Source organism: Carassius auratus, unplaced genomic scaffold (assembly GCF_003368295.1).
Source record: "Carassius auratus strain Wakin unplaced genomic scaffold, ASM336829v1 scaf_tig00014591, whole genome shotgun sequence".
Lineage (NCBI taxonomy): Eukaryota > Metazoa > Chordata > Actinopteri > Cypriniformes > Cyprinidae > Carassius > Carassius auratus.
The window spans coordinates 156,508-228,596 of NW_020524511.1; the positions used below are offsets into that span (position 1 = coordinate 156,508).

Here is a 72,089-nt window from a genome sequence, read left to right on the forward strand (position 1 = left end):
AAATAAGGAGAGCGCACGCCTAGCGTTTTCCACACGTTTTCAGTCGAGACATCATGCAAATGTGGTTTTGTTTTGAAGGATACATTTTTTTTTTTTTTTTTGCTGGACTCGGTCGAGACCAACTAGAAGACATGGCGAGTCCAATGGCCAAGTCCGAGATAAGTCCGAGTGCAAATGCAACGAGTCCGAGACAAGTCCGAGACGACAGAAAAATGTCTCAAGTCCGGACTCGAGTCCAAGACCGGACTCGAGTACTACAGCTCTACATGCTCCCCCTTGCATTGCAAGAATGTAATCAAAGGCCACTCTGTTCTGTAAGATCATTATCTTGTGTGAAGCAAGAGTGTTCGTGATGTTACCCAGGGCCAAAGCCATATCATTGGCCAGTTTCTGTACATAATTCGATAAGCTTCTAACTTGATTCAGAGCTTGCATGACACCATAAAACAGGATTAATATTCCAAGAGTTCTTGACCACCATGTTTGTGCACAAGTGAGTGCTGGAATGCAGCAATATTCTGTTTTTGTGGTAGGAGCTGAATCGCTTAAACGTGGAATATTTTGAAAGGTGGTGTTGTTTGTTATTAGGACTGGATTTGATTTCAAATTTTCTCTGACTGCAGGTAGAGCATAGACTAAGGTACACCTGCCATTCAACTTTACCGGTAGCACACTATAGATTGAGGTTCCGCATAGCCAAAACATGCCTGTTGGAGGGGGGATCCTACACCATTGGTTCACATTAAATATCTTAGGGAATGACCGAGTTTGCCTAATACATGCTTCCACATCCTCATTTTTTTGTCATGTGGATGAGGACATTTCTGTCTTCAGTGACATTCCCATTTTAATTATGAAACCACTTGCAGCACTGGGAATTTTTCCCAAATCTTTAGAGTCTAAGGATAGCTATTCAACACACCAACTAAATGCCATTGGTAAGAGTAAGACTGTCATAAACGGTGTGGTTGATGTCAAATTGCATGACCTTAAACCTGGAATGTAACATGGTGAGGCTTGAGGAAGTGTTACATAATAACATGTGCTTTGGTTAAAAATTCCATTAGTGACAACACCAAATAGAGTCCAGGTATCACAGTCAGAAATGGGGCGTGCTACCCATCGCATTCCTGCTCCTATGGAAGGTGGATGTGGCATGCAAACATTCTTTCCAGCAAACAAGGAGTTTCTTGACATAGTCATCAGCTCTAAGAATGTTTTTTGAGTCTATACTTTGTGCGATGTACATGATTACTAGTATGGCAATCTTGATCATGTTGATGGATGACTGAAGTTCCTGTTTGTGATTCACTGCGTTGTGTATTTTTTTTTTTTGTGGGTCTAGTTGTCTTTTAAAGGTGGTGTCTTCATACACAGGTGAGGAGGTCTGTGTGTATGGGTTTCGCGACAGCCATCAAGTGGTATCTGCACAGAGTAAGAAAGAAAACAATTGATGACAGAGCAGCATTTGTTGTAAAAGACTGCAAAAACTAGGGTTTTATCCTCTGTTTAATTCGAGTCTGCTATTGTTGTTCCTTTTATTCCCTATTTCTTTATTACTGCGACACCTATAGAACAGCGAGATAAGGATGGACTAGTAGGTGGGGGAAGGCCTAAAAGGCAATCTTCACCACAGGTTTGTCCCCCGAAGCTTGTTACATTCGGTTCTCTCCTGGCTCCTCACTGGTCCATGTGTCCTATCCTATCCCTAAGTCGAGGATCAACTTTACAGTGTGAAACATGAGTCCCCGTTTTCCTTCCCTGACAAAACACTGCAGCTGCTGTAATCAACATCACTTGATGTGGTCCGTGCCACTTAGGCTCTAACGACTTGCTTCTGAATTACTTTATCATGACCCACTGATCTGGGATGATTGTGTGCCCCTCTTCTGGTGGAGTCTGCCAACAGAACTCAACTTTCTCTCTGGCATTCTGTACTGCCTTAGTGAGGTTTTCACAGTAAGTGATAAAGGCATCTGAGGCAATGTGTACATCAGCATTTCTAAGATGAACCACACCTGGCATCTGCATTGGGGGTCCTGTAATAATTTCATGAGGACTCAGTCCTACTGATCTGTTAGGTGACGTTCCCATACTGCACCGTACCGCTGGCAGTGCCTTGACCCATGATACTCCTTCCTGGTGCATTTTGCTTAGCCTGGTTTTTATAGTTCTGTTTGCTCATTCAACTTGTCCTGATGCTTGTGGCCTGTAGGCGCAGTGAAGATTCCACTTAATTTTCAACATTTTAGACACTTCCTTGACTACTTGTCCTGAGAAGTGTGTACCTTAATCTGAGTCAATGCAATCTGGTAATCCCCATCTGGAATGGAAAAGTGACAAGACATTTAGCAGTATGTGCAGCTGTAGCACGCCCTGTTGGATAAGCTTCTAGCCATCTAGAAAACGTATCCAATATTACCAAAACATCAGTTTTTCCCATACAAGGAGGCAATGATATGTAATCAATTTGCAGGAGATTAAATGGTCCTGGTGGAGCTGGAGTATGTTTTTTCTGCTGCTGGCACATCATTATTTTTTTGACATGTAACACATCTCGACTGTTTCGGTGGCTACATTTCTGAATTTTGGATTCCACCATTGATTTGAGAACCTGTGGTTCGTCGTTGCGGGACCACTGTGACCCACATTGTGTATTTGTTGAGCCAAATATGACAGCAATGAATCAGGAGCGACATACTTCCCCTCATTGGTCCAGCATCAGGTGAATCCACTGTGGCTCCTTTGTCTAACCATGTCCATGCTTCATATAGAGGAGCGTCTTTTGTACAGATCAATAATTGACTTAGAAGGCAAAATTGTCTTCTGTGCTATAGTAATTGAACACACTACATCAGTGTGAGCATTACCTTTTAGCTTCTGTAGTCTTAGTTGTGAGATGTGCTTTCACTTTGATCATCTCTAATTTCTTTGGATGTTTCATGGAAAACAATAAATATTTCACTTATCCAGCATGCTTAATGGGGGATCCAGTAGAAGTTAGAAACTGTCTAGTTTGCCAAATGACACCAAAATCATGAACAACCCCAAAAGCATACCTGGAATCAGTGTAGATATTTGCAATTGATCCTGAAGTTAGCGTGCATGCTCTAGTTAAGGCTACTAGTTCTGCAGCTTGAGCTGATAATGATCTGGAAGACAGGCTGAAGCTACAACTTCAGTGGTGGAAGTTACTGCATAACCTGCTCATCCGTTAACCTCAATGACTTAAGCTGAACCATCAACAAACAACTCCAATTCTGCATTCTCTACCCACATAGCAACATTGTGATGGCCCAGATCCGGGCCACACATGGCACCCATGGAAAGATGATCAGGCCCACATGCAGCATGGAATGATGGCACTTGGGCGGACCGCTCCTGTTTGACAGATTTGAGCCACAAGCAGGCCATAGCAATGCCACATGTCAGCCAAGGGTAAAAAATTAACCAGAACTGGACTTTACACAAAATCTGTGTATATATTAAATATGAAGTCATTTCAGTTAACAAGCAGAATAACTGAAGGAAAGAAGATAACAGAAAAAGAGATATGCAGAAACACAAGAACTACAACTGACTTCAGCCACAGCCTTAGATTAAATCAATTGAAGATAAAAGAAGACATTAAATCTCTGGAGATCTCAACAGAGGAGGATTAAACAACTCCACAAACAGCTTTACCACCTTCACTAATAACCAGACTGACTTTATTTCTGTTTGACATCTACAAAAGTTTTTTTTTAAAACACATTTGTGGCATTAAAGAAAGCTAAAGTGAATTTAGGTCAGGTGATGGTTATCTGTTGATGGTTTTATAATCATCATGAAACAGGCTGATTTGCTATTTTGTTTTTTTATCTAACAATTCTTTCATTAATATATACACATCTAAAACCATGTGTTTCTGCAGCATGAGAACCAGCAATATTACAACAAACAGAAGATTTTAACAAGCATGAAAAAGGCAATCTATGATGACACACACAGACATCAACAGTCAGCACATGAATCTCAACAATGGTGACAATCAAATGTACCTTGCTGAAATGCATGCTGGGTACTAGCATAGTACAAAACTTCCAGCATGCATTGCAACATGAATAAATTATGCAGCTGAATTGTCCTATTATTTTGTTTCATTCTTAATATTTTCTTATATTTTTTTGCTTTTGTTTTTGTTGTGACTTAGTAGCTTTCCGGTGAAGTTCTGAATTGATCAGTTTATCTAAATATTTTTGATTGTCACCATTATCGAGATCCATGTGCTGATTGTTTATATATGTGTGTGGCAGCATAGTATAAGTTTTTTTTTAAGCTCATGTTTGTTAAAAGATTTGAAATGATTGTTATAATACTGCTGGATCTCATGCAGCAGAAACAAAGGGTTTGTAATATGAATGTATCATTGGAACAACAGAATTGTTAGATTTGAAAAAAAAAACATCAGTGAACCAGTTTACTTTGTGATTATTATAAAACCATTAACAGAAAACAGCCGTCACATGATATCATGTCACTCTAGCTTTCTTTGAAGCTGCAAATGTGTTTAACAAATCATCACAGCCGCCAAAAAAAAGACAAAATATATAATAAGAGTTAAGAGCCCAACTAACGAAAACACTAATCACTGTTATGGTGAAACATATTAGAGTTAAACCTCTGTTAATTCTCAATAAAAACTTTTGTAGATGTGTAACAGAAATAAAGTCAGTCTAGTTAGTAATAAGTGAAGCTGGTAAAGCTGTTTGTAGAGTTGTTTAATCCTCCTCTGGTGATATCTTGAGCGATTTAATGTCTTCTTCTATCTTCAATTGATTTCATCTAAGGTTGTAGCTGAAGTCAGTTGTAGTTCTTGTGTTTCTGCTCTTCTCTTTATCTGTTCTCTTCTTTCCTTCAGTGATTCTGCTTGTTAACAGGCTTATTAAGGCTGAAATTACTTCATATTTAATTTACACAGATTTTGTGGCTCAGATAAGGTCCATTTCTGGTTAATTTCTTTACTCTTGGCTGACATGTGGCATTGCTATGGCCTGCTTGTGGCTCAAATCTGGCAAAGAGAAGCAGTTCGCCCAAGTGCCATCATTCCACGCTGCATGTGGGCCAGATCATCTTTCCACGGGTACCAGATGTGGGCCAGATCTGTGCCGAAACAATGTTGCTATGTGGGTATGGGAGTTTCTGTTTTGTCACTCATAGTTGTGTATGTAAGCGTAACACAAAAGTTATTTCACCTTCATCCTCTAACAAAACTTCAGTCATTGCAGACATCATACATGAGGATGGGTTTGTTACTGGTGCACGCTGTAAAACAATGTTCAGGGCTGTGAGGGTCATCAACACATTTCCCCAACGAGAGAAGGTGACAGAAGTGACTTTTGCTTGATTCATTAGTGCGGACACTGCATGAGGACATCTTACACTTACAGTCTGTCCTAACACCAATCCTGTTGAAGCCTGAAGAGCTAGATGTACTACCTGCACTGCTTTAAGACATATGCCCATGCCTTAAGAGACTATGTCAAGTTTACCAGAATAAAAATGAATTGGGTGTAAACTGCCCTCATGATCTTTCATTAAACACACAGTCATAAAGCCTAAGTGTTCATGTACATACCCTTAGCAAAAAGTAGTATACTTCAAGTTAATTTTATTAAGTTTACTTAAGTAAAGTTCAAGTATACTTTTAAGTATACTTTATGTAGCAAGTATACAAAGTGTTCTAGTGTTCTAGTAGTATACTTGTAAGTGTACTGTTTCAATACTCCTTGGGACTAAATCGGCCCACTTTCTAGTATATAAAATATACTTTTAAATATACTTTAAGTATAACAGTAGCAAACTTTGAGTACACAACTAGTAGTTTAGTAGTTTACCTGTTTGTAGTTTGTACTGCAATTATAATAAAAGTGAACTTGATTTACTGATACTTTAAGTGAATTTATATCATACTTTAAGACTACTATGTCCCTATTTAGGTTTAAATTTGTATACATTTTGTTACATTAATATATGAGCATGCAAAAACAAAGAAAGAACAGTGTATCTGCTTGTAAACAAAAACATTTCATTCTAGCTTCATGCATTCTTTTTTTAAACACGTTAATGTGGGTAAGTTAATAAATAAAAAAGTTGATAGATGCAGGCTACGCACACTTTAACTGCACAAAAATCCTTGCAAAATGCAGTAATAAAGTAACTAAATACATGACTTTTACTCAAATCACTGCAGCTCATTGTCAGCTATAGCACACATGTATATGCTGAAGTACTTAACGCAGAGATCATCACTGTATCAGCGACTCCACATTTACTGCCTTTATATAAAGCAGCAGAAAATCAGAAATTGTGGCTCATCATTGACTGAAGCAAAGGCTCTACTCTCCAGCACAATGGTGAACAACAAAACTACATTAAACGATTTCTCTTGTGCAAACACACATTAATACAGCCAAGTTCAGTATTTACTCTCATTATCAGTGTATGACTTTGCCTAGTTTTTTTTCTATAGATGTTCACAAATATTTTAGTTAAATTAACTTTTTTTTCATTTGGTAAATCTGACGTTTACATTTTACAGTATATTACTGTTTTTCCTTGACTTAACGGCAACAAACTGTAGAAAAACACTTTTTTTGCTGGCAACCATTAATTTACGGCAAGAAACAGTAGAAAAACAGTTTTTTACTGGCAGCAGGGGCGCCAGTAAATAACTGTTTTTCTACAGTTTGTTTCCTGTAAATTAATTACAGTTTATTACTGTTAAATTATGTTTCATGCTGTTTTTTCTTCATCTTAAATCTTTAACCCTTTAAACCCCACAAGAAAATCCTCAGTTTTAAATGAACACTTATAATGTGTGCACACTACAGAGTGTTAGAGTAACACTGAATCAGTGAAGTTAATGAGATAATTCGGTGATTAATTGATGATTGAGCATTAGTATAAACACCTGCAGAATCACTGAAGGAAAGAGAAACACAAGAACTACAAATGACTTCAGCCACAGCCTTAGATGAAATCAACTGAATAAAAGAATACATAAAATCTCTCAAGATCTGATTAAACAATTATTAAAACAGCTTCACCAGATTCACATTACTAACCAGACTGACTTTATTTCTGTCAGATGTCTACAGAAGAACTTATGGAGAGTTAAATAGGTTTAGGTGTTTTTTTCACTACCATGATGGAGATCAGTGTTTACTTTAGTTGGGCTCTTGAACATGACTTTTCAACAACTAAGTTTTTTTTTAAACATTCTTTAACAATGCGTCTTTGGAACTTGTTATAGCAAAACAAAAGTACACAGAAGAAAAAAAAATCTTATATTGTTGTTTATATATTGACAAGAACAAACACTATTATTTCTGATCTAATCCCGTGTCTCTTCTCTTATCAAATATTGATATTACAGCATAAGAATGAACACTTCTGAGCCATAAGTTATAAAAGACTGTTAAGAAAATTTCACTCATAATAAAAAAAAAAAACCTTTGCTGAAATTTAGACAGAAACATCAAGAATCAGCGTATGAATCACAACAATGGTGACAATCCACAAAATAAATGAACAGATCAGTTCTGAACATCACAACACATGCTACTAAAACTTAAAACAAATGCAAAATTATAAGCACATAAGAATTCAAGAAAATAAGTGAACAATTCAGGGGCATAATTTATTCATGCCTCAATGCATGCTGGGAGTCATGGATGAGTTTTATCCTGTGCTGGTACCCAGCATGCATTGCATCATAAACCTTTTGATTGTCACCATTGTTGAGATTAATATGCTGATTGTTGATGTCTCTCTTTCAGTGTTGTGAGGACTGCTGCCCAAAATATTTAAAGCTCAAAATTTCATTAAATCCATATCCAGATAATCACATTACCGTTCAATCTTATAAAATTGAAAAAACAAACAAAAGAAAAGTGTTATTCACTCATATATTTCAACACCAAATTATGAATTGACTATTATAGCAATAAGTCAGTCTAGTAGATCATGCCTGACAGAAACCGTCATAGTCACTTGACCATGAAGATTAATATTGCTGTAACAGATGTATCATAAAGATACAAATACAACAATGAAACAAAAGTTGAAGTACAAAAGTCAAGGGTCAGGAGCCCAACTGAAGCAAACACTGATCTCCACGATGGTGACGTCAGACGAAACAGTAACATTATCATCTAAATCTCTGTAATTCTCAATAAGATTTTTTGATCTCTGATCTCTGATCTGATAGAAATAAAGTCAGTCTGGTTAGTAATGTGTGAAGTTGGTGAAGCTGTTTGTTGATTGTTTAAATCTTCAGTTGATTTCATCTAAGGCTGTGGCTGAAGTCAGTTGTATTTCATGTGTTTGTCTTGTTATGTTTTTTTTTTCTTCAGGGATTCTACTCATTAACAGCAGCTGTTGATCATTGTCTGAATTCACTCATTAGTTTTCATTCTCTCTGTCAGGTGGACTATATTAGTAAACTCATGTAGGGAATAGTGAATGAGGGTGTAGGGTGTGATTTGAAACACAGCCGCTGAGTGTCGACTTTGAACTTTGTTATTTTACGATATATAGCAGCAGGCTACTTCTCGAAAACGATTAATATTACCCAGAATGCACTGTTTAAATGAAAAACAGTATTTTACTGTCGAAATTTGGCCGTTTTTTTACAGCGATTTTTAACAGTGTATATATCGTAAATTAACAACGTTCAAAGTCGACACTCAGCGGCTGTGTTTCAAATCACACCCTACACCCTCATTCACTATTCCCTACATGAGTTTACTAATATAGTCCACCTAACAGAGAGAATGAAAACTAATGAGTGAATTCAGACAATGATCAACAGCTGCTGTTAACGAGTAGAATCACTGAAGAAAAAAGAAACAAGACAAACACAAGAAATACAACTGACTTCAGCCACAGCTTTAGATGAAATCAACTGAAGATTTCAACAATCAACAAACAGCTTTATCAACTTCACTCATTACTAACCAGACTGACTTTATTTCTATCAGATCAGAGATCAAAAGATCTTATTGAGAATTACAGAGATGTAGATGATAATGTTAGTTTCGTTTAGCATCACCATTGTGGAGATCAGTGTTTGCTTTAGTTGGGCTCCTGACCCTTGACTTTTGTTTCATTGCTATATTTGTATCTTTATAATACATCTGTTACAGCAATATTAATCTTCATGGTCAAGTGATTATGACGGTTTCTGTCAAGCATGATCTACTTGACTGACTTGTTGCTATAATAGTCAATTAATAATTAGGTGTTGAAATATATGAGTAAATAACACTTTTCTTTTGTTTGTTTCTTCAATTTTATAAGATTGAATGGTAATGTGATTATCTGGATATGGATTTAACGAAATTTTGAGCTTTAAATATTTTGGGCAGCAGTCCTCACGACACTGAAAGAGAGACATCAACAATCAGCATATTAATCTCAACAATGGTGACAATCAAAAGGTTTATGATGCAATGCATGCTGGGTACCAGCACAGGATAAAACTCATCCATGACTCCCAGCATGCATTGCGGCATGAATAAATTATGCCCCTGAATTGTTCACTTATTTTCTTGAATTCTTATGTGCTTATAATTTTGCATTTGTTTTAAGTTTTAGTAGCATGTGTTGTGATGTTCAGAACTGATCTGTTTATTTATTTTGTGGATTGTCACCATTGTTGTGATTCATACGCTGATTCTTGATGTTTCTGTCTAAATTTCAGCAAAGGGTTTTTTTTTTATTATGAGTGAAATTTTCTTAACAGTCTTTTATAACTTATGGCTCAGCAGTGTTCCTTCTTTTGCTGTAGTATCAATATTCAATAAGAGAAGAGACACGGGATTTTTTTTCTTCTGTGTACTTTTGTTTTGCTATAACAAGTTCCAAAGGCGCATTGTTACAGCATGTAAAAAAAATAAAATAAAAAATCCTTAGTTGTTGAAAAGTCATGTTCAAGAGTTCAACTAAAGTAAACACTGATCTCCATCATGGTAGTGAAAAAAACACCTAAACCTATTTAACTCTCCATAAGTTCTTCTGTAGACATCTGACAGAAATAAAGTCAGTCTGGTTAGTAATGTGAATCTGGTGAATCTGTTTTAGTAGTTGTTTAATCAGATCTTGAGAGATTTGATGTATTCTTTTATTCAGTCGATTTCATCTAAGCCTGTGGCTGAAGTCAATTGTAGATCTTGTGTTTCTCTTTCCTTCAGTGATTCTGCAGGTGTTTATCACTAATGCTCAATCATCAATTAATCACCGAATTATCTCATTAACTTCACTGATTCAGTGTTACTCTAACACTCTGTAGTGTGCTCACATTATAAGTGTTCATTTAAAACTGAGGATTTTATTGTGGGGTTTAAAGGGTTAAAGATTTAAGATGAAGAAAAAACAGCATGAAACATAATTTAACAGTAATAAACTGTAATTAATTTACAAGAAACAAACTGTAGAAAAACAGTTATTTACTGGCACCCCTGCTATAGCTGACAATGAGCTGCAGTGATTTGAGTAAAAGTCATGTATTTAGTTACTTTATTACTGCACATTAAGTGTTTGCATCGTTATATTAAGAAATATTCCTTCTCAGTGGACTCAAATGAAATAAGTTCATAGTACTAACATCGTAGGAATGCTAGTTTTAAAAACTCGAACTGTTTGAAGCAGTGGGAGTGGAGTTAATTTCCATGGTAGAATTTACGGTAAAAAACTGTTAAAAAATAAGAGTGGTAAATTAATGGTTAAGAGCTGTAAATTAACAGTACTTTACTGGCGCCCCTGCTGCCAGAAAATTACTGTTATTTAACGGCAAAATTTTTTACAGTGTAGGTTAGGTTGTGGTCTATTAGGCTTATATTCAGTGAGCATATCTGAAATATATTTCGTTCCTAGGTCATTTAGTGACTTATATACGAGTAAAAGTACTTTAAAATCAATCCTAAATGTGACTGGAAGCCAGTGTAAGGACCTGAGCACTGGTGTGATATGCTCAGATTTTCTGGTTCTAGTCAGAATCCTGGCAACAGCGTTCTGAATGAGCTGCAGCTGTCTAATGGTCTTTTTGGGAAGGCTGGTGAGGAGCCCATTACAATAGTTCACCCTGGTGATAAAGGCATGAGCAAGCTTCTCCAAGTCTTGACTGGAAACAAAAGATCTAATTCTTGCAATGTTTTTTAAATGATAGTATGCTGACTTAGTTACTGCTTTGACATGACTACTGAAACTAAGGTCTGTCTCCAGAATCACACCAAGATTCCTGACTTGATTTTTAGTTGTTTGACCCCTAGAGTCAAGGTATGCATTCACCTTGAACACTTCATCTTTGTTTCCAAATGCAATTACTTCAGTTTTTTCCTGGTTTAACTGAAGAAAGTTCTGGCACATCCAACTATTAATTTCATCAATGTATTGGCAGAGGGAGTCAATTGGGCTGTAGTCATTTGGAGATAAGGCTAGGTAAATCTAGATATCATCAGCATAGCTGTGATAGGCAATTTGGTTCTTTCTCATTATTTGACTTAGTGGGAGCATAAACAGGCTAAACAAGAGTGGTGCAAGAATTGACCCTTGTGGGACTCCGCATGTCATGGACGTCCAGTTAGGCTTATGCTCTCCTATACTCACATAATAGCCTCTCCCTTCTAAGTATGACCTGAAACATTTGAGTACCATCCCAGAAAGCCCGACCCAATTTTTCAGTCTCTCTTGTAGTATGTTATGACCGACAGTTTCAAACACAGCACTGAGATCTGGCAATACCAGCACCGATATTTTGCCAGAGTCACAATTTAAGCGAATATCATTTATTATCTTAATGAGTGCTGTGATGCGGTCGAAAACCAGATTGAAAATGGTCCAGGTATCCATTTGAGTTTAAGTATTTGTTCAGCTGATTAAAAACTATCTTTTCTATAATTTTGCCTATAAAAGGACGATTAGATTTTGGTCTAAAATTGCTGAAAATGGTGTTATCAAGATTGCTCTTTTTCAGGAGGGGCTTAACAACTGCAGTTTTTGAGGAGTTTGGAAATGTCCCAGAAAGAAGTGAGGTATTCACCACCTCTAAAAGATCTGCTTCTAAGCAGTTAAGCACATTTTTTGAAAAAAAGAAGTGGGAAGTGTGTCAAGGTAGCAGGTTGACGATTTGTAAGTGCTGCACTGTCTTCCAGAATTTTGCTATCAATTGCTTCAAAAATAGACATAGTATCTTTTTGATATTGTGGCCTAATCTGTCTGACCTCTGCATTACTTGAGGATGTGCTAATCACCTTCCTGATATTGATGATCTTCTCAGAAAAGAAGGATGCAAACTCATTGCATTTGCTTTCTGAGAGCATTTTGCTGGGAATCTGGCTTGGGGGGTTTGTCAGTCTTTCAACAGTGGCAAAAAGAGTGTGAGTGTTATTTAAGATTATAAGGTTTGAGAAGAAATTCTGTCTAGCTGTGGCTAGTTTCACATTAAAAGCATGAAGGCTGTCTTTATAGATGCTATATCTTGAATTTCAAGTTTTGTCTTCCGCCACATCCGCTCTGCTTTTCTGCATTGTCTTTTCATAGTCTGAACTGCTGTTGATCTTCTCCAAACTGATTTCTGTCTGTTTGTTTTCTTACTGAATATTATTGGAAGAAATATCATCAAAAACATTCTTAACTTTTGAGTTGAAGGAATCAAGGTGAATATCAACAGAGTCTGCAGAAATTCTTGGTGTTAAAGATATAGCCTCCATAAATAGTACACTTGTGTTCTCGTTAATGCATCTCTTCCTGACAAGAGACCGATCTAGATTCAGTTGTAGCAGACATCAAAATATCAAAGAAAATCCAAAAGTGATCAGATAGTGCTATGTCCTTAATAACAATGGATGAAATGTTTAAACCCCTACGGATGATTAAGTCTAGAGTGTGTCCACCTTTGTGTGTGGGTCCGTGCACATGCTGAGTCAAGTCAAAAGTGTTTAGAACCGTTATCCTTTCTTTTGTAGTTTTGTTTTCTGCATTATCTATGTGAATATTAAAATCCTCTGCAATAGCAAAACAGTCAAACTCTGAGGAAATCATTGATAACATTTCTGTGACCTCTTCCACAAAGGCTGGAGAGTATTTTGGAGGCCTGTAAATAATAATAAACAGAATGCGTGGAGCACCTTTCAGCACAATCCCTAGATATTCAAAAGACAAGTACTGACCAAATGACACTTGTTTGCATTTATAGACATCTTTAAATAGAGCAGCTACACTCCCAACTCTCCTAACAGTCCTGCAGACACTCATGTAAGTGAAGTTAGGAGGGGCTGCTTCATTAATGACGGTTGCATTGCAGCTGTCTTCAAGCCATGTTTCGTTTAGAAACATAAAATCCAGATTGTTTATGGTTATAAAGTCATTGATTAGAAATTATTTATTTTTTAGTGAGCAAATGTTTAAAGATGCTAACTTGATGGCTGTGCTTTGTGTCTTTACATCAATTTTAGTTTGATGCATAATAGGCTGCAGATTAGATGAGTTTGCCCTTCGCCTTGAGATGGCCTTAGACTTTCTATCATGTGATAAAACTGAATTAGAGAAAGCTACAGGCACACTGGTTTCCCACATTTTCAGTACGCATTTGTGAATGTTGCTGTTATTATGGCAGGGACCCGACACATATCACTGAGAGCTGCTATCAGTTGTTTTTTGTTCACCTTCAGCAGATAGAGGTTTTGGGCCCTGGCGTTGTGGAAGTGGTCGAAGAGCTCTTGCATTAGCAGGGACCACAGGCTTTGGTGGTTTTGGGGCCTGCCATTTTTTTTTGTTGATATCTGCGGGCTTGCAGCAAATGAGTGAGAGAGTTTAGTCCCAGCATAAACCAATTCCTCCATTTTCTGTGAAAAGCACAGAAGTGGAGATGCTGGAGAAAGGGATAATGTGTCTGATGAGATGGGCTGTGTCTCTGGTGTTTCCGGTGGCTGTGATATGTTGTACTGGCTTCCCTGGCTGTTTTCCAGAAAGTCATTCTTGGGTGCTGAATCTTGTAGTAGTTTTGATATATCACAGTCTGTCTGTGAGGAGCTCTGTGGGCAGGGCTCAACCGGGATAGTGCCTATCAGCAGTGATTGTTTTGTCTGCATGGTGTTATCAGTGTCCTTGTGGGATATGTCAACCACATGATGACTCAGACCCGGTGTGTGTGTGCTGAATGGATTGACACACTCAGCTGAAGCATGACGGAGGGAAAAGTAGATATTGTCCTTAAACACTCTAGCACCAAGTTTGTTTGGGTGGAGGCCATCCGGTTTAAACAATTGTCTATGGCCCCAGAAGAGATTGAAGTTTTCAATGAAATTCACTCCTTTTACAGGATGACAAGATCTTTGTAGCCATGTGTTCAGCCCAAGCAACTGTGAAAACATATTAACAGTCTGTTAAGTGTTCCGTCTGTTTTGGAAATCCAGCAAGTAACTTTGTTTCAAGAATCACAATCCTTTGTAGAAGTTGTTGTTTTCCTCTCTCTGGAATGTACAATTAAATAAACACTGAAGCTGAGTTAAAGTTAATGAGACAATTAAGTGATTAATTGAGTGATGATTGACCATTATTGACGAGACCTGATGTTAACATGCAGAATCAACAAAGACGAAAATAACTATTTTAATGGTGTCACCATTATAGTGATCAGTGTTTGCTTTAGTTGGGCTCTTGAGCCTTACAATTTTAAAGTAAGATTTGGTTTAGCTGTTACAACTTAATTGTAACAAACAGACAAAAAAAAAAATCTAACATGGGCGTTTGACCTGAATCACAAAACTCAACTAAAGTCTAAACAGATTTGATTGACCTCATTGATTATAACGACCCTTTAATTGTACAATACCAGCTAATTAAAAGGATTTCTTCAAAGTTGTTCTGCTAATTGAGTCAAAAAAAAGCTTGTTTGAGGCACACACATACATCAAATATTAGTGTAGGAATCTCAACAACAGTGCCAAACAGAATATTCAGAAAAACAGAACAACTCTAAACATTAGAAAACAAACTACTACAAGTAACATGAAAAAAACAAAAATAGAATAGTAAGAATAAAGGAAATTACTGAAATAATTCAGCTAATAATTTATTCATGCCGCAATGCATCATGGGAGTCATGAATGAATTTTGATAGGTGGCACACAGAATGCACTGCAACATGCTTTTTGGATTTTCACCATTGTTGAGATTCACAGGTTGATTCTTAATGTTTGCATGTCTAACTGAAAGATTCTGTTGAGCAAACAACTTTTAAGAAATTTCTCAGATTGTTTTCAATTTTTATTTTAAGATTGGATTGATTTTCGTATTTGTTGATTCTGCATGTTGACATGGGGTCTCGTCAATATGGTCAATCATCACTCAATTAATCACTTAATTATCTAATTAACTTTAACTCAGCTTCAGTGTTAATTCAACACTCCTATTTTAACACTTGCACACTCTTCAGTGTGGTCTCACATGTACTCCCAGCAGAGTTAATTTCACTCAGATTGTTTTGCTGTGTAAGCTGCTGGCAGTGGGATGCAAAGTTTTCTTTTTGTAGTATTATTCCAATTCCAAAGAGTTTTTAGTTTTAGCGTTTGTGCAAAAAAACCTGTTTTTTGAGCACTGTGCTGATCTGCTAATGTAGAATTCTTAGAAAAATCAGAGAAAAGTACAGAAATATGAAGCAAAGCGCAGAGCAGTAAGCTAGAATATCCGAACGGTAGCAAAGCCGGAAGCGAATCTGTGATTTCTGTGTTAAGTATTTAACCCTCTGGAGTCGATTAACGCGGATATGCGTTTTGAGTCATTTTCTCCTGATAACCCCGAAAAGAAATTAAATTACACTTTCAGTTTAAATCGTACAGATAAGAGCAACACAATCTAATCTGTAAAGAGTCTACTTTTTTTGGATACAGACATAATAACAACAAAACTTTGTGCACTTTTAAAATAAAGATAACAAACAAGGTGTGCTGTCTGCAGCCTTTGTCTGCGCTGATCTTCTTTGACAAATACGTCATTAAAATGAACTGTAACTCTGTGAAAACTCAATGAAAAGACATGGGAGAGATATCTATAGAAAGCTTGACATGTCTGTTTTTAAACAAAACAAGTGCCGCTGAAAACAGATATTCTGTGATAAAGTAATCCATATGAAAACAACGCAATGTTTATTATATCTAATGTGTCCACGCCCCGGTGCTGGACGTGCTATTCAGATTCAAACTGAAGCGCGCGGCTTGAATACGCCCACACAGAAGAAAAAGCAGCGAGACTGTTCTTCAAGTCTTTTTTATTTTACTGTTTGCTTCGTTTGCTTCGCCTCCAACCGGTCGTGTTTTTCCGGGAAAAATCGGTACAGACTATCTTTCTCTTATGAATATAATAAAACTAAAGACTTTTTGGAGTTATGAAGGATGCAGTACTACTCTATAGGTACTCAAGATTAACAGGATATTGAGTGAAAATGAGCATTCCCCCCCCCCCCCTTTAAAAGTGATTTTGTTTTGGGGTTTAAAGGGCTAAAGATTTAAGATGAAGAAAAAAACAGCATGAAACATACTTTAACAGTAATAAACTGTAATTAATTTACAGGAAACAAACTGTAGAAAAACAGTTATTTACTGGCACCCCTGCTGGTTTGTTGCCATAAATTAATGGATGTCAGCAAAAAAAGTGTTTTTCTACAGTTGGTTGCCGTTAAGTCAAGGAAAAACAGTAATATACTGTAAAATGTAAATGTCAGATTTACCAAATGAAAAAAAAGTTAATTTAACTCAAATATTTGTGAACATCCATACACTGTAAAACCCAACAATTCAACTTAACTCAAACCGTTTGAGTAAACAGATTGTCTTGATTTAAACCATGTAAGTTGTCAAACTTTGCATTCAAGTAATTAAAGCTGCGGTAGGGAACTTTTGACGCTCTAGCGGTTGATAAACAGAACTTGCTTGCGTCTTGCGGAAGAACATCACAGCCAGAACAACTTCTCTCTGTTGATGTCTATGAAGAATCACAAAGGTACTGGGTTACTCCGCCGCAGTACCCCCGAAACAATCTAAAATAGTCCGAATATAAACACTTATTATAGGTGCACCCTAGTGATTCAGGACAAGCCAAAAACACGGTTTGGAAAATGGATTCATGGTGTACTCGCTTATTATATACATTTTTCTACATTTTGAACACAAACAAAGTTACGGACCGCAGCTCTGATTGGTTATTTTTTACCAGGAGCGATGGAGTTTCTGTAAACGGCAATAGGACCACTGGGAGGAGCCAGAGGAGCTTGATTTTTTCCACAGATTATCTGTCTCATATTCTACTGTCAGGACATAATGACAGCTTTAATAAATATGTAAAAAATATTTTTTTACAAAAGTTCCCTACAGCACCTTTACGTGATTAACTAAGTGCTAATTGTGAATTAGTGATGAACAGCTGCTGTTAACAAACAGAATCACTGAAGAAAAGAGAAACACAAGAACTACAACTGACTTCAGCCACAGCCTTGGATGAAATCAACTGAAAAAAAAAAAAAAACATGGCCACCATTATTGTGGTCAGTGTTTGCCTCAGTTGGGCTCTTGAGCCTTTTAACAAATACTGAAATAACAGAATAGCTTATGCTTTTGGTGAAGACACATTCCTGGATGAAAATTCTCTGGTTTTAGTATAGTAATGCCTTTGCTGCTTTGCACCGTTGGTCTGACAAGTGGGTCTGTGACCAGCACTGAGATAGGTTGCAGGACCAGATGGTTACTTGACTGCACTGGATTATCTCAACACCCCCATTTCCTCTCTCCTGTTGCAAAGACATGTGGTTATGCTGTGTTAATTATGTGCTTTTGTTGGTGAGGTGTTTTTCTTGTTCTCACACTGTACTCCCAAAGGAGCGTAGTCTGGGTGCTGTTTTTTTTACCTCCTAGCTTCCTCTAATAAATCCTGTTTAGGATTAGGCTTTTAGACATGAACACTTACTTTTAACATAACATTTTATATGCGTCACATGTAATCAAAATTTATTTACTATAACTGTTAAAGAAATATTTTGCTTGCTGTAGTTTCGCCATTGATGGTTATCTTGCTTGAAAAAAGTAATTAGTTATGGTTACAAATTACTTCTCCCAAAATGTAATTGAGTTAGTAACTCAGTTATCACATTGTAAAAGTAATTAATTACTCAGCAAAGTAACTGTGACATTATTTTGCATGTTCTATAACGCTATTACGTCCTATAACATCTTTAATTTATAAGATGTTTATATTAACTGATTGAAGAAAAAAACAAGAAAAAAGTATTTTAGAAAATTGTGTATTTATTTGAACTCAATAGATTGCAGCCTGCCATATGATACTCATACACAATAAAAACATATAAAAATTAATATTGAAAATAAAATTCAAGTACAAAATTAAGACAAACAAATTTAAACTTGGGTAAAAAGAAACAAAGGGAAACCTGGCCATTAGTGCAAATCTCTGTAACTGTATATTAGGCCTAAAGTTACTGCACAATAAACAGAACACTATCCAACTCTATGGTGCGTTCACACCAGTCACAAATAGAGCATCTGGCGCAAGTGATTTCAATGTTAAGTCAATGCAAAGACGCGAATAGACGACCTCCGAAAAATGTCAAAACACATTTTTAAATAGACGCTTAATAAATCAATCGCATATTTGAGTTTAAAACAACTTCATTCTTAAATGAAATACTTTTAAAACTACATTTCATGACATGATGACAGTAATATTTAGAAAACTATCTGAATGAAAATGCTGCGTGAACTCAACTGGCAGAAGCCCCCGCCCCCCTCATGATGCGAATTCGCGTCTGTTGTGAAGTTAATTTCACGTGTGAATGAAGTTTATGAACTCAAAATGTTCAAGCGCCCAACTACGAGTTTTTTCCTGGGCATACCATGTATGTTACAGAAACATTCTCGCCTTTAAATTCTGGTATTTCCAGTTTGAGAATGCCATTATCGCTGATGCCGTCTTGTGTTTAGTGGTTGTTAGAGCGTGCAACGTGAGCAGGGCACCGCCTACCCATCCAATCATCATCGGATTTGCAACAGTGTCAGGCAGCTGATGTGTACCCACTAGCCAAAGCTTGAGTTAACAACGCCGTTATACTTAAATGCTGTTACTCCCAACATTGAGTTTTACAAAGATGGTTACACAAAACGAAACATATAATATATTAAAAATGTAGTTATTTTAGATATAATCAAACAAGAACATGTGACTATCGTATCTCTGATCTCTCTACTACACAAAACTACATGCAATGTTACAGAAAAAGATCTGACACTTGAGTCGGGGTCAAGAGCGCAACTAAAGCAAACACTGAGCTCCGTGATGGTGGCATCCTTGTGACGGAATGACTTGGTTCCTCCTCTGGTGAAATCAGCTGCTAGGTTCATGGGTGGAATAAACATATGGCAGGACTTTTACTTTTTGGCTCCTGGACTTTCCACCTCTGGGACCAAGTCATTCCTTTCAAATCACAAGCAAGTCTCAAGTTAAACACAATGTTGAAATGACCAACTGAAAAATTATATCTCTTATTTATGGTAAACCTCATTCTCTGATGCCATTATTCTGATCTGCTTCGGAATGAGTTGAGATGCTTTCTCGACTTCACAGATCAAAATAATTGAGCAAATGTTCAGCTCTTAATACGTGGATGTCTAGGGCATGGCCAGCTATAGATATTTTGTTTACTATTTTCATGAAAATGATGTCAGAGGCATCTAGGCTCTCAAAAACGATCTATATAGTTTTGGTCACTAAACTAAATTTTAAAAGTCTTGGTTCAATCATACATGTTAAAAATTAAATTACGAGCAAATATTTCTGGGCATTTTCTACAATTTTGTTCTATTCTTTTCGAAGGGAAACTATGTGTTCAAATAAATAAATAAGTAACAAGTAACTATGTTTTTTGTTTGTTTGTTTGTTTATATAGATGGAGTCTCCAGTGCCTGCAACCGACTTCACAATTTTCACCATGAAACCAAACATGACTAACACAACACAAGCTCTTTGTAAACTCCCAGCTAATGAGGTTTTCATATTTGCATATTCACTGCTGTTTTTCATCAGCATGGTGCTGAACTGCATCATGATGCGGGTGTATTTCTGTTCAAATCCAAACATTCAGTCCAGTGTCACAGTCTACATGAAGAACCTGGTCGCAGCGGACTTCTTCCTATGCCTTAGTTTACCTTTGCGCATTGCTGCTTATGCCAATAATTCAAGTATAATGAACAATATTCACTGCAGCTTTGGAGCAACAGCATTCTTTTTAAACATATATGCAAGCATTATCTTCATGGACTTTATTGCTGCAAACAGGTATGCAACTCAACTCAGATTTCAGAAAAAATTGCAATCTTAATCTTGATCTTAATTCTAGCAAGTCAAGTCAAGTCACCTTCATTTATACAGCGCTTTAAACAAAATATATTGCGTCAAAGCAACTGAACAACATTCATTAGGAAAACAGTGTGTCAATTATGCAAAATGACAGTTAAAGGCAGTTCATCACTGAATTCAGTGATGTAATCTCCGTTCAGTTTAAATAATGTCTGTGCATTAACTTGCAATCAAGACAACGATATCGTTGTATATGAAATGACCCCAACTAAGCAAGCCAGAGGCGACAGCGGCAAGGAACCAAAACTCCATTGGTGACAGAATGGAGAAAAAAACCTTGGGAGAAAACAGGCTCAGTTTGGGGGCCAGTTCTCCTCTGACCAGACGAAACCAGAAGTTAAATTCCAGGCTGCAGCAAAGTCAGATTGTGCAGAAGAATCATCTATTTCCTTTGATCTTGTCCTGGTCGTCATCTGAGACAAGGTATTTATAGGGGATCTGTATCTAGGGCTCTAGTTGTCCTGGTCTCTGCTGTCTTTCAGGGCTGTAGAGGTCCTTTCTAGGTGCCAATCAACCATCTGGTCTGGATAATTACTGGATACGGGTGACTGCTATGGCCCTCTGATCTGAATACAGACTGGATCTGGTGGCTACAGTGACCTCGGAATAAGAGAGAAACAGACTAATATTAGCATAGATGCCATTGTTCTAATGATGTAGCAAGTACATGTGGTGTTATGCGAAGTTTTCCCGGTTCTGGTTTACCTAATTAATGCTTCCTAAAAATCCTTTACGGATTTGGATATTAGAAGCATATTAGTGTGTTATGCGTAAACCAGGTTAAAGAGATGGGTCTTTATTCTAGATTTTAACTGCAAGAGTGTGTCTGTCACCCGAACAATGTTAGGTAAGTTATTCCAGAGTTTAGGCACCAAATACACTGTAAAAAGTGTTTCTCTATATTTATTCAAAAAAATTGTGTCAATAATTTACAATCATTATTATTAATTAAATTTAACACATTTTAATTAAGTAGAATTAACCATTCAAAATGAGTAGAATAACATGAAAAAATTAAGTAAAATTTACACAAAAATATTGATTTCATTGGATGAAAAAAAATAAAATAAAAATAAACACTATTCAGTGTAGTAACACTATTCATGAAACACCCTTCGAAAACATTATATGCATGCAAATGACATCAGCCTTTTTACAAATTCACATTTTTGCTGCTTACATAGATATGATAAAGGCAGCATGTTCAAAAGGTTGTAAGGCCCCCCAAACAGAATTATTGAAGACACATAAAGTTCACAAACAGAATCACTGAAGGAAAAAACTAATTAATTTCCTTACCATTGTAGTGGTCAGTGTTTGCTTTAGTTGGACTCTTGACCCTTTTAAACTGATTTTTGGTTGCTAGCTGTGATACTGTTGCTAGACAAGCCAAGAAGGAAATGAGATCAGGTGGTGTTATTTGTTTTTGCATCATCATTTGATCTGGGTTTCTGAGTTAGGTGTGTCTTATCAATGACAGGTGTCCTGTGTTTGTACAATATAAGTTTAGGTGCTTTCAGCATTATCCGAGAAATTTTTAGAAGCACCTCTGATCAAAACCTTGTTAAAAAAAAAGAAGCTTTTTCATTTAGGCACACAGACATCAAGAATCAGCCTGAGAACCTCAACAATGGTGACCATCAAAAAGCATCTTCCACTGCATTCTGGGTGCCACCAATCAAAACTCATTTATGGCTCCCATCATGCTTTGCGGCATGAATAAATTATGAGGAACAATTCTATAGTACACTGTTAAAAATCGCTGTAAAAAAACGGCCAAATTTCGACAGTAAAATACTGTTTTTCTTTAAAACAGTGCATTCTGGGTAATATTCATCGTTTTCGAGAAGTAGCCTGCTGCTATATATCGTAAAATAACAACGTTCAAATTCGACACTCAGCGGCTGTGTTTCAAATCACACCCTACACCGTCATTCACTATTCCCTACATGAGTTTACTAATATAGTCCACCTGACAGAGAGAATGAACACTAATGAGTGAATTCAGACAATGATCAACAGCTGCTGTTAATGAGTAGAATCACTGAAGAAAAAAAAACATAACAAGACAAACACATGAAATACAACTGACTTCAGCCACAGCCTTAGATGAAATCAACTAAAGATTTAAACGATCAACAAACAGCTTCACCAACTTCACACATTACTAACCAGACTGACTTTATTTCTGTCAGATCAGAGAACAGAGATCAAAAGATCTTATTGAGAATTAAAGAGATTTAGATGATAATGTTACTGTTTCGTTTAGCGTCACCATTGTGGAGATCAGTGTTTGCTTTAGTTGGGCTCCTGACCATTGACTTTTACACTTTACATTTTGTTTTATAGCTGTATTTGTGTCTTTATGATGCATCTGTTACAGCAGTATTAATTTTCATAGTCAAGTGATTATGGTTGTTTCTAACAGGCATGATCTACTAGACTGGCTTGAAGTGTTGCTATAATAATCAAATATTAATTTGGTGTTGAAATATTTGAGTTAATGACACTTCAATTTTGTAAGATTGAAAAGTAGTGTGATAATCAGTATTTATGGATTTAACGACTAGTTTTAGTTAAAAAGTATTTCGGGCAGCAGTCCCCACAACACTCAAAGAGAGAAATCAACAATCAGCACATGAATCTCAACAATGGTGACAATCAAAAGGTTCATGATGCAATGCATGCTGGGTACCAGCACAGGATAAAACGCATCCATGATTCCCAGCATGCATTGCAGCATGAATAAATTATGCCCCTGAATTGTTCACTTATTTTCTTGAATTCTTATGTGCTTATAATTTTGCATTTGTTTTAAGTTTTAGTAGCATGTGTTGTGATGTTCATTTATTCAAGAATTGAACAATTCAAGAATTGATCTGTTCATTTATTTTGTGGATTGTCACCATTGTTGTGATTCATACGCTGATTCTTGATGTTTCTGTCTAAATTTCAGCAAAGGTTTTTTTTTTATTATGAGTGAAATTTTCTTAACAGTCTTTCATAACGTATGGCTCAGCAGTGTTCCTTCTCATGCTGTAGTATCAATATTCAATAAGAGAAGAGACACGGGATTAGATCAGAAATAATAGTATTTGTTCTTGTCAATCTATAAACAACAACATCAGATTTTTTTTCTTCTGTGTATTTTTGTTTTGCTAGAACAAGTTCCAAAGGCACATTGTTACAGCATGAAAAAAAAACCTTAGTTGTTGAAAAGTCACGTTCAAGAGCCCAACTAAAGTAAACACTGATCTCCATCATGGTAGTGAAAAAACACCTAAACCTATTTAACTCTCCATAAGTTCTTCTGTAGACATCTGACAGAAATAAAGTCAGTCTGGTTAGTAATGTGAATCTGGTGAAGCTGTTTTATGAGTTGTTTAATCAGATCTTGAGAGATTTGATGTATTCTTTTATTCAGTTGATTTCATCTAAGGCTGTGGCTGAAGTCATTTGTAGTTCTTGTGTTTCTCTTTCCTTCAGTGATTCTGCAGGTGTTTATCACTTATGCTCAATCATCAATTAATCACAGAATTATCTCATTAACTTCACTGATTCAGTGTTACTCTAACACTCTGTAGTGTGCACACATTATAAGTGTTCATTTAAAACTGAGGATTTTCTCGTGGGGTTTAAAGGGTTAAAGATTTAAGATGAAGAAAAAACAGAATGAAACATAATTTAACAGTAATAAACTGTAATTAATTTACAGGAAACAAACTGTAGAAAAACAGTTATTTACTGGCACCCCTGCTGCCAGTAAATAACTGTTTTTCTACTGTTTCTTGCCATAAATTAATGGTTGCCAGCAAAAAAAAAGTGTTTTTCTACAGTTTTTTGCCGTCAAGTCAAGGAAAAAAAGTAATATACTGTAAAATTTAAACGTCAGATTTACCAAATGAAAAAAAAGTTAATTTAACTAAAATATTTGTGAACATCCATAGAAAAAAAATTAGGCAAAGTCATACACTGATAATGAGAGTAAATACTGAACTTGACTGTATTAATGTGTGTTTGCACAAGAGAGATCGTTTAGTTTAATGTAGTTTTGTTGTTCACCATTGTGCTGGAGAGTAGAGCTGGTGCTTCAGTCAATGATGAGCCACAAATTCTGATTTTCTGCTGCTTTATATAAAGGCAGTAAATGTGGAGTCGCTGATACAGTGATGATCTCTGTGTTAAGTAATTCAGCACATACATGTGTGCTATAGCTGACAATGAGCTGCAGTGATTTGAGTAAAAGTCATGTATTTAGTTACTTTATTACTGCACATTAAGTGTAAGAAATATTCCTTCTCAGTGGACTCAAATGAAATAAGTTCATAGTACTAACATCGTGGGAATGCTAGTTTAAAAACTCGAACTGTTTGAAGCAGTGGGAGTGGAGTTAATTTCCATGGTAGAATCTACAGTAAAATACTGTTAAAAAATAAGAGTGGTAAATTAATGGTTAAGAGCTGTAAATTAACAGTACTTTACTGGCACCCCTGCTGCCAGAAAATTACTGTTATTTAACGGCAACATTTTTTACAGTGTAGCTTGTTTTGTGATTCTTACAGTTCGTCTGAATATGCTGTTTGTCACCATTCTTGAGATTCATACACTGGTTCTTGATGTCACTGTCTGCCAAAAGAAAGCTCCCCTCTCTCAATTAGAATTCTTAAACTTTAGATTACACTGAAAACTCCAGGCCTTTTATTGTTGAATAACAGGGCTGCTATAATGAATGATAATTTAACTCAGAGATCAGGCTCTGAATGAGTTCAGATATTCAGGTAAAACAAAGATTATGTAAAAGCATAACCAACACCACATGATCATCTTTTTATCTTAGCTTGGCTAGCTGTTATAACTTAGTTACAACAGCAACGCAAAAAGTAATGTTAAAACATCAAGGGGTCAAGAGCACAACTAAAGCAAACACTGATCACTATAATGGTAACCAATAATTTACCCTTTGATTCTGTTTGTGAACTTTAGGTGTCTTCAATAACTCTGTTTCGGCGGCCTTAAGACACAGCCTTTTGAACATGATGCCTGTATCATATTTATGTAAGCAACAAAAATGTGAATTTGTAAAAATGCTGATGTCATTTGAATGCATATAATGTTTTTGAAGGGTCTTTTATGATCGCCAACTACTGGCCTTGCATGCATAACATAGTATTCTTTAGCATAGGGTTTTTTGTTTTTTGTCCAATGAAATCAATATTTCTGTGTAAATTTTATTTAATTTTTTCATGTTATTCTACTCATTTTGAATGATTATTTCTACTTAATTAAAATGTGTTAAATTTAATTAATAATATTGCTTGTACATTTTTGACAGAATTTTATTGAATAAATATAGAGAATCACTTTTTACAGTGTTTGAGGCACTGTATAATTTCGTTCCAATTATGTAGGCCTAATTAAAACAAGAAATTAATAAATTAAACCTGTATGATGTAGCTAAATCATTGAAACTCTAAATAATGGATGGATTAATAAATCGTCCACTTCTCAATATCATTAACTCGTTGTTATCTTTAGGTCACATCCCAAAACCTGGCTGGTGGTTATTAAGCCTCTTAAGAAACCAAATCTAGATCCTAGTGAACTGGCAAATTATAGGCCCATTTCAAATCTTCCATTTATGTATAAAATTTTAGAAAAAGTTTGTCTGCTCAATTGAGCTCCTTTCTACAAAAAAAAAATATCTGTATGAAGAATTTCAGTCAGGTTTCAGGCCCCACCATAGTACAGAAACTGCACTTGTTAAAATTACAAATGACCTGCTTCTTGTTTCAGATCAAGGCTGCATCTCATTGCTAGTTTTACTTGATCTTAGTGCTGCGTTCGACACCATAGATCAAGGGTCTCAAACTCGCAGGATGATATTTTGTGGCCCCCCATTCGACATCAAAGTTTAGTGTTAGTGCAGCCCGTGAGTTATTCTGAAACGCACCTTTTTGCTGAGTCGTTGCATATGCCGCGCTCCCTGCACTTTTGTTTTATTTTGTTATCACTTATGGCCTACACTGTTAAAAATTGCTGTAAAAAAATGGCCAAATTTCGACAGTAACATACTGTTTTTCATTAAAACAGTGCATTCTGGGTAATATTTATCGTTTTAGAGAAGGTATCCTGCTGCTATATATCGTAAATTAGCAATGTTCAAAGTCAACACTCAGCGTCTGTGTTTCAAATCACACCCTACACCCTCATTCACTATTCCCTACATGAGTTTACTAATATAGTCCACCTAATAGAGAGAATGAAAACTAATGAGTGAATTCAGGCACTGATCAACAGCTGCTGTTAACCATTAGAATCACTGAAGAAAAAAGAAACAAGACACACACATGAACTACAACTGACTTCAGCCACAGCTTAAAACGAAATCAACTGAATATTTAAACAATCAACAAACAGCTTTACCAACTTCACTCATTACTACCCAGACTGACTTTATTTCTTTCAGATCAGAGATCAAAAGATCTTATTGAGAATTACAGAGATGTAGATGATAATGTTAGTTTATTTTAGCATCACCATTGCGGAGATCAGTGTTTGCTTTAGTTGGGCTCCTGACCCTTGACTTTTGTCCTTTAAATTTTTTTTCATTGCTGTATTTGTATTTTTATGGTACATCTGTTACTGCAATGTTAAGTTTCTGTTAGGCATGATCTTCTAGAATGACTTGAAGTGTTACTATAGTAGCCAAATATTAGTTTGGTGTTGCAATATTTAAAGTGAATTACACATTTTTTTTTTTTTTTGCTTCTAACATTTTATGATAATGAACTGTAATGTGGTAATCTGAACATATTGATTTAACAACAGTTTGAGTTTTAAATATTTTGACCAGTGGTGTCCGCAACACTCAAAGAGAGAAATCAACAATCAGCATATGAATCTCAACAATGGTGATAATCAAAAGGTTTATGATGCAAAGCATGCTGGGTACCAGCACAGGATAAAACTCATCCATGACTCCCAGCATGCATTGCGGCATGAATAAATGATGATGCTGAATTGTTCACTTATTTTCTTGAATTCTTATGTACTTATAATTTTGCTTTTGTCTTAAGTTTTAGTAGCATGTTTTGTGAAGTTCAGAACCTATCTGTTTATTTATTTTGTGGATTGTCACCATTGTTGTGATTCATACGCTGCTTATTGATGTTTCTGTCTAAATATCAGCGCAGGTTTTTTATGAGTGAAATTTTCTTAACAGTCTTTCATAACTTAAGGCTCAGCAGTGTTTCTTATTTTGCAGTAGTGTCAATATTCAATAAGAGAAGGGACACGGGATTGGATCAAAAATAATAGAGTGTTTGTTGTTGTCAATCTATGAACAGCAATACCAGATTTTTTTTCTTTTTTTCCGCTATAACAGGTTCCAAAAATGCATTGTTACAGCAAGTAAAAAAAAACATAGTTGTTTCAAAGTCACGTTTAAGAGCCCAACTAAAGTAAACACTGATCTCCATCATGGTAGTGAAAAAAAAACACCTAAACCTATTTAACTCTCAATAAGATCTTCTGTAGACATCTGACAGAAATAAAGTCAGTCTGGTTAGTAATATGAATCTGGTGAAGCTGTTTTATGAGTTGTTTAATCAGATCTTGAGAGATTTTATGAATTATTTTATTTCAGTTGATTTCATCTAAGGCAGTGGCTCAAGTCAGTTGTATTCCTTGTGTTTCTCTTTCCTTTAGTAATTTTGTTTGTTAATAGCAGGTGTTCATCACTCATGCTCAATCATCAATTAATCACATAATTATCTCATTAACTTCACTAATTCAGTGTTACTCAAACACTCTGTAGTGTGCACTGTAAAAAGTGTTTCCCTATATTTATTCAGTAAAATTGTGTCAAAAAATTACAAGCAATATTATTAATTAAATTTAACACATTTTAATTAAGTAGAAATAATCATTAAAAATGAGTAGAACAACATGAACAAATTAAGTAAAATTTACATAAAAATATTGATTTCATTGGACAAAAAACAAACAAACAAAAAACACTATGCTAAAGAAAACTATGTTATGCATGCCAGGCCAGTAGTTGGTGATCATGAAACATTATATGCATGCACATGACATCAGCCTTTTTACAAATTAACATTTTTGTGGGTTACATAGATATGATACAGGCATCATGTTTAAAGGCTGTGTCTTAAGGCCCCCCAAACAGAGTTATTGCATTGCTGTTGTGACTCAGTTATAACAGATATACAAACTAAGAATAAAGATGATCAGGTAGTGCTGGTCATGCTATTACATAATCTTTGTTCATCCTGAATATCTGAACTAATTCAGAGTCTGATCTCTGAGAAAAAATAACACTCATTATGGCAGCCCTGTGATTCAACAAAAAAGAAAAAAAGCGGAAATTTCATTGTAAACTAGAGTTTGAGAATTCTGTTTAAAACAGAGGAAGGAGAACTTTCTTCTGACAACACAGTCACATCAAGAACCAGCGTATGAATCTCAAGAATGGTGACAAACAGCATATTCAGACGAACTGTAAGAATCACAAAACAAGCTACTATAGAATTGTTGCTCATTATTTATTCATGCCGCAAAGCATGATGGGAGCCATAAAATGAGTTTTGATTGGTGGCACCCAGAATGCAGTGCAACATGCTTTTTGATGGTCACCATTGTTGAGGTTCTCAGGCTGATTCTTGATGTTTGTATGCCTAAATGAAAACACTTTTCTTTTTTTAACGAGGTTTTGATCAGAGGTGCTTCTAAGAATTTCTCTGATAATGCTGAAAACACCAGAGCTTATATTGTTCAATCACAGGACACATGTTATTGATAAGACACACCCAACTCAGACCAAATGATGATGTAAAAACAAATAACACCACCTGGTCGCATTTCCTTCTTGGCTTATCTAGCTGCTGTATCACAACTAGCAACCAAAAAAAATCTGTTTAAAATTTTAAGGGTCAAGAGTCCAACTAAAGCAAACACTGACCACTACAATGGTAAGCAAATTATTATTATTATTTTTCATTCAGTGATTTGGTTTGTGAACTTTAGGTGCTTTCAATAACTGTTTTGGGGGCATTACAACCTTTTGAACATGATGCTTTTATCATATCTATGTAAGCAACAAAAATGTGAATTTGTAAAAAGGCTGAGGTCATGTGCATGCATATAATGTTTTCGAAGGGTGTTTCATGATCGCCAACTACTGGCCTGGCATGCATAACATAGTATTCTTTAGCATAGTGTTTTTTAGTTTGTTTGTTTTTTGTCCAATGAAATAAATATTTTTATGTAAATTTTACTTAATTTTTTCATGTTGTTCTACTCATTTTTAATGATTATTTCTACTTAATTAAAATGTGTTAAATTTAATTAATAATATTGCTTGTAAATTTTTGACACAATTTTACTGAATAAATATAGGGAAACACTTTTTACAGTGTGCACACATTATAAGTCTTCATTTAAAACTGAGGATTTTGTTGGGGGTTTAAAGGGTTAAAAATTTAGTATGAAGAAAAAACAGCATGAAACAAAATTTAACAGTAATAAACTGTAATTAATTTACAGGAAACAAACTGTAGAAAAACAGTTATTTACTGGCACCCCTGCAGCCAGTAAATAACTGTTTTTCTACAGTTTCTTGCCATAAATTAATGGTTGCCAGCAAAAAAAGTGTTTTTCTACAGTTTGTTGCCGTTAAGTCAAGGAAAAACAGTAATATACTGTTAAATGTAAATGTCAGATTTACCAAATGAAAAAAAAATAATAATTTAACTAAAATATTTGTGAACATCCACAGAAAAAAATGTATGCAAAGTCATACACTGATAATGAGAGTAAATGCTGAACTCAACTGTATTAATGTGTGTTTGCACAAGAGAGATCTGTTAATGCAGTTTTGTTGTTCACCATTGTGCTGGAGAGTAGAGCCTGTGCTTCAGTCAATGATGAGCCACAAATTCTGATCTTCTGCTGCTTTATATAAAGACAGTAAATGTGGAGTCGTTGGAACAGTGGTGACCTCTGTGTTGAGTATTTCAGCACATACATGTATGCTATAGCTGACAATTATCTATAGTGATTTAAGTTAAAGTCATGCATTTAGTTTCTTTACTACTACACATTAAGTGTTTGCATTTTTATATTAAGAAATATTCCTTCTCAGTGGACTCAAATGGAATAAGTTCATAGTACTAACATCGTAGGAATGCTAGCTTTTAAACTCGAACTGTTTGAAGCAGTGGGAGTGGAGTTAATTTCCATGGTATAATTTACGATAAAATATTGTAAAAAAAAAATAATAAGAGTGGTAAATTAATGGTTGAAAGCTGTAAATTAACAGTACTTTACTGGCGCCCCTGCTGCCAGTAAATTACTGTTATTTAATGGCACAATTTTTTACAGTGTAGTCACATTTAAATCTAGACTTAAAACTCATCTGTTTAGCTGTGCATTTATTGAATGAGCACTGTGCAATGTCCGAACTGATTGCACTATATTTTCACTGTTTTTTATTTTATTTTATATAAATCCTTTTCTAACTGTTTTAAATCCCTTTTAAATAAGAATTTTTTTTATATAATTTTAAAACTTTTAAATTTGCTTGTTTTATTCTTGTTATTATTTTTCTTCATTATTATTTTACATTCTTTTATGTAAAGCACTTTGAAATACCATTGTGTACGAAATGTGCTATAGAAATAAACTTGCCTTGCTTTAAATTAACAACTTTCAAAGTCGACACTCAGAGGCTGTGTCTCAAATAACACCCTGCACCCTAATTCACTATTCCCCATATGAGTTTACTTATATAGTCCACCTGATAGAGAGAATGAAAACTACACTGTAAAAAGTGTTTCCCTATATTTATTCAGTAAAATTTTGTCAAAAATTTACAAGCAATATTATTAATAAAATTTAACACATTTTAATTAAGTAGAAATAATCATTAAAAATGAGTAGAATAACATGAAAAATTAAGTAAAATTTACATGAAAATATTGATTTCAATGGACAAAAAACAAACAAACAAACAAACACTATGCTAAAGAATACTATGTTATGCATGCCGGGCCAGTAGTTGGCCATCATGAAACATTATATGCATGCACATGACATCAGCCTTTTTAAAAATTCAAATTTTTGTTGCTTACATAAATATGATACAGGCATCATGTTCAAAAGGCTGTGTCTTAAGGCCCCCCAAACAGAGTTATTGTAGACACCTAAAGTTCACAAACAGAATCAAAGGGTAAATTATTGGTTACCATTATAGTGGTCAGTGTTTGCTTTAGTTGTGCTCTTGACCCTTGATGTTTTATTTTTGCATTGCTGTTGTAACTCAGTTATAACAGCTAGACAAACTAAGAATAAAGATGATCAGGTAGTGTTGGTCATGCTATTACATAATCTTTGTTCTTCCTGAGTATCTGAACTCATTCTGATCTCTGAGACAAAATAACATTCATTATGGCAGCCCTGTGATTTAAAAAAAAAAAGAAAAAAAAGTTGAATTTTCAGTGTAAACCAGAGTTTGAAAATTCTGTATGAAAGGGGAACTTTCTTTTGACACACAGTCACATCAAGAACCAGCGTATGAATCTCAAGAATGGTGACAAACAGCATATTCAGACGAACTGTAAGAATCACAAAACAAGCTATAGAATTGTTGCTCATTATTTATTCATGCCGCAAAGCATGATGGGAGCCATAAAATTAGTTTTGATTGGTGGCACCCAGAATGCAGTGCAACATGCTTTTTGATGGTCACCATTGTTGAGGTTCTCAGGCTGATTCTTGATGTCTGTGTGTCTAAATGAAAACACTTTTCTTTTTTAATAAGGTTTTGATCAGAGGTGCTTCTAAGATTTTCTCTGATAATGCTGAAAACACAAGAGCTTATATTGTTCAATCACTGGACACATGTTATTGATAAGACATACCCAACTCAGACCAAATGATGATGCAAAAACAAATAACACCACCTGGTCGCATTTTCTTCTTGAAATGCTTCTTGAAATTAACCCGGAGGTGCCAGAAACTGAATGTAGACAGCAAGAAGTAACCGACGCAACACATACGTTAGCGTTGGCTGAAAGGCAAGATGTTAACCGTCAGCAAGCTCCCACAGATGACATGCAAACCAATCTGGAACGAATTTTGGAGGAGATTCAAAACTTAAAAAAAAAAAAAAAATGTATTCATGCCGCAATGCATGATGGGAGCCATGGATGAGTTTTTATGGGCTACAACATGCTTTATTGATGGTCACCATTGTTGTGATTCTCGACGCTGTGTCTAAACTAAAGAACTCTTTCTTTATGTAGAGCTAACTTTTAAAAACATGTCATATTATGGCAAAAATCACTTCATCCACCTAATTTATGTACACAATAAAGAAACCTGAGCTCAGGCATTCAGGTTACTCCATGACAATTAGCCTAAACCACAATCAAATCCATAAGAATGCATTGATATATGATATGATGTATGATATAACTCAGTTACCACAGCCACACAAAATCTAAAGTTAATAACTGAAGGGTCAAGATCCCAACTAAAGCAAACACTTACCACTGTAATGGTGACACACAAATTGTGATGTTTCTCAGTTGGTGATTCTGCTTGTTAACATCAGGTGTCTTTAATAAGGATCAATCATAACTCAATTAACTTCTTAATTATTTAATTACCTTCAACTCTGCTTCAGTGTTACTTTTAACACTGCTTCAGTGTTTATATGTGTCCACACTCAGAGTGTTAAATTAACACTGGGGATTTTGCTGGGCACGATTAAACTCAAGTTCTCTCATTATAAACAACAAAATACACACAATGTAAAAAGAGCTTCTTTAACTGACAACTTATCTAAAGAGATTGATAAATTTCTTCAAGATTTCAAAATCAGATAGCCTACTTATAATGTAATAGCACTGTAAGATTACATTTGTTTGAATGCATTCTTGCTAAAGCGATTGCATGTGAATTGTGTATTTGTTTAAACCATGCTTTAACCTGCAAATAATCAGTAAAAGAAACAGATAAAACTCCTTAGCCTTTAACATCCCGCTCGACTCTTGCAATCATTATAAGCTTCTGATCAAGCCATAGCTAAATATGTTTAACATGAATTCATGTTGAATATGCAGTTATATTATGGGCTGTTGGCATGAATTGTACTCGTGATGGAGGCTCCAGTCAGAACCACTGCATCGGTCATCCACTGCTCGGAAGCATGTTTCTGTCAGATGCGTGGAGAGGGTTGAGCCACTCTGAACTACGGGAGTCTTGAGTGGTGCGTCGGTGGATGTTAAAAAGAAATATATTATGCCTAAATATATTTAGGCCTAATTTGCCTAAAACAAGAAACAAATAAAATTAAACCTGCACGATTAAATCTTTGAAACTCGGAATAATAAAACATCCACACGATTAAACTCATGTTCTCTCATTTTAACCAACAAAATTCACATGATGTAAAAAAGAGCTTTAGTAATTGACAACTTAAGTGCTTTTAAAGGGAGCCTTCTTTACTTGCTTTTAAAGTAGGGCAATAGCATATGGCCTCAAAAAAATCCCAGATTTGTATTTTATTTTAGAAAAAAAAAATCAGATTTATGATTTAAACTGATTTTTAAATCAATATTCAAATGACAAATAAATTTTACAAAACAAGTTTAAATATAGTTTTTTTATCATTCATTTAGCAGCCAAATTTATAACTGCAACAAGATGATTAAAAAAAACAGTAATGTTATTACCTTAATGCTGGAAAGACCTTTATTTGTTTTTACTAATTTATTTATTTAATACTAGCCCATCATGTATCTAACCATCCACTCAGCTTTAAGAGCTGTTAAGATTAAAACTGGCAGCTCAGCAGTGAGTCAGTGTCATGGACGGAGGACCTGTTAAATAATATATTTTCTAGTTTATATTTCCATCTCGTTTAGTTTTATTTAATTTTTTTATTTTTTATAGAGCTTATTTGTAAATAGAGCAGTCACTGTCACTACACCGGACGCCAGAGTTGTCATCTGTGCCCCACAGTGAAAAGTGTGTCTTAACTTGATGACATCACACTATAGTGTCAAATCATCTGAAAGCAGTATCAGTACATCTCATCATAAACAGAACGAGCATCAGTTCACTGATGGGGATCGTGTCCAGTGTATCCATCACTGGGTTCTATTGTGTTTTGTTGGATCGTACAACTTGTGTCCGGTGTAGACCTGGCGTGCATTTTTTATTGTTTTATTTTACAGCCCTGCTTGTTTTTATGTTTTTATTAAATATCTGTATTGACTGCATGGTCATATTATAGAATTATTTACTGCCATGCGACCTTCAAAAGTAAAGCTTGTCGAGTCGAACAACGAGCATTGCTAGAGGTTGATTTTTTGGCGGATGTGCTGTTTGTGTTCCTGCGGTCGTCTTCATTTCATCGGGTGAAACTTCTCTCTCACTCGCAGCAGAGTCTGTGAGCAGCAACAACTTCCCCTCCGTGCGCACTGATACCAGAAACATGCTCCGCCTTCACTCTGTGAATAAAGTATTTCAGTATGTTTGAAATGTTATGTTCATAATGTAGCATATAAAATAATAATAATAAAAAACAATAAGAACAGGAGAGTTTCAAAGTGGCTTAAGCTATTTGGACTTAAACTTTTTTTCCCTATATCACATGCCAAACTAATAACATTGTAAGCATTCAATCTTTAATTGCTGCTTTCTGCTGTGAATTTTTTTTGTGATGAAAATAACAGTACATTTTTGTCAGTTATTTTATCTAAACAGATCGATAACTTCAAGATTTCAAAATCAGATAGCATGCTGATAATGTAGTAGCACTGTAAGATTACATTTGTTTGAATACATTATTGCGAAAGCGATTGAGTGTGAATCTGTTTAAATCATGCTTTAACCCGAAAATAATCAGTAAAAGAAACAGACAAACTCTTAACATCCCGCTCGACTCTTGCAGTCATTGTAACCTTCTGATCAAGCTATAGCTAAATATGTTTAACATGAATATGTTTAACATTCTTGCTGAATATGCAGTTATATTATGGGCTGTTGGCATGAATTGTATTAGTGATGAAGCGCTATTGAAGCAAGTGAAAACCACGACGCTCATATTCAAGTGTTTGTGCAAAAATTATTAATGCGCATTAATGACAGGGAGGCACCGCCTCATCACTTAAATTTTTTCCTGATAATGAATTTATATAAAAAATATATCTACAGAAAGCTTGAATTTTTTTCTTTTTAAACTAAAACAAATTGTGTAATCTGTGAATGTTGCATTTCTCTCGTCGGAGAGAGCCAGTACTGTGAATTTCATCCTGCAGGAAACATTTGGTTATTAATAAATAATTAAAATGTCTAATTTTTCACAATTATTAGGCTGCTTCTGCGTGTGCTTTGTTGCAAACTTAATGCATGTGCTTGAGTGTGGAATATATTAAGATTTGATTATGTAAATTTAATATAAACCTCTGATTAGTTAAATATATAACAAACAAACGACTAGAACTAGAAAAGTCTTACGTGGGGGCAGACCATTTGTCAAAACTACAGTCCTTTATCAACCAGTTCAGCAAGTGAAAGCCTCATAAGACACTGTCCATATGAAAGAGCAATTCACACCTTTATTTCGACCCCCAAAAGTAATGCATAACTACCCCCAAAAACCCAACCTCCTCCAGCTGAACTGAATTCACTCTGTTTTTTGGCTCTAATAGTTCCAAAGCTACAAGTCATTGGAGTCTCATGTGCAGTTCACAAATGGATGGGTTCAGGAGCTGCAGATTATAGAACCGTCAAACAGTATATAGTAATACAGTAATCTGGACAAAGGTAAGCTGCGCTCTACCTAGCTGCTGGTTTAGTAACTGTTAGTGCTAACAACCATTCACACATGGCCTTTTAACTATGTGTTTCAAAAATGTAGTTAGTAGCTGTCAACCCTTCCGTTTTTTTTCCGCGGTTCTCACGTATTTGAGCTCTTTTCCCGCTGTCTTCACGTTTAAGTATTTTTCTGTAAAATATCCCATTAGCCCCTCCATCAGATGTGTCAAGTCTCTGTGCTGTTGTCCTGCTACTACTCCTTGCCCTTCCAGCGAACAGATGTTTTCAAAGCACCGTTTTGCTTACTTGAAAACAACCTTAGCGTGATATTGGGCTTTTTAAGATAGTGTGGTTGTTGTGAGAGCACGATTTCATAGTCATGTCAGACCTAGCTTCACAAATCGCTTAACATTAGTTAATGCAGCAGTTTTGTTGTACGGATTTCTGCTGTCAGCAGAGGGATAGCAACAGAAAGATGAATGTTGAAATTTCCCGTATTTTGGATGAGTAACCCAGGAAATTTTCTTGATTTAAATGAATATTAAGATGTTATGGTCTCCGTGGTCGCGCCTCCAAGCAGGAAAGCGTTGGAAAGTTAATCCATCCTCATTTTATTTTCCACATGGCTATTATATGTTGCGCTATTACACCCCACAATACAGCAACGGTTTACCATGGTTGAAATAGATTTTTCATTAATCAAATTAAGACACACGGATGAGAGGGAGTACGTCAAAACACTGCGCAGTAGTCCAAGTAGCAGTAAAGGAGGCCATCAACACGGCGGCCATGCCAAGTAATGATGTCACGACGCCCAAGCCCTATTTGAGGAAGGCTTTAAGACCAAGCAGAGTCCTCTGTTCCTGCCTGACAGCGCGTGGGACTAAATCAGATTGAGGCAAATACAACTTATTCATCACAAGCCCAACATTTAGCAAGGAAAACATTCATTCTAATGGAAGGAAGATGTATTTAATTGAGCTAATGCTGATAAATAGAGAGAGAGAGAAAGAGAGAGACTAGTCTAGGGCTATTCTTAAACTTGGAGCTCATTATATTGAAGTACAAATCCAAACACCAGAAACACTAAGCATTTTATGAATAATGAAATGTTATGAAAAGTATGCATTTTATTTATTCACATGCTGTATGGTTGAAATAATATTTTAGTTCACAAATTTGAGTTCCGTTGTTAAAAAAAAAAACGCTTTATTGGCTAATGTTTCATAAACCTTCAGTTGTTATGCTCTAAAATCAATGCCAATAGTAATTTCACAGTATTTTCACCTCCTAAATCACTAACCTTTAAAGTCACAATTCTATAATGGTCAAAATTACTCAGGCCAATGTAATTTTTTATGACATTATTTTATTATTATTATTATTATTTTTTTTTTGAATAATTGTAGCCTACAGGTACAAATAGGTAAAGCAAAACAAATATTCGGATCGTCCCTTATTTTATCCCATATTTTCTTAAATAATAAACACGTATTTTCTACAAGAATAAACATGATAACATGTTATTAATTAATAAAAATTATTTAAGCAATTAAACTTGAATTTAAATACTTTTAAATTAACTTTAAATTCTCAAGGAGTTTATAAGTAAAAAATGGTAAAATGTCACAGTACATGTTAAATAGCCTAAATGAACTTGTGTTAACAATATAATTAGAACTAACAATATAATTCAATTTTTTAAATGAACAATTTCTGTATAAAATGGGACAGCAACCTTTATATCAAACATTTTTAAATCATCCACAGCTGAGCATTGCAGGAAGCGGATCTTGAAGTGTATGTGATGAACGAAGTCATTTTCAGATGCAATGAAAAAAAAATAAAAAAAAACTTGAATAGCCTAGATTAGGCCCAGGTAATTACTGTTAACCCAGAGTAACCAATTTTAACGGATTAATCGCCTATTTTTATTTGATGGATGTTTTCTTGATTTTTTTTTGTAAACACGCTAAAAAATAAATTGTGTTTGTAAGATGAACAAAATATATGTTTCATTTTAACGGATTAATCACCTATTTTTGTTTGCTGAATGTTTTTTTTAAACACGCTAAAAATTTAAAGAGCTAGTAAGATGAAAATTCTAAGCTTCCTATCACTGTTTATAAGTCCTGTACAATAGGTTTAAAATCCATCCAAGGTTAAAAAACATTGTCATTTTGTCAAAATATCATTTTCAAAATTACCTCAATTCTCAGAGATCCCCAAACGGTTTGCGCGAAGCTGTTCAAAAGATTCAGTTTCCTTAAACCCCACCTTTCGGTAGCATACTGTGTTCTGATTGGTCAACTGACATAGTTTTGATTGGTTGTTCCGCACACAACTTCATGTTAAACAATGCTATTACCATCTTTTTGGGGTGAATTATGTCTTATTCCTCTCATCGCGAAGCAAACAGTAAAATAAAAAACTTGAACAGTCTCGCTGCTTTTTCTTCAGTGTGGGTCTATTCAAGACGCGCGCTTCAGTTTGAATCTGAATAGCGCGTTCAGCGTGGGGGCGTGGTCACATTAGATATGAAGGGAGACGTGAAAAACGGACATTGCGTTGTTTTCATATGGATTGTTTTATCACAGAATATTTTCGGCAGCACTTGTTTAGTTTTAAAGTAGACATGTCAAGCTTTCTATAGATATCTCTCTCATGTCTCTTCATTGAGTATTCACGGAGTTACACGTCATTTTAATGAAGATCATCAGCACAGACAAAGGCTGCAGACAGCACACATACTGATAACACGCTTGGGAGAAAACAAACACATAACTATAAAATGATACTTACAGGTAGTGATTCGGAGATGCTTGTTGGTCCAAATAAAGTTGGTAATGAACCCTCTTTTATGGCCTAATGCTTTGAAAATCCCGCCTTGTACTCACCGAGATTAGAAAAGCAGTCATCAGTGAAATGTTGTGAACAGAACAAAAGGCATTTGTTGTACTGCTCTAGTATTGTGGTAAAAATGAATTTTAGCCATTGGTTTTTCTAATCTTCATTCTTTGGCAGTGAAAATAAAACAAACTTGCCTTTACAATTAAAAACACACTGTCTCCTCGACATGATGCTATCACACCAACCAGAGCATCTGTGTGGGGGGTGGGGCAGGTCAGAGTTCCGTTTCTCCCAAGACGGTAGGCAGAGATTATTATGCAAAGTGTTCGTAGTGACGTACATAAGCTGTGTCCAAATTCAGGGTCTACATCCTTCGGCGGACTCATTTGAAGGATGTTACGTCACAGTGCCACGACGAAGGCTGTCCAAATTCGTAGGATCCTTCAAATGCGGCCCACAAATGCGTCCTTCTTTTCCCAGAGTTGGAAGGATAGGTGTGGTGGATCCTTTCGCGTCCTACCTATCCCATAATTCTTTTCGGCAGGACGAAGCGAGCGGTAGCGGAGTGTGGGAGGAGTATTATTTTCGATGTTTTTTAAAAACTGGCTTTTCAAAAATATATATTTTCAGTGGTTTTCTAGTTAGGCATTTTGTTTTAGCGTTAAGCATTTTTTTTTACATTTGTACGTGTATATGTAAAAAAAAAAATAATTACTTTCGTAAACTAGCTTCTTCCTTACTGCCTGTGTGAATATAACCTTACACACAGCTTATTTGTTAGTGATTGAAGCTGTTTTTAACGCTCCGGGGAGAGAACGATGAGCTCTTCGTCCTCGTCTTGCTTAGCAGCTGTCACGGTTGCTAGGCGACAGGATATGAGCAACGGGTAAGGGAGGGAACTGAAAGAAGGGTAGGCTGTCCAAATTCACAAACACCGACTTCCGGTTTTTGCAGTCGTCGGAGGACCCATCCTCCTTCAACCGGGTAGGAAGGATCCTAAGGAGGATGCAGACCCTGAATTTGGACACAGCTATAGAGATGGGCAAAAGATTTGAAATCTATAATGACTCGTTTCAGCGATTCAGAGTCGACTCCTTACTTTAGAAGCCAAAAACTTTATAAATCGTGTACTTTTTGGTTTAATTACTTTGCACATTGTTTACACTGATGGACAGCTACATCATACACTGTAATACAGGTAATTTTGATTTCCCATCTGTGTGGCTCTTTAATCAGAGTTTGTGAGAGGAAAAAATATAAGTCAGGTATAAGTTGCATTATATTACATTTATAAAATAATAACGGCTGGCCTAATAATGTTACAATCTACCAACAGGATATTTTTAGTTTCCTTCACTTTACAACAAATCCTTTAAATTTAACAAATTTATCAGAACAAAACAAGAATTAAAAAAATATAATTCTAATGGATAAATATAATTGCAGTATATAATAATATAGGCTTAGTTATAAAAAAGCAAAAAAAAATATAATATTTTAAAGCTAAGCATAAGGTATGGTTGGGCTTTCTCGTTCTGGAGAAATTCAAACGTGCATATTTGTGATGTTGCCCATTTGAAGCTTCACTACACTGTAAAAAATGTACTGTAGAATTTACAGGATTTTACTGGCAAAAAATTTGCCAATAAAATCCTGTAAAAATGATGTTAATTGCTGTAAAATGGATTACAGGACATTACTGCAAAGCAAATTACAGTTAATTGCTGTATGCGAAATACAGTAATTTGTAGTATTTTTACAAATTTAACTTGTAGTTTTTTTTACAGCAATATTTTGTAAATTCACTAAAGCTATAGTATTTACCTGGCAAAAAAAAAGTTGTCAATAAAGTCCTGTAAATATATTTTACAGCATTATTTTGTAATTTCATTAAATTACAGTATTTAACTGGCAACAAAAGTTGCCAATAAAATCATGTAAATACCCTTAAATACAATATGATGTTGTAATACTTTAACAATGAAACTGCTTTAAAGAATAATTTTAACAGTAAACTATAAAATACTGATATAAATGCGTTATCATGAGCTCTATCTTAATACATTAACAAATTAATAAAAAGTAAATGATGTTGCAAATAAGTATTTCTTAAAACTGGCAGAAAGACATTGCAAGAGTCAAGAGTCAAGAGGCATTTATTTGTCATTTGCATAATTAACACTGGGGAAAACTGGGCATTGAAATGCTTGTGACGAGGCTCAGACACAGTGACAATAACAAGACATAAGACATAGACGTACATGGAGAGCACTGAGATTGAGTGACTACAGTACCCTTAGATAGAAAGACACAGACAGAGCAGTATATACAAATAAGTGGAAGTAAAAGGTACGATAAAGGTAATCAGTGTTTAGAATTTAAAGAGTACATAAGAAGTCCTGAGGTAGTATTATGATTACTGAGGTAGAACGGTGTCTAAAATGTCTTTGTAGTGTGACATAGAGCTACATGTAGGAAAATTAAAGTGGCAGCGCAGAAGCAATAAATAAACTTAAGAGCAGCACACATTAAGATGTATTCCTCAGTAGAGCAATGTCCAAAAGTCATTGTAGAGTGTCACAGAGAAACATTAAGGAGTATTTAAAAAAAGTGGCAGTGCAAGGCAAGTACAATGCAGTAAACATAAGAGCAGCATGTATTCCGGTTTTTAGATGGAGGAAAGCTAATTGTTTAGTAGTCTTATGGCTTGAAGATAGAAGCTGTTCTTCAGTCTGGTTGTCCGTGAACGGATGGATCGGAAATGTCTGCCAGATGGCAGTGTGGCAAACAGGTGATGAGCGGGATGAGTGCGGTCCTTGATGATGCTGCAAGCCTTTCTCAAGCAGCGAGTCTGATGTCCTGTAAGGCTGGGAGTTTATGTCCAATGATGAGCTCTGCTGTTTTCACCACTCGCTGAAGAGCTTTGCGGTCCAAGGAAGAGCAGTTGCCGTACCATACAGTGATGCAGCTGGTCAGAATGCTCTCTATAGTGCAGCGGTAGAAGTTTGACATGATGTTAGAGGAGATGCCAAACCTCTTCAGTCTCCGCAGGAAGTAGAGATGCTGATGGGCTGTTCTCACTATGGTCTCTGAGTGAAGGCTCCAGGAAAAATCATCAGAGATGTTAATGCCAAGGAACTTGTAGCTCTTAACTGTCTCTACTATCTCTCCATTGATGTGAATGGGAACGTGACCCTCTCTATGACTTCCTGTAGTCCACAATCATCTCCTTGGTCTTGCTGACGTTTAGAGAGAGATTGTTATCAGCACAGCATGTTGTGAGTGCATTAACCTCTGTAGGATGTCTCATCGCCATTAGTGATGAGTCCTAAGATAGTTGTATCGTCAACAAATTTGATGATAGTGTTAGAGCTATGCTTAGCAGAGCAGTCATAAATGAACACGGAGTACAAGAGAGGACTGAGTACACAACCCTGTGGGGCACCAGTGCTGAGTATAAGTGAAGAGGATGTGTGATTGCCAATTCTGACCACCTGGGATTTGCTGGTCAGGACCCAGTTACATAAGTGACTGTTAAGACCCAGATTTTTCAGTTTTGCTATAGGTTTGGAAGGGATGATGGTGTTAAATGCAGAGCTGTAATCAACAAACAGCATCCGCACATAGGTATCTCTTCCCTCCAATTGCTCCTGGGCAGAGTGTATGGCCATTGCAATGGCGTCATCAGTGGATCTGTTTGACCGGTAAGCAAATTGTAATGGGTCCAAGGTGTCAGGCAGAGAGGAGCAGATGTGGGATTTGACTAGTCGTTCAAAGCACTTCATGATGTCGCGCTACAGGGCGGTAGTCGTTCAGGCAGGAGACGGTTGTTTTCTTGGGAACAGGGATGATGGTGGTTTGCTTGAAGCATGTGGGGATCACTGTATGTCTCAAGGAGAGGTTGAAGATGTTGGTGAAGACATCTGCTAATTGGACAGCACAGTCCCTCACGACATGTCCGTGTATGCCATCTGGACCTGGAGCTTTGCGGCCGTTGACTCTCTTGAAGGCCTTACTCACTTCGTGTGTGGTTAGAACCAAGGGGCATGTGTCAGTGTCAGCAGGTATTTTCACAGCAGGAAATGTATTGTCTGCCTCAAAACGAGCATAGAATGTATTGAGCTCATCTGGTAAGGAGGCAGACAAAGACACACCACTGCTTTTCCTTCCTTTGTAGTCTGTGATGTAGCGTAGACTGCTCCACATGCGTTGGGGGTCAGAGCCATGATATTCTGATTCCAATCTGTCCTTAAAGTGTCTTTTGGCTGTTTTTATTGATTTTTGAAGGTCATACCTGGACTTCTTATAGGCAGTTGAATCACCAGAGTTGAAGGCAGCAGTCCGTGCTCTTAATTTGGCCCGCACCTCACCGTTGACCCATGGTTTCTTGTTTGGAAATGATTTAACGTTAGTGGATGGAACAACATCCTCTGTGCATTTGTTAATGTTGCCTATCACAGAGTCTGTGTATTCCTGTATGTTGTCTCCAGCTGCATCTTGAAACATCTGCCAGTCTGTGGAATCAAAGCAGTCCTGCAGTGTGGAGATGGCCTCTTCACTCCATTTGTAGACTGTTTTTGAAACAGTTTTTTCCTGTTTGAGGCATTGTCTGTACACTGTAAAAAAAAATTGCCGTTAAATAACAGTAATTTTCTGGCAGCAGGGGCGCCAGTAAAGTACTGTTAATTTACAGCTCTTAACCATTAATTTACCACTCTTATTTTTTAACAGTATTTTACCGTAAATTCTACCATAGAAATTAACTCCACTCCCACTGCTTCAAACAGTTCGAGTTTTTAAAACTAGCATTCCTACGATGTTAGTACTATGAACTTATTTCATTTGAGTCCACTGAGAAGGAATATTTCTTAATATAACGATGCAAACACTTGATGTGCAGTAATAAAGTAACTAAATACATGACTTTTACTCAAATCACTGCAGCTCATTGTCAGCTATAGCACACATGTATATGCTGAAGTACTTAACGCAGAGATCATCACTGTATCAGCGAATCCACATTTACTGCCTTTACATAAAGCAGCAGAAAATCAGAAATTGTGGCTCATCATTGACTGAAGCAAAGGCTCTACTCTCCAGCACAATGGTGAACAACAAAACTACATTAAACTAAACGATTTCTCTTGTGCAAACACACATTAATACAGTCAAGTTCAGTATTTACTCTCATTATCAGTGTATGACTTTGCCTAGTTTTTTTTTCTATGGATGTTCACAAATATTTTAGTTAAATTAACTTTTTTTTCATTTGGTAAATCTGACGTTTACATTTTACAGTATATTACTGTTTTTCCTTGACTTAACGGCAACAAACTGTAGAAAAACACTTTTTTTGCTGGCAACCATTAATTTACGGCAAGAAACAGTTGAAAAAACAGTTTTTTACTGGCAGCAGGGGTGCCAGTAAATAACTGTTTTTCTACAGTTTGTTTCCTGTAAATTAATTACAGTTTATTACTGTTAAATTATGTTTCATGCTGTTTTTTCTTCATCTTAAATCTTTAACCCTTTAAACCCCACAAGAAAATCCTCAGTTTTAAATGAACACTTATAATGTGTGCACACTACAGAGTGTTAGAGTAACACTGAATCAGTGAAGTTAATGAGATAATTCGGTGATTAATTGATGATTGAGCATTAGTATAAACACCTGCAGAATCACTGAAGGAAAGAGAAACACAAGATCTACAAATGACTTCAGCCACAGGCTTAGATGAAATCAACTGAATAAAAGAATACATCAAATCTCTCAAGATCTGATTAAACAACTATTAAAACAGCTTCACCAGATTCACATTACTAACCAGACTGACTTTATTTCTGTCAGATGTCTACAGAAGAACTTATGGAGAGTTAAATAGGTTTAGGTGTTTTTTTCACTACCATGATGGAGATCAGTGTTTACTTTAGTTGGGCTCTTGAACATGACTTTTCAACAACTAAGGTTTTTTTTTTTTTTTTTTTGCATGCTGTAACAATCCGTCTTTGGAACTTGTTATAGCAAAACAAAAGTACACAGAAGAAAAAAAAAATCTGATATTGTTGTTTATATATTGACAAGAACAAATACTATTATTTCTGATCTAATCCCGTGTCTCTTCTCTTATTGAATATTGATACTACAGCATAAGAAGGAACACTTCTGAGCCATAAGTTATAGAAGACTGTTAAGAAAATTTCACTCATAATAATAAAAAAAAAAAACCTTTGCTGAAATTTAGACAGAAACATCAAGAATCAGCGTATGAATCACAACAATGGTGACAATCCACAAAATAAATGAACAGATCAGTTCTGAACATCACAACACATGCTACTAAAACTTAAAACAAATGCAAAATTATAAGCACATAAGAATTCAAGAAAATAAGTAAACAATTCAGGGGCATAATTTATTCATGCCCCAATGCATGCTGGGAGTCATGGATGAGTTTTATCCTGTGCTGGTACCCAGCATGCATTGCATCATAAACCTTTTGATTGTCACCATTGTTGAGATTCATATGCTGATTGTTGATGTCTCTCTTTCAGTGTTGTGAGGACTGCTGCCCAAAATATTTAAAGCTCAAAATTTCATTAAATCCATATCCAGATAATCACATTACCGTTCAATCTTATAAAATTGTAGAAACAAACAAAAGAAAAGTGTTATTCACTCATATATTTCAACACCAAATTATTAATTGACTATTATAGCAACAAGCCAGTCTAGTAGATCATGCTTGACAGAAACCGTCATAGTCACTTGACCATGAAGTTTAATATTGCTCTAACAGATGTATCATAAAGATACAAATATAGCAATGAAACAAAAGTTGAAGTACAAAAGTCAAGGGTCAGGAGCCCAACTAAAGCAAACACTGATCTCCAAAATGGTGACGTCAGACGAAACAGTAACATTATCATCTAAATCTCTGTAATTCTCAATAAGATTTTTTGATCTCTGATCTCTGATCTGATAGAAATAAAGTCAGTCTGGTTAGTAATGAGTGAAGTTGATAAAGCTGTTTGTTGATTGTTTAAATCTTCAGTTGATTTCATCTAAAGCTGTGGCTGAAGTCAGTTGTATTTCTTGTGTTTGTCTTGTTTCTTTTTTCTTCAGTGATTCTACTCGTTAACAGCAGCTGTTGATCATTGTCTGAATTCACTAATTAGTTTTCATTCTCTCTGTTAGGTGGACTATATTAGTAAACTCATGTAGGGAATAGTGAATGAGGGTGTAGGGTGTGATTTGAAACACAGCCGCTGAGTGTCGACTTTGAACGTTGTTAATTTACGATATATAGCAGCAGGCTACCTTCTCTAAAACGATGAATATTACCCAGAATGCACTGTTTTACTGAAAAACAGTATGTTACTGTCGAAATTTGGCCGTTTTTTTACAGCGATTTTTAACAGTGTAGGCTGGTAACAGAAATACGCTAATGTGGTCACCTTTGCCAAATGTTGGTCGGGGGAGGGGTTTGTAACTTTCCTATAGTGTTGAATAGCAGTGATCTAATGTCTGATCACCTCGAGTGGGGAAACTTATGTGTTGGTAGAATTTGGGAAGAACTTTCCTCATATTCACGCTGTTAAAATCCCCAACAACGGTAAAAGCAGAGTCAGGATGAGCAATTTCCAATCCATTTATGGTGCTGTACAGTTCGTCCAATGCTTTAGTTTTGTCCACATGAGGCGGGATGTAAACAACTATGAAAATGACTGAATTAAACTCCCGTGGGAGGGTAGAAGGGGCGCACTTTAACGGAGAGCAGTTCAATACATAGCCTGTTCTGTGTCAGCAAAATTAACACCCAAAAAGGCATATATTTTAGAATAAACAAACTATTATAAATTATATAATTACTAGGGCCGGGATTTTAATGTGTTAATTGATATTAATTAATTACACAAAAAATAACGCGTTAACTAAGATTAATTTATTACAGAAAAAAAATCCCGCATTTTTAATAACTTATTTTTGCACTGCGGAATGTTCTCACTGGATGAGTTTCCGCGGACCGATTATACTGGAGCACCAACTAGCGTTCGCAAATCACCGCAGCTCATCGAGTCTCAAGTATCACCTCAACGCAAAACATATAGCAGCTAGCGTGGACTTTACACTTTATGTTGAACTATGTATTATTTTGTTGGTGCAACAGTTTTTGTTGAACTCTTTATCGTTTTGGCCAAGGTTATTGAGAGTTGGCCTTAGTATGTTATGGCCTCTGAAGCAACAGAGAGATGTTTTCTAATAGTCAGTGTCTCCAATGTTCTGAATGTAATTGACAGCATTGTGTTTTACTTAAAAAAAAAAAAAAATTTACGGAAGGTTCCAGCACCTATAAGCTTCCTGAATTTCTGAAATGTACTATTTCTAAATTGTTTCTAAATATGCTATTGCTACACTTCATGGCAAAAATTGCACTGGTCTGCTAGACTTGGTTGAACAAAAATAAACAATATTTTGTTGCTTAAGCTTATGTATTCAGTCATTATTCAATGTATACTATAAATCCATGTGAAAAAAAATTACTTCTCACTGTTCTCAGGTCAAATATTTATATGCGATTAAAATGCGATTAATTAATTACAAAGCCTCTAATTAATTAGATTAATTTTTTTAATCGAGTCCCGGCACTAATAATTACTAATTATAAATTGTAATATTACATTGTAGAACTGTACCACCAATCAAATTAAATAATTAACAGTGCAAAATTACAACTGTGTAATGACATGAGATTTGAAAATACAATTAATAAATGTTGGAAAATTACAATGCTACTTATTAAACCTGAAACTAATCCGCCATTAGGTGGCAGTAAATAACTTAATGAGTGAATCAACTGAGTCTGTGATGGGTATTGAAGAGAGAGGACTCAAATGCGAGGGCAAAATGACAGTCTTTAATCAAACAAAGGAAAGCCACAGGAAAATCCAACTAAGGAGTACAAAGATGAGAACCAAGGAAGACCCGAAGGCTGGATTTAACTAACACAGGAGACCTCTGTGGCTGGAACGACCAGAAGGCTGGCGAGGTGGAGGCTTGACCGGGCTCAGGGGAGAACCGGGGATCGGAGCTCGCAGAGCGGCGCGTCGCGGCGTAGAACAGCAGGTAAGGTTCTGTGGGGTGCAATGGGTGAGCACAGAGATGTACAGGTAAGGATAGCAGAAAACTAACTTCACCCCGGCTAGACAGGACAGGACAGGACAAGACAAGACCAATTGCTAACGTGGACGCCAAAACGGCAGGATGAGAACCAGGTGGAGGGGAAATTATCTTAATGAGAAGTGAAGACAGCTGTGACACAGAAGCGACGAGCGAGGGAGACAGGAGGGGATAAACCAGCAGGGGGAGACAGAGAGAGAAAAAGAGAGATATAGAGACAGGATCATGACAAGACCATGACAGTACCCTCTCCTCAAAGAGCGCCTCCAGGCGCTCCAGCGGGGAAATGCTGGCGAGACCGGAGGAAATCATCAATGAGCGAGGGGTCCAGGATATCCTTAGGGGAGACCCAACTCCTCTCCTCAGGACCATACCCCTCCCAATCGACTAAATATTGGTGTCCACGACCCCGACGCCGCCTATCTATGATCCTGCGGACGGTGTAGACCGGGGAGTCTTCGATACGAACGGCAGAGAAGGACGTGGGAGGGGGGGAGCGAGAGGCCGGTTTAATGCAGGAGACGTGAAACACCGGGTGAACACGACGAAGATTCTGCGGCAACCGGAGTTTGACGGCGACAGGGTTAGCGATCTTGATAATGCGGAACGGCCCGATGAAGCGGGGAGCCAGTTTACGGGAGTCAGACTGGAGGGGTAAATTAGATGTAGAAAGCCAAACTTTCTGACCCGCGACATAGCGAGGACTCTTGACACGCGATCTATTAGCAGCCACGCACATGCGTCTCTTAGAACGACAAAGTGCGGATCTCACTCTCTTCCAGGTTCGCTTACAGCGACTGATAAAGGTCTGAATGGACGGGCAGTGAGAATCGGTCTCTTGGGATGAAAATAAGGGCGGTTGATAGCCGAGGCAACACTGAAAGGGAGAGATACCAGAGGCCGAGGAAGGGAGGGAATTATGAGCATACTCAGCCCAGGAAAGCTGTTCGGCCCAAGACGAGGGATTGCGAAAGGCTAGACTGCGGAGCATGCGGACAACAATCTGATTGGCTTGCTCGGCCTGGCCATTAGTCTGTGGGTGAAAACCCGAGGAAAGGCTAGCAGTGGCACCTATGAGACGGCAAAATTCTTTCCAGAACTGCGAGGCAAATTGCGGACCCCTATCGGACACGACGTCGGTGGGTAACCCGTGATACTTAAACACATTATCAATCATAATCTGGGCCGTCTCCTTAGCAGAGGGCAGTTTGGTAAGAGGAATGAAGTGCGCCGATTTTGAGAAGCGGTCGACTACCGTCAGGATGACAGTCTTACCGGCTGAGGGCGGCAGACCGGTGATAAGGTCGAGAGCTATATGGGACCACGGGCGAGAGGGAACAGGTAGCGGTCGGAGGAGACCAGCAGGCGGAGAGTTGCCTGCCTTGGTGTGGGCACAAACAGAACAGGCAGCGATAAAACGGCGCGCATCACGTTCTAAAGAGGGCCACCAGAAACGCTGGCGGATAAATGCGATAGTACCTCGAGCACCGGGATGAACTGCTAGTTTAGAGGAATGGGCCCATTGAAGAACTGCTAATCGTGTGGGAACCGGGACAAAGAGGCTGCCCCTAGGGCAGTTACGGGGAGTAGCGACGTGAGAGAGAGTGCGCTTAACCTGTCTCTCGATTCCCCAGATCGTAGCCCCCACCATCCGACCGGGGGGAATAATCTCCTCTCGGGGGGTGCGGCCGATCGAGGGATCGAAAAGTCGAGACAACGCGTCAGGTTTACCGTTCTTAGAGCCAGGGCGGTATGAAATGACAAAATCAAAACGCGTAAAGAAAAGGGCCCAGCGAGCCTGACGCGAGTTCAATCTCTTGGCGGAGCGAATGTATTCTAAATTGCGATGATCCGTCAAAACAATAAAAGGAACAGTGGAACCCTCTAACCACTGCCGCCACTCACCCAAAGCCAGGCGGATGGCGAGGAGCTCACGATTCCCGACATCATAATTACGTTCAGCGGGGGAGAGGCGGTGGGAGAAGTACGCGCAAGGGTGTATCTTATTATCCGACGCTGAGCGCTGGGAAAGAACGGCTCCCACCCCTACCTCAGAGGCGTCGACCTCAACGATAAACTGTCTTGAGCTATCTGGAGTGCAGAGGATGGGTGCGGACGTAAAAAGTGTCTTAAGCCGGTCAAACGCCTCCTGCGCAGAACCGGACCAACAGAAACGAGACTTCACCGAAGTGAGGGCGGTGAGTGGCGCGGCCACCTGACTGAAGTTGCGTATAAAGCGGCGATAAAAATTAGCAAAACCGAGAAAGCGCTGTAGCGAGACACGAGACTCAGGGACGGGCCAATCGAGCACGGCCTGGACCTTGGTAGGGTCCATACTGATCCCCTCTGCTGAGATAACGGAGCCTAAAAACGTTATAGACGAAGCATGAAAGGAGCACTTCTCTGCCTTAACAAAGAGTCGATTCTCAAGCAAACGTTGGAGAACGCGGCGAACGTGCTGCACGTGAACGTGCTGCACGCGGTTCTGAGTGGGAGGGGTTGACTCGAGGCGGCGAGAGGAGACTCTTCTCTAGGCGATGAGCACGACGGCGCTGATCAAACCGTCTCTCCACCCGGATGGCCAGGTCGATAAGGTCGTCGAGCCGGGCGGGGATCTCACGGACGAGGACCTCGTCCCGCACCTCTGGAGACAAGCCTTCCAGGAAGCGAGCAGTCAGTGCGGGTTGGTTCCACCCACAGGTGGTAGCGAGGGTCCGGAACTCAACGGAGAAATCCGGCACGGATCGTCTTCCCTGCCGGAGTGTGGAAAGCCGACGGGAAGCCTCCTCTCCGTAGGCGGAGCGGTCGAAGACCCGGATCATCTCCTCCTTGAAGCGCTCAAAGCTTGAGATGCACTCTGCCCCAGTCTCCCAGTTGGCCGTTCCCCATTCGCGAGCCCGCCCGTGGAGGAGTGAAAGAACGAAAGCCACCTTGGCCCTCTCCTTAGCATATGTGACGGGCTGAAGCGAGAACACCACCTCGCACTGAGTAAGGAAAGCGCGGCACTGGGTTGGCTCACCCGAATAGGCCGGAGGATTGTTTATCCGAGGCTCCGTCTGACCAGGAGGACAATACGAGGCGGAAGGCTGGAGGCGGAGGTTGTGGACCTGGCTGGACAGCTCGGACATCTGGGCGGCCAAAGAACCGACGGCGTGTCGGGTAGCGGAGATGTCCTCCTCATGCTTCCCGAGGAGGACGCCCTGGTGCTCAACGGCGGTCTGGAACGGGCTGCCACTCGCTGAGTCCATCATATGGTCAGATTGTTCTGTGATGGGTATTGAAGAGAGAGGACTCAAATGCGAGGGCAAAATGACAGTCTTTAATCAAACAAAGGAAAGCCACAGGAAAATCCAACTAAGGAGTACAAAGATGAGAACCAAGGAAGACCCGAAGGCTGGATTTAACTAACACAGGAGACCTCTGTGGCTGGAACGACCAGAAGGATGGCGAGGTGGAGGCTTGACCGGGCTCAGGGGAGAACCGGGGATCGGAGCTCGCAGAGCGGCGCGGTCGCGGCGTAGAACAGCAGGTAAGGTTCTGTGGGGTGCAATGGGTGAGCACAGAGATGTACAGGTAATGATAGCAGAAAACTAACTTCACCCCGGCTAGACAGGACAGGACAGGACAAGACAAGACAAGACCAATTGCTAACGTGGACGCCAAAGGCAACGGCTTCATTCGGAAGTAACAATCTGACAAAGAGACACGGGAACGAGAGGGTAGAAGTAGCCCAAATAACGAGGCAGGATGAGAACCAGGTGGAGGGGAAATTATCTTAATGAGAAGTGAAGACAGCTGTGACACAGAAGCGACGAGCGAGGGAGACAGGAGGGGATAGACCAGCAGGGGGAGACAGAGAGAGAAAAAGAGAGATATAGAGACAGGATCATGACAAGACCATGACAGAGTCATTCATGGAACCTTTCCGTTCAAAAAGATGAATCATTTAGCTAAAGTTTGGAGAGTTTTGATTTGAGAATGAGCAAAATAGTTTTGCTTTGGTCTTTGTTTGGAACTATATTCGTTGGTGAAATACAGCAACAGTTAATATTGTGTCTAAAAAGGTAAGTAACTTGTTAACTAATTGTTTATTGAACTATGTATTTGCAATCGTGATACTCAGCAGAACAGCTCACTTCTGATGCTTCTTATATCATATGTTATAAATAAACTCAACAGTTGAACATTTACCTCATGTATTTTCTGTGAGTTTATGTGTGCCGTTAAGCTTGTTTTGATGTTGAATGAAACGTTAAAATAATAAGAATCAGTCTTGCGTTTCGCTGCTTCCTCAGTCTTTTTTTTCTGTGTGTTTTTTTTTTTTTTAATCAGGCTAACTTGTCCAGTTGGGCATATAAAGATGTCTTTCACTTATTATAGTAAGGCATCGAGTCAATATGGGACAGTTGAACACATATAAATGAATGAAATTTCAAATTTTGTTGTTCGTCATTTGTTTTTCGATAGATAGTAGTTTCTATGACAATCGTTCGCAATCGCATTGGGCTTTATTTTTTTTTAAGATAGGTAAACACTACTTTTAAATGCTCTCAATAAGAACATTTTACTTCCAAAAATCGAACATTTGGGGTAACTATTCTATGATAGCAATTCCCAGTTTACTGCACAGAAGTTACCAAGGCCACTAAATGTCAGGATAGGAGGCTATTGTGACATGAAATCGCTTATACATTAACTCAAATAAATATAAAAAGGATATATTTCTCAAGTATAATTAAGTGAACTTACCAGGAATTATGAATAAAGCCTCTTATCTTCAATCGTTCTCGAGCTGCTCCAGTCGGCTGGGTTTCTGATTTAAATGATGCGTGCGCAATCCCATAATGCCACACTACAGTAAGTTAGTGTAAAAAGCAGGAACTACAGTGACAACAGCTGCTTCTTGTAAATGAATTACAGCTGATGTGGAAATATACTGTTAACAACTGTAAAACCTTATTTGACCCATAATGGATTGCGAATTACAGCTGCATCTTGTAAAATGTTTATACAGTAAAATTCTGTACAATTTTGCTGTAGAAACTACAGCAATTTTTTACAGTGTATTATTTATGATGTAAATAGGCTGTGTAGTTCACGCATGTTTCAGTATAGATGGAAAATAATCATAATTAACAATATGTCAAAGTGCTAACGCTGAACGACTGCTGTTTCCAGTGAATATGTGCGCAAGGCAACAGTGCGATCAAACAGCTGAAACAAATAATACTTAATTTTTGGTCACACATAAGGCATAATTCAAAAATGCTAAGTGTTGGTAGTTTGGAAAAAATAAAGCATAATAACAGAGTTAAGACTAATTATTGCTAAATGATGGACCGTTCCCATTTCGCTCTGCATATGGAACCTGAAGATTTTTTTTTAAACCAAGAATGAACCGAAATGAAAATGAAATGAAAACATTTAGCATATATATATGTATACACACATAGGCCTTATATTTATCTACTGTTTAATAAAAATAGCATGCATACGATCCTTTGTGTAAAGGTCTTCTTTTAATTTTTGTTTAGTAGACTGTAGCCTAAGACTATCCTACAGTTTGAAATTATAAAAAAAAACTATTATAAAATAACAATGTTATATCATATTATATGTTGTTTTACTTCCTTCTTTTATCTCATTTTACAATTACATTCATTTCGTAATCCGTCCCTTTGCGCCACCTGGTGGTAGTTTTGCAAATGATTTTAACACGCTACTGAATTACAGCGGCGGTACACATGGCGATAAAGCCCAATTAGGCTGTCCACCATCTGTATCTGAAAAGCTCTTCTCCACCTTGAACTTCAATATGTCAAAGTACAGGTCCAGACTTACTGATAAGCATCTTCAAGCCATACTGAGGGTTTCAAGTGTTTTCTCCCTCAAGCCAAATGTGTCTCAGCTGTGTGAGAGGAAGCGAGGAGTAGGCAAGAGAAACCTAAGTTCCGAAGAACCGTTCATGTTCATGAAAAAAAAAAACGTTCAGAAAGGAATGTTCAAATTCAGAGGAACAGTTCATGTTTCGAAGGAACATTAATGTTGAAGTACTGTTAATAATAAAGACTGAGATGATTGGATCAGTTGTGCTCCTTTTTTGTGGAATACTTGATGCGGCCCAGCCTGACCCAGACTCTACCTCCAGCGGCCCCCAGGTAAATTGAGTTTGAGACCCCTGACATAATCATGACATACTCATAGATCGATTACAAAACTATACAGGTATTCAAGGGCAGGCACTAAGATGGTTTAGATCCTACCTGTCCGATCACTAACATTTTGTTTATTTAAATGGGGAGTCATCTCATTTATCACCAGTAAAATATGGAGCGCCACAAGGATCCGTCCTAGGTCCCCTTATATTTTCAATATAAATGTTGCCCTTGTTAATATTATTAGAAAATACGTAATTAGCTTACACTACTGATGATACTCAGCTATATATCTCAACGATTCAGATACCAGATTCAACTTCTAAATTATCTAAACTAACAGAGTGTGTTACAAATGTAAAAGATTGGATGACCAATATTTTTTTCTTATTAAACTTGGATAAGAAAGAGATTAATTATTGGACCAAAAAAACAGTACACAGAATTTTGTAGATTACAATTTGCAACTAGACGGATGTACGGTTACTTCCTCTACAGTCAAAAATCTGGTTGTCATATTAGAAAGCAACTTGTCTTTTGAAAATCATATTTTTCATGTTGCAATAACTGCATTCTTCCATCTTAAAAACATTTCCAAGCTACGAAACATGTTATCTGTTTCTGATGCAGAAAAGCTAGTTCATGCATTCATGACCTCTAGACTGGACTATTGTAATGCTCTTATAAGTGGTTGTCCTGCTTCTGTAATAAACAAGCTACAGGTAGTCCAAAACGCAGCAGCTAGAGTCCTTACCAGGTCAAGATAATATGATCATATAATCCCAATTTTACAGTCTCTGCACTGGCTACCTATTAAGTTCCGTATCAGTTACAAATTATCATTACTTACCTATAAGGCTATAAATGGTTTAGCTCCTGCATACCTAACTAGCCTTCTACCATGTTACAATCCATCACACTCCCTAAGGTCACAAAACACTGGATTTTGGTAGTTCCTAGCATAGCAAAGTCCACTAAAGGGGGTTGAGCTTTTTTTACATTTGGCTCCCAAACTCTGGAATAGCCTTCCTGATAATGGTCGGGGTTCAGACACACTCTCTGTGTTTAAATCTAGAAAAACGCATCTCTTTAGCCAAGCATTCGAATAATGTATCTCTTAAATTGTGAGTGTAGTTTCATCTGATCAAATGCGCATTCTTATTTTTTAGCTTGGGTTAAACTAATTAATTTTACTTTGTTGGAAAAGCAGCTATGCTAATGATGTCCCTATTTGTTTCAATGTTTTGCCACTGGATTTACATGGTAACTAGGATTTACACAAGCTCCAGTCTGGATCCAGAACACCTGAGAAGAGATGATGCTGACCCGCAGAGGACCCCAGATGATGCTAACCCTGAATTAACAAACAGAACTAACAAATATTGCTACAAGTGTGACTGCATCATATAATAATTGCTGTTAATAATGTTCATAGCCTGGCTGACTACGTCTTGTATTAATTTTTCTGAAAAATCCTGTCACATGTGCACAAACTAACATTCACCCATAATAAGCTACTACTAAACATTGTAGAAACGTAATTTTCTGTAAAGTTGCTTTGTAATGATTTGTATTGTAAAAAGCGCTATACAAATAAACTTGATTTGAATTGAATTTAATAATTTAGATGAAACAAAATAAAATTAATGAAACAGTTTGCACAATTTTTAAGGCATATTCCTCTGAAATAAGTTATAATAACTAATATACTATAATGCCCTATACAGTAGTCATCATTTGAAATGGATCATAAACTTTCTTCAAAGTTCTCCTAAAACTAATATGACGAGTCCTATCTAATCCTGCTCAGCAAGTTTCATACCCTCATAAGACACTGTCCATAAGAAAGATCAAGAGATTCACACATTTATATCAACCTCCAAAAGCTATACAGAACTACCCCCAACCCCCTCCAGCTGAACTGAATTCTCTCTTTTTTTGGATTTAAGAAATGGTGCTGCCATGAAAAATGCCTGCACTCACAGCAGCCTTACTCTTTTTATTCATTATTTTCTCGCAGCCCATATTATTATTTTCACATGACCATAATAATAACAAATTATCAATTGAAAATTAATCATTATTTTACAAAAATTATTGTTATTTTCTACAAGAATAAACATGATAACATTATTAATTTGTATAAATAATTTAAGCAATTAAAACCTTTTTTTAACTTGAATTTCAATACTATTTAACTGACTTTAAAATCTCAAGAATTTTATAAGTTAAAAAGGGTAAAATGTCACAGTGAATGACTGCATAGGCTAAATGAACTTGTGTTAAGAATATAATTAGAACTAACAATATAATTAGATTTTTTTATTTTTTATGAACAATTAATGTATAAAATGGGACATCAACCTTTATATCAAACATTTTTAAATCATGCACAGCATGAGCAACTGAGCAACGCAGGAGACGGATCTGCACCAGAGCGCATGAAGTGAATGTGCAGCACAGTCATTTTCAGATGGACAGAATAAATAAACTGACACTTTTTCTTTAAATATTGAACCAGCCAGGCCAATGTTTCGGACTTCTCCAGAAGGTCTAGGTGGCTAGTCCATCCGTGGCTGTCAGTCCAGAAATGGGAAAACAAACTGGCATTTCTTATTTGAAAGTTTAACTCAGACATTTTCTTGTAAATTAAAAAGTAATGCATTACTTTACTAGTTACACAACTCACGTTACTTGTAATACGTTACCCCCAACCCTGTTTATAACATGAACTTAAGTATAACTCCATCCATGTCCATTGCATCTGTTAACATTAGTTAATGAACTATGAACCAACATTAATGGTCATTGTATAATTAATATTTAATATCAATTCTGTTTAAAAAGTATGGTTCAGATTTTTGACATCTTAATTTTCATTGAAGGGATAGTTCACCTAAAAATGTAAATTCTGTAATTCTAGTAAGGACATTGGTAAAATAGTCCATGTGACATCAGTGGTTCAACCATACCAAGTTCAACTGAGAGTACCATGATGCATGTGTGTGGTGCTGCTGATGAACAACATCACGCATGCACTGCGTCTTGTTTACGAGCAAAGGAATGCATATGTATGTGTCATGGTACTCTTGATAATGGAAGAAGATAGTGATGTGGGGGAGAAGAATTGATAAATAAGAAAGTATTCTCATAGCATCATAAAATTAAATTTGAACCGTTGATGTCACATGGACTATTTTACCAATGTACTTACTACATTTCTAAGTCTAGTTATGTTTGAGTTACTTTGCTGTCTATAGAAGGTCAGAAAGCTCTCATGCAGCTTTTATTGGATGAATAGAACAATTTAAAATAAATAAAAAATATCTTAATTTGAGTCCCGAAGATGAACAAAGGTCTTACGGGTTTGGAACGACATAAGGGTGAGTAATTCACGATAGAATTTTCTTTTTTGTGTGAACTATCCATTTAAGTGTCAATTTGCCTGTTCCGGTTGATAAATCAGTTATTGGCTGTTGTGGACCAGCCTAGTTATCGGAATCCACCTCCAGTTGAAAGATGGTAGGCTCAAACCCAAAAGGGGTTTGATCCATGAAAGCATTATGACTGATCCAAGTTCTCCTCAAATACATACCTATGACACTCCAGGGGGACAGTCCCTCTATTAATATTGAAAAAAGTATGTAAATTATACAGTTTGTGCATGATTGTATGTATATATATATATATATATATATATATATATATATATATATATACACACACATAATTTATTTCTTTACTTTTTTTCAGGTACCTAAAGATTGTCCGGCCAATGGAGACTCATGCTCTGCAGATGATTCATACTGCCCGGTACATTTCTGTGGCAACTTGGCTGTGCTTGTTAGCCTTGTCTTCCATCTACTTAATCCTTTTTCTACAGAACTTCCAGGGTCAAATTCCTGATGCGTTTACTTGTGAATCCAGCCAATATTTACCACTCAGTGTGACCTACAAAAGTATCCACTGTATGACCTTTGTGAGCTTCATTTTTGTCCTGGTATCTCTGCTTCTGCTGTACTGGAAGACTCATCAAAAGCTCAGAGAAGTTCAGTTCTCTTCACAGGTCAGTTTCAGAAGCGAAACATTCAAAACGTCTAAACACAACATGCTAGTGCTGGTGGTCATTTTCTGTGTGTGCTTTGTTCCCTATCAACTGGTGAAACTGCCATACATATTTATCAAACCCCTGCTGCATGATTGTACATCAGTCCATACATACTACATCTTGAAGGAGATCACCATCCTACTCACAGCACTAAATGCCTCTTTGGATCCACTTATTTACTTTTTCTTTTGCAAGACCTTCAGATCCCAGTTTAATTTTAGAGGTCGTCAACCTGTTAATGAATAAGGATTGGATGGTTTTTGTATTATTGTGACTTTGTTGTATTATTTGTGATGTGATCTTTGTTGTTTTACAATTGTCAGAGTATGAGTACCTTTGACAAAACAAACTAGGTGTAAATGAGTGAATTTGCAAACAAGTTCTTGTTGCACTCATTTTCTGAGTAATTCTGTCAAATCAACCAAAAAAAAAAAAAAAAAATGAATCACTATATGATGCACTATATTTTTTATTATACATACTTTTATTGTACAATAATTTCTGACCAATATTTTGGTTTCAAACATTGAAAATTGTATTGGTCTCAAATTACCAGTAAATTCTGTGACATCATTAATCAGACAGCTGCTCCTCCCGGTGTTGTGTTTGTAAACATGGATGGTTACACTGTTACTGTTATCATAACCTATAAGGAACATAGATAAAATGCTCATAAATGACTTTAAAAAGCTTTATGCCTTGTTTTACTGACCCTTCTCTTATGAAAAATAACCATGGTTTTATTATAGTAAAACTGTAGTAACCCATGGTTTTTTGGCGTGTTGACTACCATTTGTATAACCACAGATTTACTTCAAATACCATGGTTAAACTATGGTTAATTTAGCAAAACCATGGTTAATTTGTGATTACCATGGTTTAACTATAGTAACCATGTATTTTTGGTTTTATTTGTAGTAAAACCATGGTTAATTTTCATAAGATTTGGCATGTGTTTTTATACAATAGAACGTACAGGGTTTTAAACCTATGAACTTGAAGTATAAACTGCTAATTGTATTCAAAAAAGTAATAAATAAACTAATCTTATAAGTCCAAAGAACATTCTGCTTAAGTGTTAATGGCATAAGTCATTAAAGAAGATATAGCAATATTTCATATGGGCCCCCTATTAAATTGTTTTTTATAATAATTCGCTGTAAGTCTAACTTACTATCGATTTCAAAACTCTTACTTAAGTTTGCAAAATAGAATATAACCTGAAACCACACACACTGACTACACACAAACTGAGAAAGGTAGCTGCAATAGGCAACTATGTGCAGAAAACACCACCAGCAAGCAACTGACAAGGACAGCGAGCCGCAGCATTGGGGGAATTGGTGATCCTCTGCCCATCTTGACTTCTGAGAGACACTGCCAATCTGAGAGGCTCTTTTTATACCAAGTCATGGTGCCAATTGACCTAGGCCCGGTTCCCTGATAACGCTCACTCTTAGTGCGCTGAGAAGACCACGAAATATATATCTTACCAAAGTTGTTTATGTTCCTAAGTGTGTTCCCCGAAGTGTCCCTTAGGAAGATTCTTAGCACGCTGCCTCTTACGTCCGACATTACAAGATTGCTGTCCCAAGTAATGGTGCTGAATTAGTTGGCATCGATTGCTCAGGAATTGATTTTCCACTTCACGCGAAGGTGCATTACAGCTTAAAGAAAGACAACACGTTCTATGCAAATGAAATATTCCTCAAATTATTCCAGTAACATTTATTCATAGACTTTAAATTAAATGATCAAATGGTCAGTAATATGTTCACACGATAAGTTGTGAGGGTTAGATGAACCGGGTATTCCCTCGCTAATTATCCACCCTTCTTAACCCGTTGTGCCACTTGTGCCGCTTCTTGACATGGGTATAACGACTTCTAAAAATTATTTAATACACTTTTATGTTAATGGTACAGTACTTTACAATCAGAATTGATTGGCAAGCAGCTGCAGTTACTTCTGTTTAATGAGGTATTGATTGCCATTGGTTAATATTTTCAATAAAAAGCAACCTATCTACAATGAACTGGGAGAGAGAGTTAGATACAGAATATGGTGGGGAAGCAATGTAAAAAAAAAACAAGCTTCCTGTCAGAGGAACTTGAAGTTTTGCTGGACCATGCCACCAGGGCAGAGATCACACCCCTATGGTCCACTATAACCTGCACGTTTATGGCCGCGTATCCTTTCGCGTTATGTACGCCTGATAAATCACTGATGGATTGACGATAGGGATGGGTGTGCCATTCACCAGGATGTAATCCTGGCATGGCGCAGAAAGGGTGTTGGTGAAAGTCTGGACGCACCTCCACACAGAGGTCTTGCTAAGGCCGTAGCGCTTACTGGACGCCATCATGCTTACCCATTTAAAGATCTTAGTCATTTAGAGCCAAATTGTTTGCCAGATTTTAATTATCAAAAGTGATTGCCAATTCCCTTTAATTGCATTATGAAATAGCCTAGGCTAATTACCACCATATTAGTTCTTAAAATGTCCATAACATAAAATCATTGTTGAGCCACAACATTGTCAACAAACCATAGTTTGGTTTCTAAAGACTGCTGTACAGTAGCGTTTTGAGCTCAAACAATGCTAAGAGAGAGCATATAAATGGTCCAGACCAACATTACAAAAATGTGACTTACAGAAGATATACTTAGCGTATGAACGTGTCTGGAATCATGCCATAAGGTTAAGAGAGAGGTTAAAGAATAGGTTAAGAACTACTTAGCGATAAGAACATTTTGGGGAATCGGGCCCTAATAAGTTGCAAATTGGTCCTCCAGCTGTTCTTTATATGTACGTTTAACTTTTCCGGCCTCTTATTGCTACCTGTCCCAGATTTTCTTTGGAATGTGTAGCTCTCATGAAATCCAAAATAAGCCAATATTTTACATGACATTTCAAAATGTCTCACCTTCAACCTTTCATATGTTATTTATATTCTATTGTGAATAAAATTTAAGTTTATGAGATTTTTAAATTATTCCATTAATTTTTTTCTCACAATTTGTAGTGTCCAAATTTTTTTTGAATCAGGTTTGTATATACAACTTATTTATTTGTGTGTGTGTGTGTGTTTGTGTGTGTAGGCCTAGAGGCCTAAAAGCCTGTTTGTGCCAAAAGACACTGGCCAAAGTCCATTGCATGGATCTGGACTAGAACTTCCAATTGGCGTGGGCCAGATGTGACCCAGAAGATTTTCGCTTCCTGGGTTGATTCTTTGGTGAAATTAGCTGCTGAGTTCATGGGTGGAATAAACATGGCAGGACTTTTATTTTCTGAACCCTGGACTTACCACCTCTGAGCTGAAGTCAGTTGTAGTTCTTGTGTTTCTCTTTTCTTCAGTGATTTTGTTTGTTAACAGCAGATGTTCATCACAAATGCTCAATCAGCAATTAATTATTCACATTATTATCTCATTAACTTTAACACTGCTTCAGTGTTCCTTTAACACTCTTTTAGTGTGGGACCATATATGCTCTGAACAGTGTTAATTGTGTGTGTGTGTGTGTGTGTGTTATATATATATATATATATATATATATATATGGATAAATAATATATGTTTATCTCGGTTATCTGCACTAATTAGACATTCAAAAGGCACTTTATACCGGCGGTGGCGGTATAAAGTGCATTTGCAGCTTTTGACCGCTTTAACCACAAGTTATCAAACAAGCATCAAAGCACATTTTCGCTAATAGACATCAGTTTTGCCTCACTGACGTGTTAGATTTAATGGCTTCAGTCAGGGAAAATGAAAGAAAAACACTAGTTAAAATATTTTATATATTTAATATCCACAGACGAAAGTTTGGTACTTATGAAGTTATGTGCATTTCTTAGAACGAATTCAAGCAGGATAAATGTCAAGCTTGTGCCTGAACCTGTGATTATATTTTCTCTAATCTACATGGTATTAAACCATATTTTAGATTTGACACATTTAAAAGGTGTGCAGTATTATTTATACTATATTAATTATGCGTTATATTATTCAAAATAAATTGTGGTTAACTTTGCATCGGAGCATTAAAAGTGACAGCCTATTTTAGGGGGGTTGGCTACATGGATTGATATGCAAAATGTCAATATTTTCATATATTATGCCTATATTTTAATTTATATTTTCAATATAAATGTATTTTTTCCTTTAATAAAACAACATGCATTTTTGTTATTCGTTACCTGTCCTTTAACTTATTGGGGAAAAACATTTGTCTGTAAACTGATTAAGAAGTTGTTGCATGTTTAAACATGAAACACTGTATAATTTCGTTCCCATTATTTATGCCTAATTAGCCTAAAACAAGAAACGAATAAAATTAAACCTGCACGATTAAATCTTTGTAACTCTAAAGACAGATTAATAAAACGTTCTCACGATTAAACTCAAGTTCTCTAATTATAATCCACAAAATACACACGATGTAAAAAAGAGCTTCATTAACTGACAACATAAGTGATTTTAAAGGGAGCCTTCTTTACTTGCTTTTAGTGCTGGGCGATAGCATAGGCCTATGGCCTAAAAAAAAATAAAAAAAAATCTGATTTATGATTTAAATCGATTTTAAAATCAATATTCAAATGAAAAAAACATTTTTCAAAACAAGTTTTAATATAGTTATAAACTTATAACTGAGACAAGATGATAAAAAACTGTGATGTTATTACATCAATGCTGGAAAGACCTTTATTTTATTTTTTTTATTTTTTTTTATTATATATATATATATATATATTTTTTTTTTGTTAATACTAACCCATCAGCTGTGCAAATTTTGTTTGTGAGGAAAATAACAGTACATTTTTGTCAGTTATTTTATCTAAACAGATCGATTAATTTCTTCAAGATTGCAAAATCAAATAGCCTACTGATAATGTAGTAGCACTGTAAGATTACATTTGTTTGAATGCATTATTGCTAAAGCGATTGCGTGTGACTGTGCTTTATCTGTTTAAATCATGCTTTAACCCGAAAATAATCAGTAAAAGAAACAGACAAACTCATATAGCATTTAACATCCCGCTCGACTATTGCAGTCATTATAACCTGATCAAGCCATATAGCTAAATATATGTTTAACATGAATTATTGCTGAATATGCACTTATATTTCGGGCTGTTGGCATGAATTGTATTCGTGATGGAGGCTCCAGTCAGAATCACACCGCTCCGCTCATCCTTTGCTTTGCGGCGTGTGTCTGTCTCAGACTTGCGGGGGAGGGATGAGCCACTCTGAACTACGGGAGCCTGAGTGGTGCGTCGGCGGATGTTAAAAAGAAAACCGATTTTCATTCAAACAAACCGATGTAAATTACAAATTCGAGTTAATTGATAAAATCGATTTATCACCCAGTCCTACTTGTATTCATATTATTTAATGAAAAAAAAATGCAGGTGTGTAAAATATGTGCAAGATTTGAACTGCGTGTGTGATGGTAGATGTGCAGCTTTTATTCTTATTTATTTTATCTTCATTACAAATCTTGTTTGGTTTCATTTTGGAAAATTGAATGTAAAAAATAATTTTCGTTGTAATGCAAAATGTGAAATAATAATCATATGCAAGTATTTGTGCAAAAATTATTAATTCGCATTAATGACAGGGCATTAATATTCAACATTCAACAATCTGTGAATGTTGCATTTCTCTGTCGGAGAGAGCCAGCACTGTGAATTTCATATTGCAGCAGACAAGAAAATATTTGTTTATTAATAAATAATTAAAATGTCTCATTTTTCACAATTATTAGGCTACTTCTGCATGTACTTTGTGGAAAACTTAATGCATGTGCTTGAGTGCGGAATATATTAAGATTTGTTCATGTAAATTTAATATAAACCTCTGATTAGTTGAATATAACAAATGGACGACTAGAACTAGAAAAGTCTTATGTGGGGACAGAACCTTTTTTTTTGTCTTAACCAAAACAACAGTCCTATATAAACCTATATAAATATATAACTAACACCAAAAACACAACCCCCTCCTGGGGGAAGTCGTGGCCTAATGGTTAGAGGGTTGGACTCCCAATCGAAGGGTTGTGAGTTCTAGTCTCGGGCCGGACGGAATTGTGGGTGGGGGGAGTGCATGAACAGTTCTCTCTCCACCTTAAATACCACGCTTGAGCAAGGCATCGAACCCCCAACTGCTCCCCGGGCGCCGCAGCATAAATGGCTGCCCACTGCTCCGGGTGTGTGCTCACAGTGTGTGTGTTCACTGCTCTGTGTGTGTGCACTTCGGATGGATTAAATGCAGAGCACAAATTCTGAGTATGGGTCACCATACTTGGCTGAATGTCACTTCACTTTCATTTTCCAGCTGAACAGAATTCGGTCTGTGTTTTGGCTCTGGGGAACGTTGTGTTGCTGGGCTGAGGCTGAAACATGCCCAGAGTAACACATTTTAACGGATTAATCCTTTTTTCATTTGCTGCATGTTTTCTTTATTTATTTTTAAACAAAAAAAAATAATTTAAGTTTGTGAGAGGAAAAAATATATATATATTAATCTTGTATAGGTTTAATTTTAATGTATTAATGACCTATTTTCGTTTGCTGCATGTTTTTTTTTTATATTATATAATTCATGTATAAATTGCATTTTATTACATTTAGAAATAATAACGGCTGGCCTAATAATGTTATCAAGTACAAACAGGATATATTTAATTCCCTTCACTTTACAACAAATCCTTTAAATTTAACAAATATATCAGAACAAAACACGAATTAAAAATATAGAATTCTAGTGGATAAATATAATTGCAGTATATAATAAAATACGCTTAGCTATAAACAAACAAAAAATTATAATAATTTAAAGCTAAGCCTAAGGTAAGGTTGGGCTTTTTCATTCTCTCAGGAGAAATCCGTTTCCATATTCATGATGTTGCCCATTTGAAGCTTAGGTATTATTCGTGAGGTAAAATAGGCTTTTATTGTACACGCGTGTTTCAGTACCGATGTAAAAAAATCATAATTAACAATATGTGGAGTAAGTGGATCACTGCTAACGCTGAATGTCTGGTGAAAGACTGCTGTTTCCAGTGAATATGTGCACGAGACACCAGCGCGATAAACAGCTGAAACAGAAAATACTAAATATTTGGACACACATAAGGCATAATTCAAAAATGCAAAGTGTTAGTAGTAGAAAAAATCAAGAATGAAAACAGAGTTAATAATAATTATTGCTAAATGCTGGACAGTTCCCATTTCGCTCTGCATATGGAACCTGGGCCCAGTTTTTCAAAATGTTTAATCCGGATAAAATTGATCCAGATTTAGTAATCCTTTTTTTTGCGATCCGTGATCACGTAATCCACCTTACTTTTGGATCCAGTTTTTTAAAGCAGCATCGGATTGGATCAATCTGATCCGTATAGGAACTTTTCAGGATCACCAAATCTGGATAACCAGTGCTGGATAACCAGTGCTCAAACAGGATAGGACATCACAATGTAGAACTATAGATATGTAAAGAGCAACAAGTAGAATAGCCAGTGTGGGGTCAATATAAGTTTGTTTTTATTTGAAATGAAAACCCACACATTTAAAAAAAAAAAAAAACTAAAAACAAGAAAAACCCCACCCCATCCTCTTCCAGCAGTCCGCTCATCTGAGACCTACAACACAAACACTGTACATTGAGGATATTTATAACAAGTATCAAGTATAGATGTATTGAATAAAAAAAAAAGACTTAATGTAAAAAATATTTTCAATTGTGATGAATATATATATCAATTAGTGACAGAATAAAATGTATTGTTTTTGGTCAATTTTGACAGCTATTTGGGGGATTATTTATAAGACCAAACTCTTTCTACTTTGCTGTAGGCCTATACTGAAAGGCTGAATACGTTAAAGCCTACCTAATCACTGTAGCCTGATGGATGAACAAATAAAATTAAAACCTTATGAATAAATAGGATATCTTGTAAGATACTGCATGATCCAAATATAGTATTATTTGATACATTTTTAAAGTTTTCATTACATTTTGGCCATGAAATCCACGCTGAATCCACCCTTTTGATGGGATCAGTTTAATCCAGATTTTTTGGATCAAAGTGATCCAAATCCTACAAAAAAGTTCTAAAAAAACCCAATCTAAAGGTTTGATCCGGATCAAAACCAAGATTGGATTACGTGATCTAATCCGATTATGTAATCCGTTTTTTCTTTTGAAAAACAGATTTTCAAGATTTGATCCAATCCGTTATCCAAAATCCTACTGGATTACTTTTGAAAAACCGGGCCCTGGAGATTTTTTTAAAACCAAGAATGAACCGAAATGAGAATGAAATGAAAACATTTAGCTTTTTATCCACACTGTAAATCCCAACAAGTTAACTTAACTCAAACCATTTGAGTAAAACAGATTGCCTTGATTTAAACCATGTAAGTTAACCGTAAAAGTAAACTTTTCATTTAAGTAATTAAGTGATTAACTAAGTGATGATTGAGAATTAGTGATGAACAGCTGCTGCTTACAAACAGAATCACGTTCTGTCAGACGTCTACAGAAGATCTTATTGAGAATGAACTAAGGTTTAGATGTTGATATATTGTTTCATTTGAAGTAACCATGTTAGAGATCAGTGTTTGCTTTAGTTGGGCTCTTGACCCTTGATTTCTGTCTTAGCCTTTTCTCTGACTGTTATAACCCTGTGTTTCTAAAACGGTCCGTGTATCTTTTGGTCATTCGATTTTCTATTTAAAAATAAATAAAGATAAATGAGAAACAGTTTGATTTTCGTTTTTTCGTTTTGTTTAAGAAACGGAAAACAAAAATTTAGCTGGATTTTTCGTATTTTTGTTTGTGGGTAAAAAAATCAGATTATGCTTTAATATTTGTTTGAATGTGTGGGCGGCGCTGAAACGCCCCTTTCATCCCTTCTGTACTGCACCGACAAGCGGCCACCGGAAGCTCAGTTCATTTTCACCAGGAGAGAAGCGGCAGATGGCAGAGTTTATTAATCCTGCCAATTCTTTTTTTTTTTTTTTTTTTGACCAAACAGAAATTAATTTATTCAATGACATTTGAATTTTACTGTAAGATCTACAATGACAAATATGTGCAGATTTTTTGCCTACTAATTTTATTCTATGCCTATTTAAGAAAAACCTCAGCATAACATGTTTTCATTTGCTATACAAACAACAGCAACTGAAACTTTATCTTGTAGAGTGTAGTCTGCACTTCTCCGATCGGCGGATCCCGATCCACAGCTTCCATCCTGATAACAAGAGGAAAGAGGGTCCGTGTACGTTTTGATAGTTTGTTTTCCAATGTGAAATGAAATAAGCAGAAACGAGAAAATGGCCCCTTTATTTGTTTTTTCGTTTTTTGAAAAAAACGAAAAACGAGATTTCGGCTTGATTTTTCGTTTTTGAGTTCAGAGGCATAAAACGAATAAATGACTTCAAAATTCGTTTTCCACATGTGGGCGGTCCTAAGACGCCCCCTTCCGCCGATTGGTCAAGCAAATCTGAGCATGTGACGTCATCAGTTGTCGCTCAGGTATGTTCAACAAAATAATAGTCCTCTAACGTTACTATGGCTACCGATTCTTAAACTGTGCAGGGCAGGTCCTGTTGGGCTTTCTTCTGTGCAACTTTACGCGTTTCACAGAAATCTTTACATCAGAAATATTAAATATTAGTCTGCCACCAGCCCGTTTTAATTAGCGGTGCGGAGTTAAATCTGTGTGGTGAAGTTGCGCTAGACAGCGCCGAGCGGGAGAGGATCAATGACCAGTGTTCGGTCAGCAGTCACAACTTGGTACCGATGATGGGGAAATACATTTTTACTGAAAATGACCCGCGAGTATGATTGACAGGACGATAGCGGAGACAATTAAAAGCGCAATATAACGTCTGTTAACAAAAAAAAAAAAAAAAAAATATATATATATATATATATATATATATATATATATATATATATATGTGTGTATGTATATATATATATATATTAATATAAGTGACTTTGTCTTTGTTTTAAATCAAATAATTGTGAACCACAAACCGAGCCTTCATTTTAAAGGGCGATTTCCAAATATACTTTATTTATTTGTTATAATATGGGTATTTTATGTCACCCGTCTTATTAGTTTGATTATAGGCTATACGCGATTTTTTGTTTTTGTTTTTATTATTGTACTATTTTACTGTTGTTTTTTAATTAACAATATATCATAACAACTTAAAAAGATCAAAATCTGCAGAAGACATTAACAAATAACATTGGTGTTGTCATAAGGCAAAATAGACAAAACACATCTGCTTTTCCTCTAGATCACTTTACAGTGTGATGGAAATAAACTTTTCTTAAAGCGTGTTGTATATCACCACAGCTTTATTGGCACCCTTCTATATGTGTTGTATACTGTAATAGACAGTTGTCCTGCAAAATGATGAGGTTTGGTAAAAAACAACAACATTGCGAGCAAATGTCGAATTGTGTTTTGAAATTTAAATCAACAACGTAAGAGGCTTCAGGCTGTCTGATGAACTCTGTATGGACAAACACCCAGCTTTGCAGTATAGGTGGCACAGAAACAGCATCTGACCTGGCATTTAGATGTACTTTACACACTGTCTATTGCAGCACTGTGAATTTACATTGCAATTTCATTCTAAGAGGCTATTAAATGTGAAGTGACAACATGAAACACTACTTTTAAGTGTGTGAATGTGTGTGTGTGTGTGTGTGTGTGTGTGTGAGTGTGTGTGTAAAAGCAAGAAGTCCAGTCCTGGCTGTATAATCAAACAATAAAACGAGAAACAATGAATGCCATCAAGAACATTTTTTATTCCACAGGAACTTGATCCAGTTCACTTGTTAAAGGATACTCCACTTTAAAATAAATTCTGTCATCATATACTCACTCTCATGTTTTTTCAATCCTTTATGAATTTCTTTCTACTCTCAGTCCAGCCTCTCTCCTTGTTAAACCATGGTTTATCACATGATCGACTACTGTAGCCCTAATCTCATTCGAGACCACTCTTCTTGTTCCTTGTCCTCCATTTCTGACTCTTCCTCTTCCTTCCCTTCCTCCCCTTCCAACTCCTCTTAGTCGAACTCATCCTCTGGCTCTCCCTCCAACTCCTCTTACTCTGTCTGCATTGTTTGCATCTATTGTCCAAAACCTATTACTTGACCTTTGGCCTATTTATAGGCCACTAGTAAAGTTATGATTGGTTGCTGTTAAGTAAAGCAACAAGTGTTTGCACATGTGAGGAGTTAGTGTGAGGCACGGATGAATTAGTGTGGCATTTTGATTGGTTGTGTTTATAAAAGGAAATCAAGAAACTTCCTGTCAGATTTTTGTGTGTTGTATAGAAAATTGTGTGTTGTGTTTTGCAAAAAGTGTTTAACGAAATTGAAAACTGAGTAAAAGGCCAAACATTTGTGTATGGTTTTGCAGATTTAGTGTGTGGTTCTGGTGTTTGAGTGTCTTTAGAAATTGGTTTTAGAAATTGTGTGACAAGTAATAATTTTGTGTGTAAGCAGTTGAAAAACAAACTGTAAGCATTTTAGAATATTCCCTTGCTTTGATAATAAATTATTTGCTGAAATGCATTAGCTTGTGGCTGATCTGATTGATCATAAATGGGCAAGTAACCATCATTTTATCTTTTTTACAAAGTGTTGTTTTCATTTAATGTTTGCATTAGGGTTATTTAAATTAGTATTTAGCTTATTTAGGTTAATTTTGTTTCTTAAATCTGAAACTTATACTTTTTTTGCCATATTGCATGATATTTTAATATACATCACAAAAATTGAAACTTGTCATTAACAAAGACAATTTTTTTAAAACCTGTTCTTTATTGCAATACTATTAAAAAATTTGAACCTTAAGTAATTACTGTGATGTGAAATTTTGATACTTGCACATGCCTATTACATAATTCACACTTAAACTTTGTTTTACCTGGAATCCGGTGAGCATACCAGGACTGCACCACATGGTCAAGACCAACTGTAGCATCCTGACAAGATAGTGCAGACGCACAATAACGTGTCAGGTCATCTTCCATGTCCAGTTCCTCCTGGTTCACTAATTGCATCAGTGCCCCTTTCACTGGATAATTCACTCTGTTATTTACTTCAGGCCATATTCTTTCAATTGTGTGATTCTGTTTATTTAAAAGGAAAAAAAGGAAAACAATTAGACTAGCACAACAGCTACATACAGTTAAGGAAGTTAGTTTATTGCATACAATCTTGGACCTCTAGAGCAGTGGATCTTAAATCTGGTTGCTTTAAGGAGGTATTTCTACCTGATTCTACATAGAAATTCTAATGTCGTCGTTGTGACCTACTTCAATCAGTTCGTTGAAACATAAAACAGGGAAAAGCTGTTATAACCTAATTGAGTTACATTGACTTAACATACAATTTCCATTAATGCTTGCTCAGGATGGACACATTCGGCACACGTGCACCTGCTCATGAGTTGAATCAAAGTGACAATCGCAATTGACAGCAATACTCTTCAGCACAATGGTAACCACAAAATTTTATGACAGAAAAAATTGTAAGAGTTGACACCCAATTAGATGTATCTGGAGTTGACCCTTTTCATTAACCATTTATGACAGTTAATGTGTCTGTCTCCCTTTTGCTATTCTTAGTTCAAGAACGTTTCCTCTAAAAATTGTAATGTTGAAAATCTTTGGATGTAAATTATTCTACAGCGCATTCAGGAAAATCTAACACTTTTGGCAAATATTATTTCATGATAGGCCCTGTTAATTATCGCAGTAAATCTTACAGAGTACAGGCATATGTAATTGAATCAATCGACTGCCAATGTAAATGCCACAGGCCGTGACTGTGTCAGAGTCAAGAATGCCTCCGATTTTGTAAATTACCTTCTATCATCTGTTAAAAGTCCCTTTCCTTCTCAAATTACTGAAATTATGTTGATAAGATACATGTTCTTTTGTCTAATTAATATTATTATTATTATTAGAAAGGGGGGTTCCTAATGTTTTGGCTCATGGAGGATGCCAAAAGAGAGTGTCTGTGGATCTTTTGCCAAATGCAGTGGAGGCTGCAGGCTGGTATGACCGTGAAGGAAGATCTTCATTGACAGCAGTTTCAACTTTTGGGCAGTATCCATTTCAGTCAACAGAGGACCAGGTTGCTGTGGAGAGGCAGTTCTCTATGCAGTGTCCTGATATTGCATCTCTTTTTGAACGATGAGGGGGTGGTGTTGGCGCAGTAGATAAGACACATGCCTTTGGTGTGAGAGACGCGGGTTCAAAAACCACTGTGAGACACCAATGTGTCCCTGAGCAAGACACTTAACCCCTAGTTGCTCCAGAGGTGTGTGACCTCTGACATATATAGCAATTGTAAGTCGCTTTGAATAAAAGCGTCAGCTAAATGAATAAATGTAAATGTAAATTAACGTGTTGTCAATTTCCAACAAGAAGAGTTCCAAAATG

The 72,089-nt window shown here is 36.6% G+C and overlaps 1 protein-coding gene across 1 annotated transcript; it reads left to right on the forward strand.

Annotated features, from left to right (window-relative positions):
- Nucleotides 1-20,008: 20,008 nt before the first annotated feature.
- LOC113074427 (P2Y purinoceptor 14-like) lies at nt 20,009-58,846 on the forward strand. The gene is made up of 2 exons (XM_026247274.1): nt 20,009-20,382; nt 58,246-58,846. The coding sequence occupies exons 1-2, from the start codon at nt 20,036-20,038 to the stop codon at nt 58,844-58,846; spliced, it is 948 nt and encodes a 315-aa protein (XP_026103059.1). The 5' UTR covers nt 20,009-20,035.
- The last annotated feature ends 13,243 nt before the right edge of the window (nt 58,847-72,089 follow it).

Coding starts and splice junctions, on each gene's coding strand:
- LOC113074427 (XM_026247274.1), top strand. CDS start 20,036: ATGAAACCAAACATGACTAACACAACACAAGCTCTTTGTAAACTCCCA. Junction 20,383..58,245: donor GACTTTATTGCTGCAAACAG/GTATGCAACTCA, acceptor ACTTTTTTTCAG/GTACCTAAAGATTGTCCGGC.